Source organism: Ictalurus furcatus, chromosome 24 (genome assembly GCF_023375685.1).
Source record: "Ictalurus furcatus strain D&B chromosome 24, Billie_1.0, whole genome shotgun sequence".
Classification (NCBI taxonomy): Eukaryota; Metazoa; Chordata; class Actinopteri; order Siluriformes; family Ictaluridae; genus Ictalurus; species Ictalurus furcatus.
The window spans coordinates 20,027,977-20,100,065 of NC_071278.1; the positions used below are offsets into that span (position 1 = coordinate 20,027,977).

The following is a 72,089-nucleotide window of genomic DNA, read 5'->3' on the forward strand; positions in this document are numbered from 1 at the left end:
TAAGCAATCATCTTTCTGTCAGAGATTGTCCTGTACACATGGATCATGCAAATTTTGTTTTAATCCAGCGTTTTATGAAAAGACACTGTCTGAAGACACACCACAACATGATATATGGACACAACTTCAATATTTCCAGTGGAAGAAGGATGGGAACAAGAAACCTCCCACTCACTCTGGAGATCTATTACTTTCACCTCACTTAACCTACTCCTCCCTCAAGAGTTCAAATTTCCTTCCGCAATTTCCAGACACCGTGCACCAGTGTGTGTAGTTTATTTAATACACATCATAAACACACACATAAAACATGACTGGCCCATGCAGGCCATCACACACTATTCTCTTGTATAACAAACCCAACCTAATAAAACACGTTACATTTACACCAATGAAACCCTGGCCATATAGTCCAGTGTATATAATGTATTTATAGGAGCCTTCCTTGTCTTCTCTACTTAAATGAAGCATCAACAAGTAAGAACCTTTCTTCATTTATCCATAAAGACACTTTAACCTGCTTTTACCTCATCTGGGCTTTGCATTCATGGATAGCTCTGCTTCCTGCTTCCTCCAGTGAGAAACACGATGACACGTTTAGATTATATTTTTTAATAAACTGCATTACCTTCATGGCATAATAGCTACTTAGTGAACATGGAGAATTTGGGACAGGGAATAGCTAAGATTATGTCTAAGAGGTAGTCAGCAGGATGAAGGAAATTGTATTTACAATCATCTGATAATAAAAGGGGTGAGCGTGAGCTTGGGTTACTGTCTGTGTGGAGTTTCACATATTCTCCCCGTTTCCTCTGCTTCCTCAGGGTTCTCCGGTTTCCACCCACCTCCCAAAAACATGCTGGTAGGTGGATTGGCTACACTAAATTGCCCTAAAGTGTGATTGAGTTTGTAAAGGCGTGTGTCCATGGTGACCTGTGAGTGATAGGTGTCCCATCCAAGGCCTTACATCCAGTGTTCCTGGGATAGACTCTGGATGCATCATGACCCTGAGCAGGATCACATGATTATTGAAGATCAATGAATGAATGAATGAATGAATGAATGAAAGAAGGAAGGAAAAAATCTGATGGTCTTGCAACCAGACACTTTCAATTTAAACATTTTAAGTAATAATAATAACAATAAGTAATGGCTTGATCAGCTAAGGCCCACACTGATGCTGTTTTTACCCAGATAGTCATGCAAAGGACTTGGCACTCACTGACAAAATGAACATGAAAACCCTCAAAATGGATGGTTTAATTCCACGGTTGGATTTTTCAGTGGTCCCCCTTATATAGATCCCTTGCATTGCAGTGCCACCTGGTGTCTGAAACCTTTTTGAATCGAACAATAAGTCAATAAATGCAATAAACAGCATTGCTGTAATAATTTTTTTTTTTTTTTTTTGCACACCGTTTAGTGGATTATGTTTGTGTAATGGGGTTACATCTGTGTTTTTGCAAGGAAAATAGAGATACTGCTTATAAACACATAAGCACACAGTTTTCTCTGTAGGCTCTTTCACATTTGCCTTCCACTGCTTTTGGTATGACATGGGTCTGGATAATTTCATGATTCAGGGACTGATTCCTTATAAATACATAATGATATAAATCTTTCATAAATTAATCAGATAATAAAATAAAATATAATTTCATATAATTAAAAAAAATTCTTATAATCTTGCAATAAAAAAAATAAATAAACATTAAACAACCAAGAAAAATACACTTATTTCTCAATAAGCAATAATTCCGATACAGAATAATTACACCAAGACCCTAACCCTCAACTGCTCACTTTTATCCTGTCTCAGTTACCACGCTCGATATATCCCCTTGCCACCTTCAAATGTATTTATTTATATATATATATATATATATATATATATATATATATATATATATATATATATATATATATATATATTTGGATATGAGTTATATAGCTCCTCGTAAATATTTGAACAAACTATAGTTAACTCTTCTTTCAATTAAATTGTGGGGTGGCACGGTGGCTTAGTGGTTAGCATATTTGCCTCACATGTCCACGTTTGGGGGCTTTCCTCCCTCCATCCAAATACATGCATTGTAGGCTGATTGGCATTTCTAAATTGTCTGTGGTGTGTGTGTGTGTGCATACATGTGTGCGTACATGCGTGTGTGATTGTGCCCTGTAATGGGTTGGCACAGGGTTGAGTCCAGGTGTCCCCCACCTTGTGTCCTAAGTCTCCTGGGGTAGGCTCCCGGCGCCCCTGGATTAGTGGTACTGAAAATGGATGGATGGATGGATAAATTGTATTACAAACCCCTCCTGACAATGCGTCTTGATGGTGGAAGTAAATGAACAATAAATTGCTTTGGAGGTGAATACTTGTAAGTGTTATATATAGTGTGAGTGAGTTATACATAGCTACTACTTGAAATATGAAGAATGTCTGACATATTTTTACAATACATGTTGTGGAAAGTAATGAATATGATACAATTTTTTTTTTAATGATGCCAAATTGCTGAATCAGTTATTACATAACATGACAAACCATATTAAATGCAAATTTTCTATCATAATACCCTTTTTACATTTTATTTCACTGCAATCACCAATACACAATACTAAACAGATCCTAGTATACAACCCTGAGGGAACCCATAAGAAATCATTTTTGTTTTTGAATTTGTCCTGTGTGTATGGATTGTATCCTGGTCACTACTCTAGTTTTGCAAAAATGTTTGATTCATAATACTACAGGAATCAAATTTCAGGTAACCACTAGATGGCAGCTTCTTGCAATTATTTATTCATACACATTTTATCATTGTCCAGTTGGTGACATAATTGGACTGACCATTGTCATTATGCTATTGTGTATTTTTAGACTTGTAACAGCTCTCACACAGTCACTTTCAGTAACTGTTTTATTCTGGTCAGGATCACTGCGAATCCAGAGTCTATCCCAAGAACACTAGATGTGGGGCAGGGCACGATGCACACACATTCACACACTCGTTCACCCCTAGGGGCAGTTTATCTTAGCCAATCCACCTACTGCATTGTTTTTGGGAGGTGGGGGGAAACTCACACAGACACAAGAAGAACTTGAACAGAAACATAGACAGTAAACTGAACCAGGGATGCTGTAGCCACCGTGCCACTCTTGTAAGAGCTGATTCTACTAGTCCATGTCCTGTTGTACTGACATGCTGTGAGGACCTATGTCGATTATGACTAGAGTAAGAATTTTATTAGCTAAATAATCCAGTTTGGAGTCTGTCACGTATGACTTACACATAAATGAATGAAATATTCTAAACATCTCAGGTTTTAAATCATTATTTAAAATGAATCGTGACTTCATGTTAAATTTCAAGGTATGTAATACAAAAAGATACTTCTATTTATTCAAATAATTATTAATTGGAAAATTGCAGTTGATAGAATCCAAAAGAGATTGGAGGCAGTTATAAAAGTATGGGTATATATGATGACAGATTACAAAGGGACATGCAACAACCCCCCCCCCCCCCCCCCCACACACACACTTAATACATTTTTCCACTTAGAAAACACTATTTGAACCCCTTTTTTGTTATTTTTGTTGCTCTAAATTATAGTTCTTTGTTTTCTTCATCCTAATCACATGCAAACCTTTGCACTCCACTAATATATATATACATATATTCAGTAGCCATAAATCACTCATACCATAATACCATACATGCAGTTATACAGGGAAAGGACCAGATGAAAAAGGAGACGCATCAGCAATGTTTCTTTCAGTGATTCTTTAAAGGTGCGTTCAATACAGTGTTCCTGAATAAGTCTACATTTGAAGGCTTGTGCATATTTACAGATGTTATGTACATTTCTTAGAAAATGAAACTAACAAAAATAATCAGATTTTTTTTTAAATAGCAGCAAAAGAAGCTATTTCAAAGGAATATATACAACTTTCAAATAAGAGGCATATAGTACACTGCAGATATTCTATTCTCCTTCATACATTTTGTCTGTTGTAACAGTGTTAACATCCACTTACTTTCTTTATAATGATGAACACGGAACAAAGACACAATCATAATGAGGCAATGATAAAAGATTATTCAGTAATCACATACCTTGAACTACATATAATGAGAATCATTGACTTAAGTGACATTTGCTTTAAATTAATGTCTGTAAACTAGGAAATGTAAAGCTAAAGTCTAATTCTGACATTACACAGACACACACACACACACACACACACACACACACACACACACACACAACACACGCTCACAGCTCTCTGATCTTTTCCAACGCATACTTCGCATACTAATTTGCATTTAGTACAACACTTAATAATAGATCTCTCTGCAATTATATTTTCTTCCTTAAATAAAGCCAAAGCATTTTGTATAACATGAAAGCGCTGAAAAATAAATATCCACAGTTTTTTTTTTTTTCTTTTGCAAGATGATTCTTAAAACTCTGTGCGGGCATCCTTTTAGACAAGGATTAAGCCTTGTCTTGAACTAACTTGCACAGTAAAAGATGTGACTTCATCGGAAATCCTTCGTAGTCCAAGACTATGCATAATCCGAGTCAGGGATGACAGCCCGTGTGCAAGTTCTTTGCAATGTCAGATCTTTTGCTCATAGTAAAACAATAATATGATAATAGTTACATTCATGTGACTTGAACACACCTCCTTATAGAGCAAAGCTAACCAAATCAAGTCCAACCGAGCATCCCTTCATCCAGGTCTTTACCATACACTTTTTTGGATCATTGAAAAAAACTAACACAGCACACTTCAAGTATTTAAAAAATAAAAATAAAAATAGAGACCTGTCCAATAACTTATGCCAAGTCTCTAATATTTTAAGTAATGAGTACATATCAGTAACACTTTCTATGAAGGCCATATTTATATCCATATCTATATCCGCCATATCTATGTTATGAAACATTTTAAAGGCATTATACTGTACATATTATTATAATCATTAATGAAAATTGCACTTTACGTTATTAATTGTTAATACAGTACAATGTAGTGTACATAACACATGTCCAGGAAACTCAGCTTGCATATTATGCTTAACAGATAAATTGAGCACTATACTTTTCCAATTTTTGTATTTTCTTGAACTCAGGATGTATTAAACTTTGAATGTATTGTAGCATTATTTTTTTGCTATAACTCAAATATTTTATAATATTTATTATTTTTCTTATTTATAAGAATGTATAAAGCAGCACTTGACAGCTCTACATAAAGTGTGAGATATTTTGAAAATTCTTATTCGGTATATAATCGAATATGAATACAGTATTTGGAAAGGACAGATAATGTTAAACGGACATAAATACAGATATAAAGCTTGTGGGACAAATAAAGACCATGCTCATTAACATGAACAGTAACAAAGTGCATTTACAATGTTCATTCATCCATCATTAGTAACTGCCTGCTCAGAGTTGTGGTAGTTTAAATTAGTCTACTAGTTAGTTTATACTTTGGGAAATGAAACCAAGTAAATCTGGAAGAAAATATCATGGGTTGGTACAGACAAAACTAATAGGTACCAAAAAAAAAAAACCTGTGAGCAGGATTTTTTTTTTTTTAATCCCTCAAACATATATCAAGTTGAGACAAATTATGACCTTGAATGATGTAGCTGATGTTGGGGAATTTTTTTTCCTCTGGAATTTTGTCCAGAGTTTTCCTTTGGGAGCATTGTGATTGGGTTCATATTATAATGAAAAAATTACATTTGGTTTAGGCCACACCCACTTCATGTTTTAAACAGAATATAGATAGGGATTTATTTATTTATTTATTTTAGAACTAAACAGTTAGAGATACAGATAGTGTCGTTGTGGTACACCGTTAATACTTGACACGTTATTTTAACAATTCAATGTTAACAACAATGCCTTATAAATGCATTATAACATGTTTTTTACATGTTCATTATAGAGGCTAAATGGCCTTCATAAAATGTATTGCATTTCTTTAGTATATAGGATGCAGCATCCTCATTCACTAGGTAGAAAAATTCAGCGCTCAAACGTCCACACGTTCTGAGGCAAGTAACATTATTATTGCAACTGTGTCTGATTTGTCTGAAAATAAGCTGTGTGTATACATATATATTTCTTCAAGTTTGGTTCATTGTTTTTTTTCTTCTTCTTTTAATCAACATTCCAAAAAAACATATTTCAGCTTAGGACTTCGTTTTAATACTGTATAAAGATTGCTATAAGTACAAATCTGCTTCGAGGGAAACACAAACATTGTCAACATGCTTCAGAGTGTCTGACATGCTAAACAGCAACATGGAAGTAAATATCGTGTCTTGTAAATATCTCAATAGGGTCCTGACTTAAGATCATTACTGGTCATCCAGCCTTTAGTAAGTCAGAAATCTCACCACTTTACACCAAATGTAACAATCCCAGAAGACCAGCTGGAAAGATTAAGCACACAACCACCCCAGCGTCCACCATCACAGGTGTATTGCACGGCTGTGGAGTAAACCGGAACTGAATCAGAGGCCACGGAGGAGCCAAGGTGCCAGAGATGACAAGAAAATTGGGAGATCTCAGTGTGGAAGGGTCTAAAAATGACTTCCAACATGCAGCAGTGAAGGAGAATGTAAACATTACTAGTGATGGTGCAGCACTTCAGTCCCAAGCACCCTCCGTTCAACAGAAGCAAACAGAAAGGTCAAGAACTAAACTAAAACCAAATTATTATTATTATTATTTATTTTTTTTTTTACTGAATTCACTACACAGCTTAAGTTCTGCCAAAATGTGAAAACAGTGAGCACTGAAATGCTCCTCAAGCACCTTACCAAATCACCTCAAGCCCCACGTTCAGGCACTCAAACTACAAAAACACTGAGCTGACTCCAATCACATCCTGTTACAAATGAAAACTGAACTGAAAGATACACAGGGGATCTTCCACTATTCTCACATATTTACTCATTCGCTCCATTGCTCCATGAAGACTCAGACGCAGCATTGAGATTCGTTACGACATTATTTGTTAAGCAGTAAAGCATTTCCACCAATGGGTGGAAGATTTGGATATGTGTTGAAATTTTTTATATGTACTGCTCATAGGTGGAGCAGAGGACCCTGGAAAAGGTAGGAATCGTTAAAGGAGAATCAATTCCTTCTCCCAGGACAGATTTTTAGCAGTTTTGCACAAACTAAAACACTATGGAAAGGTTAACGAAATACAGAAACAAGGATTTGAGTCTGTTTTAAACCTTTGGGTGTCTTGCTGCTGATCACACCTTCACATAAAGCCACAACGAGTTGACACGTATAAACGTATAAAAACAAGGAGTAAATATTACTTAATGTAAATGTACTTGGGAAACTTCGTCTTCCTGGACGGGAGGCCATAAAACCAAACAATCAAACATGAAGGAATAATCGTCAATGGAAACAAAACCTAGAATCCAAGTGATTATCTTACATAAATAATTCTCATTTCAATTAGATTAGATTACAGGATTAAGTCTTGCACTTGGAGTGGAAGTAGGATCTTTGATTGGATGACGTGCATGCTTAAATAGAGAAATATATATGTATAGAAAGAAAGAGAGACGACAATGCCCTTGTCATTTCGAGTGTCCTGCTCCCCCTGGTGGCCATGAGGATCAAGACTGACAATGCCACCTCCCAAAACAAATGAAAAAACAAATTAAATCTACATCATTCCCCTGTGTAAGCTGAACTCTGCTGGGATGGAGGGAATGTGAGCTCCACGGCCACTCATCTTCATTACAGCGTGGATTCGCACTCCACTTTGCAGATTGTGGTGGTGCCTTTGCGTGTAAGCTTGAGGACAGTGGGCTTCTCTGTGCTGGTGTCATTCTCTCTGTTGTTGGAATTAGTGAGAGCTTTGTTCTGCTCACTCTTCTCCCCATCACCATCTCCTGGATAGATGACCAGGAAGCAAGCGGTCAGGAAACCCAGGAAGGAGCCACCGGATGCCACCATGGGGATGACACGCACGCTGCCCACTGCGTCCACCACTGCACCCAATGCTGACGCCACGATGATCTGAGAGATGTACACCTGGCAGGACAGTATTGCGCAGTCGATGCCGAAGCCTCGCTTTGAGTTGCCAGGGCTGTGATGGATATACTGTGGAACAGTTGAAAAGAATCATAGGTAATGAATTGTATGGTCCAAGCCCTGTTTGTTCCTTAAAGGAAAAATCCACCATTGCAAGTCTGTATCAGCAAATACAGTCAGATGTGTGTCATCTTAATTCATAACTCAAATAATCACTCCGAATACACAACATGCCAAACCTTGATACAGGTGGGCTACAACAGCAAAGAACCACATCAGGTTCCACTCTAGCCAACCACTTGGAAAAAGACCAGGTGAGGTTTTTCCAATTTTCAACTATCCAGTTTCAGTGATCCTGTGCCCACTGTAGCCTCAGATTCCCATTCTTGGCTGATAGGAGTGGAATGTGATGTGGTCTGTTGCTGTTGTGGCCCATGCACATTGCAAGATTTGGCATGTTCTGAGATGCTTTTCTGCTCACCACTGTTATAAATGGTAGTTACAGACTATTTGAGTTACTTTCATCTTTCGGTCAGCTTGAACAAGTCTGACCATTTTCCTCTGCGGGGGCGGGTTTAGTGATTTGGGGGCCCTAGGCAAAATATAGGAATGGGGCCCACATTTCAATGTTTTAACATTGATATTTAAAAATATGCATAATTTGCATAATTTGCCTAATGCAGGGATGTCCAATCTTATCCGCAAAGGGCCGGTGTGGGTGCAGGTTTTCATTCCAACCAAGCACCCGATTCCACCTGTTTAATCAGTTGATCTTGGCTTTCAATAGACTCGGGTGTGGCTTCTGCTTGGTTGGAATGAAAACCTGCACCCACACCGGCCCTTTACGGATAAGATTGGACACCCCTGGCCTAATACCAAGTATATACTGAAATACTCAAATCAGCCCATCTGGCACTCACACCCACATCACAAACAGAGCCACTGAGTTCACTTTTTTTTCTTCTCTCTATTCTGATGTTGTGCCATCTCACCTCTTTGATCTCATGGTACTGGCCCAGTAGAGCATATGGACAGTAGGAGATGCTCATGGAGATGATACCCATACTGCTGATCATCACCATGGACATGTAGACGTTGGGGAAGATGGCCATGATGGCTGTGCCGGCAGAGAAGCCCAGGGTGCCCAGAATGTAGATGATCCTTATGCTGAGGTCAAAGTTGTCCAGGTACTTTTGGAGTAAAGCTTTACAAGAAGAAACAAACAGATATAGAATAAAATCTACAAAAATTTATAACCGTGATATATAAATACAATATTTTCATTTGGAACATATGACCATGGGTCAATTTTTTTTTTTTTAACTTGTTTCTGAATACGCTTATGGTCTTATCTATGCTCTGATTGGTCCCACATTACATACTATACATTTAAGTTCTACAACATGAACTGTAGCAAGAACCCAGAATCCCTTTATATTCTCTATAGGAGATTATATCAGTGTATCCTGGGAAACCTATGCCGTACCTATAGACTACCACTGATTGAGGAATTACACAGAATTATTTTCATCAGAAAAAGAAACTACATTACATCTAGGTATTTGCATATTTGTCCTGAGACTCTTCATCATATTGTAGATTTGTTATATTGTATTTAACAGACCTGAGCAGACAGCAGCAGTAGCAGCATAGATTACTAGGCCCCAGCAGCCCATCTGCACTCCTTTATGGTAGTTTTGCAGCTCAGTGGAGTTTGAAGGAGCCTAAGAGCACAAACACAGGGACTCAGAACTATCTAGAATATATAACCTACTGACAATCAACATGAAGACAATTTCAGAACCTGAACAATGAATAATTAACAAAATACACTGATGTTTCACTCTTTCTTTGTGGAAAACATTCCAGATGATTTTGCTATGACTCCAGAAACTTTTATTAAATGTACAGTGCCCTCCACTAATATCGGCACCCTTGGTCAATATGAGCAAAGAAGGCTGTGAAAAACGGTCTTTATTGTTTAACCTTTTGATCTTGTTAAAAACAAAATACTCTGCTCTCATGGATATCAAACAATTACAAGCACAACATAGGTTTATATATATAAAAAAAATCGTTGTTAAATATAGGTGTGCAACAATTATTGGCACCCCTATGAATTCATATGAGAAAAATATATTTGAAGTATATTCCTGTTGATATTTTACATTTTTGTTAGTACACCTGAGTGACTAGGAACAGGAAATTGTTCAACCATGACTTCCTGGTTCACAGGGTTATAAATCACCCAGCCCTGCTGTATGCATAAATATTAGGGGTGTAACAATATGGTATGCCGTATTGTTTGATGTGAGCTATCTTCGTTTCAAGGAATACATGCATCAGACTGCATAATAAAGTTGGTTACTCATTATAAAATACTGCTTATAAATTTGTGAGGTGTAATAAATATTTAAATTTAATCACACCCACACTCCTGCCCTAGAACAAGTACCTTCATCTTTATCTCAAATCAGGAGAGGCTATAGAGATTAGAAACAAACATACATACATACAAACAAACAAACAAACAAACAAACAGCCGCTCTTTTCCTAAACATGCTGTTTCACAAGCTAATATGCTAGCATTTTACGGTACTGGTATACTAGCCAGCATTAATACCCTTGCATTGAAAACAGACAAAAACAAGCATACACACAGGTAAGTTCATGGCTGCAGATATAAGACCTCTCGCTATGGAGGAGAATGCATGATTCAAAAACATATCTGAGCTACAGAGAGCTGCATGTCTTGAAAATCACCCTAATAGGGCTGTTGCAGTTTTTACATCAAATTTCCTGTTACAAAACAGGGATGCAGGTGGAAAATTATGCCGGTAAAGGTGGAAAGAAAAAAGTGCATTTTCAGTTTCCAATTCCCAAACATTTTGGCGCTACAGTAGTTTAAGGTCTTTTGTGCAGGGTTTTGTGATGTAATTGGGGTAGAAACATTGCTGAGACCTGGTAACCATGTTCACCTGTAAAAGCTTGGCCAGAGAGCTAATGTTTAATTAAGCATGTTGAATTATGTTATCAAAATAATACACAGCTTTTGCTTCATTATATGCAGCTAAGAGATTGAACAGATCACACAAACACTGTCATTATTAATTTTCAATTATTGTACCTTTTATAATGTTGAATGTTTTATTCAATTAAAAATGGAAACCTAAGGCACATACACAGGCAGTGTTTATTTCTGGAGCATTGAAAATGTATCATATCGAGGTATCACCGTATTTGCATTGAATTTTGAATTAGAATGTTTGTGCATCGTTACACCTCTATTACATGTCTTCAATTAAAATGTTACTATTGTGCCATCCTTATGTGCCTATTAACTCACCGTGGGATCACCCTCGTAGATGACCTGTCCCATAAAGTCAGTGTAGAACACAGCCTCAGCGATGATGGCGAACCAGGTGAGCAGGTGGCAAAGACACAGCCGCAGTAATTCTTTGGGCATTTTTAGCATGGACATCCAGAGAAGGCGTACAGTAGTCTCCATTTCACCCTCCTCACTTTCAGTGTCTCCGCTCGATGTAGTGTTTCCACTTTGGTGCCGAGCCCTGTGCCGCTGCCCCCTCCTCTGACGCTGCTGCATCTCGTAGATGTCGTTCATGCTGCGTGATGGTTTTATAAGCACGGCGGCGTTGGCACGCCTGTAGCGGTAGCGGTGTGAGCCCAGGCGTCCATAGTAGGAGAAAGTACAGGACGACTGGCGGTAGAAGGTGTGGCGCCGGCGCCGGATGGCAGCTCCAGCAGTGGAGGATTTGAGCGCATTTGTTGGAAGCGGCTGGGAATGTCCGACGGTATCACTGTTCCCTGCAGGTTGGCCATTGGGGGCTTTGGATTCTGCATGGAGTGGCACCTCTTCACCCTCTGGTTCGTGCACCAAGGATGAGTGACGGCTGAAGCTGAAGCGCCCATGTGGGAACTCTTGGCTGCCGTGGTACGATGATAAGCGCTCATGAAAGATGGAAGGCTCTATCTGGCGCAAGAAGAGTGCCTCATGCTCCAGTGTGCCATCAGCCATGGCCAGCACTGAGTCACTCTTACTGCGCACCAGCTCCACATCCAGGAAGTCCAGCTCTGGCTCAACTGAGTGGACTTCACGCTCATAGGGCACATCCTCAGACATCAGATCGAGCTGCTGCTGCGATGTCGGAAGACCAAACAGGACATTCATTTTATCAGAGGCTGTCCCATCAGCCTCCTCATCCAGTCGTTCCTGCTGCGGGATATACTGTTCCTCCTCAATGCTGAAGAGGTGCAGTGTCACTGAGACGATGAATATTACAGCTGCAAACACAAACAGGATTTGTTCCTGGGACTTAAAAGCCTGACCAAGGAAGGTGTTTGTCCAGTCAAGACCACCAAGTGCATAGCCCACAGCACCTCCCAGTCCTAAAGATACACACTCTGGTTAGTAAGGCAGTTTGGATTATGACCTTGATCACAGTGCACAAAGTTTGTAAATCCTAATTAGGTCCTGATTAACTTCCTACTAACTCTCATGTTAGTTTAACCTAATCTTGTATGGTAGCACTACTTGTATTCTTCTCCGCTTGATATATCGCTTCGCTTGTAAAAAGCAATCTGCTAAATGAATAAATGTAAATGTAAAGGTATTTAGATGTGTGTTTAGGCGTTTACATATATAAATGTACCTGCTGAGAAAGCGTGGATGTTGAGAGCCATATCCTGCTCTTCTGTGTCAGCCACATCCAGCAGATATGCTCTGATGGGCCCCTCAGCTGCATCAGCACAGAAGTCCAGCACGACCACTCCAAGCACCGTCAGAACGATGCCTATAGGCTGCTTGTTGGGCACGTCTCCTATAGCCAAACCTGACACATAGCACACAAACACACACACACAAACAGGACAACATGATCAGAGCACACAAGAGAACAAGCCAAGCCAGCAATAATCACTGGCTTGAGTTACTGTACCTACCTACAGAAGTACATTACTGTCACAGAAAAAAAAAACATCTCTACTAACATCTTGTTATTACAAAAAACATCCTGTTATTGCAAGAAAACATCATGTTATAAGAAAAGCATCTTGTTACTACAAGAAAATATCTTGTTATTATAAGAAAAGCAATATTATTAGAAAACATCTCATTATTCTGCGATGAAACGGTCATTAAAAACAACACAATTGTTCGTATTTTTACAACATAGCATTCATGGTTACCAGTTGACGGGCTCTGACAAATTCCGATAGAATTAATCAAACTTTACTCCGTTCTTGGCTTAAACAAAGAAGCTCAAATATCCACCCACATGAGGTACAAAGGTTTGAGATGTCCAGGGTACATTTGTGTTTTGTTTTTCAAATAATGTTTGACATTGATGGTGTGAGAGTAAGAAAAAAAATTGAGAAGGCGAGAGAGATAGACAAAAGGAGAGGCAGAAAGAACGCAAGAATGACAAACGGTCTAACTTTCATGTTTGAGTTGTAAGACACCCCCCACCCCCCCACCCCCTGACAATAGAGCGGCACACAGCAAGCTAATGCTGGATACAGGAGACAGGAAGTTGTTCTAGATAGCCAATAAAAGGTAAAATGGGGCACAACAGGAAATATTTCCCTGTGAACTGGTTCCTAGTCCTTTCCCATGTCACCGAGACGGACCGGGTTTACAGTCTCGCACTCACACATACACAAAGTACTCATTATGAGTAGTGTGAGAGCAGATAGTTTACTCTCTCCTTCTCTTTCTCTCCATCACAAAACCGCTATTAAAGAGTAAAAAGAGGTCACACTCAGAAACAAAGCTGGCTCACACGCCATGTCATAATTCAACTGCAAATATTAACTAACTAATGTTTATTTTAAAGTACTGTACACTGAAAATGTCATTGTAATTGTGATTTTAGGTGTAGCCTAAAAATATTTTAAACACCTTAATTCTCTTTAAAAACTTTATGAAAAGACTGCTAAATGAGTTGAAATTGTCCAATGGCAAAGAGTGAAGCGGGTGTAAACGTCATTATTTACATCCCTGTGAATGACTTGTTGTTTTTAGTGTTGACCCATGTTAAGCAGGTGTAGACAGTACTACTGCCCGGGGCTACGAGGTTACTGATTAATGACATTTTTGAGTGTGTTGGGGTATGCATATTCAAATTCTTTATTTGAATGGAGGCTAAATGTAAAGCTTGCACAGGGGTCCATTGTAAGAAAATGTTCCACTCCTGGCTCCATGCTGGCTATACGCTACAGACGCAACAGATTAAGATTAGGTTAATAAACCCATGAGTGTGTCTATCATCTGCAATACTTTGCGATATGTTGTAGTTTGGGGATTTGAGATTCATACTACCATCAGCACTGATAAAGAAGACACATATAGCTATATTGCATTTATCATTTCAGTCTGTTGTTTGAAGAATTACTGTAAACCTGATTGAAGTTCAAATAAACTACAATAAGTGTGTGAAAGTCATGTGTTAAGGTGTCAGGTGCTTTGTTCCTTGCTAATAGAAACTGTGGTTTTGAGAAAGACATGACACAGTTGACAGAAACAGGAAGTGAGTCTAGAAAAGTGCATTTTTAAAACGAACGATTTTAGTACTGATTTCTGATTTGAACTGATCGCACAAGTAAAATCATTTCCTCAAGTAAACGCATTGATGCATTTGTTTCTATATAAATACGACTACCTTATTAAGAACATATTCAGCACAACAAGGTCAGCCAAGGTTAGTTCATCACCTCCAAGGCCCTCTTTGTGCATTTATAGTATAGTATCGCTGTATATTTATGTCCTGTGGGGCTTGAGCAAGAAGCTCCACACCCATCCTGGGGCTCACCTATTAGAGATCCGTTGAGGAAGAGCGCTACGCCGAAGAGCACACCCACACACAGTGCCAGAATGAAGGGCCGGCGGCGACCCCAGCGCAAAGTGCAGCGGTCACTGGCTGATCCTATCAAAGGAGTGAACATGAGGCCCAAGATGGGGCTCAGGAACCACACCAGGCTGTAGTACTGTTCTGGAAGACCTGCAGAAAGAGCAGCACAGAGGTGCAGGTTAAGATACAGTATATGACTCAAATCAGATGTGTGCTCTCAGATTAGACCTGGAAAGAGGTGCATTACATGTGGATTTAACCCACGCTGCTGGGGAGAAAGCAGGATCAGACATCAGACCAGTGTTGGGTAGTAATTTTATGTACACAGGAGTATGTATTTGTATAAATTAGAGTTGTCACAATATCATAATTACGTATTATTAGATTATTAGTCATTCTATAGTTGCAATCAAAATTATTCAACCCCCATTGCTAATCAGGCTTGTCAAATGTGCATGAGACAACACCTGTTTTGCATATTTGTGCTGTTGTGAGGGAATCTATTCATGGGGTTGAATCATTTTGAGACTGGAGAAATCATTATAAGTTGCATTTTCAGCTGAATTTGAGGAAACAACTTGAAGCATTCGTTGTGTTGAACTATTTCAATTGTTTTTGTTTGATTTGTTCATTGCAAACAGCCGAAAGTCTGTGAATATTGACAATAAACCTGATTTGCACTGGGAGTTGAACCATTTTGAATAATTTTGAACTGTATGTACATTGTCAAAATAATACTATTACAAAATAAATGTTTAGATGTTCAGAACCAAGGCAAAATGGATTATACCAGTTTCCCCAATATGCTGAGTGTTCTAACATAAACTCACATACAATATAGAATCGAAGTCTTCACCTGGAATTTAACTTTTACCACTTGGTTGCTTAAAATGGCATCAATAAGTTATGGTATAATTTACTCTGCTATAAACACCAATTATCATCAAACTTATTTAAAAGTAAGCTACATAAATGTATTAGCAATATCCGAATCACCTGTGTGTTTTACAGGGGGCACATATTATATCCATACACAATTTTAATTTTGACTTCTCAAAATTAAAATAGTGTCAGTCTATTTAAATAAATACCTGCAAGTCTTAAAATTGGACTATTTAATATTTTAATTGTCATTAAATTGTCAAAAGTTGTTAGGAATGCGACAAAAGGGTGCTGATCTATGTTACCCATCAGTCCCACCATATCACGTTTCCTACTGCTTGCACCTGTGTCTCATTTCACCCTAATTAGCACTTTTATACAAGTTCCTTTGTTTCAGCACCTTATTGTCCAGATTTTGTTGTTCTTGTGTTGTCGTGTGTGCCGCAGCGTTGTCCTTAGTCTGCATGTCTTTGTCTAGTATCCATTGTTTAAGTTTATGGTTCTGGTTTTCACTGTTTTTATGGTTTATTTGGCACTTTCTAAAATAATGTCTATACTTGTACTCACCAGCTGTATAAATTCCATTATAAAAGTATTGCACTTTTGACATTTTCTAAAACATTAACAAAAAAAAATCAAGTACCTGTAATCAGAATATGACCCATTTGGATATAATTGTACTCAGATTACAATGCTTTTCTTCTTTATTGATTACTGTCTTGTATTTTTAACACCAATGAATCATAAACTATTAGTAAAAAAGCTGCCAAAAGCAATCAAATTACAATGCAAAACACTGCCCAATTTTTCTCCAAAGAAAGACTGATGTACATTAATGCTTATATGTTTTAACACGTATAGCACTCTACGATTTACTCTTCTGTTTTTAAGGACTACTAAAGGAGTTTTTTCATTTGCTACATTTACACAACAGTACATTGAAATCAAAGGTAGTCTGAGAAATTATATTAGATTACACTTTATAAATTATTGGGAAAATTACTGATTTAGTCATACACTCTCAGAAATAAAGGGTCGCTGGCTTGGTACCATCAAGGGTGTATGTTTTGTAGCTTTAGTATATGTATGTTTTACCTGGGTAATGTATGTCTTGCACCTTAAATTAGCTATTAGATTAGTGAGTGGTTCTTAAAGTCCAATGACATAATTACATACATAGGTATAAATCAGTGTGACCTGGCTGTAGGTTAACGGAGCTAGAAACAGGTTTTGCACACTATATTATACGACCCTTTCTCACAAACACACAGCACCAGAGTGTTAAATAACATATTATAAGAAAGAGTGTAAAATTAAACTTGCAATCTTGTAAATTTCTCCCATTAAACACGCACCACTCTTTGTTACTGGACGAGGCCCTGTTTGTTTTTGCTTTTTGTCTTTCAAAGAGAAGGAAATTATACATGGAACTGAATAGTAAACTTCATTGAACCTCAATAACAACATGTTACCTGGGAAATCATTCATCACAGGCCAAAGTGGTAGAGAGGAAGTGAGCCTGGTTCCTCTGTTTCTCACTACAAGAGCTGAATGAGTTTGCTATTGATACAAGGTTTTATAACACAATATGTTTTGATAAACTGTTGAATACTCGTGCAGTAAGTGGCGCTAAGCTTTTTTTTTTTTTTTTTAACTGTATAATAACAGTTATTTCTTGCATAGCAGTTTAAGACCAAGTTAGGGTAAATAGCAATAGGAAGAAATTGCTTTGTTTACCTTAAAGGAACACTTCAGTGTTTTTTTTTTTAACCTAATCTCTATGCATTGCATTTGTAGTGGATGTCCAATTACCAAGGACAAGCACTGACACGTTTTCCTGTACTGAGAAATCTTGCTTACTCAAAAAATCACTTACAATGCAAGTCTAAGGGCAGTTGTTGAACTTGGTCAATAAATATTAAAAGTGCATGCCTATGTAATGAGAATTCGAAACTACAGCCATTACACTAACAATAAAGGTATTCGACAAAGTCGTACCAAAGCTGTGGTTTTATACACAAGATCAAAAATAAATAAATAAAATCAATTTTGATTAATTCAACTTACTTGAAGGTTGTAACAAAAAATAAATAAATGCATAACCACAAAATCTTCACTTAGATAAAATAGTCCTGTCTCTAATAGGATTAATTATAGAGATTTACAAAAACAACAAAAAAAAAGTATGTTTCCCATAATAGCCCCAACATCTGCCCTTGGACTTTCATTATAAGTGTTTTCCTAGTAAACAATCTTTATTTTTTTCCCCTCAGGTCTTGGAAATGGTGTTGAAATTCTAGTCAGTGGTAATCACACACACATACAGCACAGATGTAGCCAACAGAGATTACATTGAAAAACATTGGGAGCATTGCTTTAATAATACAAGCCATTCCATGCCACTTTATCATGTAACGTGCACAAAACGAGTACAGAGACACCCACACAAATATGCACCCACTCAAACAGGGCAGACCTTACTATTCGCTCCACGTGTCACATGGAGTTTGTATAACCCATTCATGACCTCTTCCAATTAATTCAGCGAGCTCTCAGTGTGTGAATGTTGGCATAGTAACAGTGATTCAGGAGGCACAGTGTAAATGTGTGCACGTGCTGAATTAGCAAGTTGATCCACTGCAATCTCCACCATCTTAAATAAGAAAGATCCGTTTTTAAACAAAGAAGGAATCAAGGCCGACCAGGAAGACAAAAAGGAAGCTTTGAAGCACGGTCATTATGCAGTTGAGATGTTCCTGACGGTGTGGTGTGGACACACACCAATAGAGGCACCAGGGAGGCTGCCAAGGCTGGTATGAGATGGGATCGTTATTGCATGGGCTGTGTATGCTGGCTGACAGTATGAGCGCCGAAGCCAAAATTGACTTTGGTATCTGCAGCCTTAGACAGACACAGAGACCATTTGAGGGTGACAGAGCATGTGGAGCACAACGCAGTCCAGAGAGTGATAAACACACTTGGGGTGTGTGTATATACAGCAAATGTAGCACATTTAGAAAGATAAAGTCAGTGTAGGACCTAATCCGGTCATGTGCTGATTTTAACGGATCTTCTCAGGTCATTGTTGTAGAATTCCGCAGTATCTGTAAATTAAGCAGCAATTCTTTTTCAGGTGGAAAAATTTGTAGTTTCTGCCTGACCTACACACCTGTTGCCTTACCTACTTGATTGGACAGGGCTACAACAGTGTGTGTAAGAAAGCTAGAAATCTGGAGAACACTATATACAAACAGCTCTGGTAAGATGTGCAATAATATCGCCCATCCCTACACCTTTAATCTTACGTGTACCAGTTGTAGTTTTGAATTCCTGTCATGCATTTTAAACATTTCTTGACAGAGTTCAGCAACTGCCCTTGGATTATTAGTTCATTATAAGTGAAATTAGTGTAAACAGATTTTCTGTTCGTTTGTCAGTAACGAAAAGTTGAAATTTTTGTCGCACGTGCTTCAGATGTGGCAGATAGAAATCAGGTTGAAACACACTGCAGTATTGCTTTAAGCCTAGAGAGAAGTGATTTTACAGTACATCAGTACACTCATTTCGCAAACTTGTCACTATACCTGCGATGGACTAACATGGTGCGCAGTTATTGTATTGTAGTGGATAACTGACAGTCCTACATGTACATACAGGAGCTAAAATTGTAATACAGTTCAGGATTACTGAGCTGATTATAAGCATGTTTTCACTGCAGGAGCTTTTAGGAGCTCATGAACTCAAGGCATGTTTACTCAGGAGAAACTGTGGCTAATCTTAGTTTTCTGGGATATAGTTCTTCCAGGAAACCTTTTAGTTCCACCTGCAGAGTAAGTAGTTTTTGGCAGACAACTCAAACCTCTTACCTGGCTTTTCAAAACATGTAGCACCATGGCAAAGTGAAAGGCTTATGCAGCTCTTGCTTTTCTACAGGCACGAGTATATTATATATGCAATTCTAGTGAAATAGTGCTCACCGGAGAAAAGCAAAAAAAACAAATAAACTGTGCATTGTGTTGTTAAATCTACATTAGCGTTCATGTTGACATTCACAAAAAGTAAAACCAATACGGAACATTGATCCCAACATTGATCAATAAAACCATGGCACAGTTTCTGTACAGTTTAGGAATTTAGGGTCAAAATTTAGGGTTAAGGAAAATCATCTGAACAATAACTGTACAGTTCCTTGACAGGTTCCTGGTTTTCTGTCTCACTACAGTGCAGCTGTAGCAATGTTGATGGCAGCAGCTTGGCACTCTGCGGCATGAACTCCTGACCACAGTAACCCAGAGACTTTAAACACTGAGTTACCACTGACCATTGCTACTGTGATCATTCCTACAGTACAGTGGGAAAGAAAAACAGAAACCTGTCCAGGAATTGAACTGAATAGTTCTTGTTAAGGAGAGTACAAGAAATTCTCAAAAGGTTATGGACACTCACTTCAAATGTAATAATGTCAACGATGTAACAGCTGAGCTACAGACCAGATCTTGCTTCACAAGCTCGGGAAAACAAAAGCACAGGTCTCACGCTCTGTTCCAACAGGCTGTTGGAAAACAGCCAATGCACCTGTTCCACACTCACCACAGCACAATACTTTTCCCTAAGCAGGGAGAGCTGGAGTGTGTACTCAACACCAGGGTCTACAGGCATGATGCTCAGCAGCTGTGAGAAGAACCTCCTGGAAGCTCTTCTCAGGGTGGAAGCATAGAGACGTGACGCTGTGCATATACCCCAACGGAGGTACCTCTGGTCCTTCTTAACTCTGTAGCTGAGAACTTCCTGCCCACAAGCAATAAAACTGCACCACCGTCCACCAAGTCACTTCCTCTTCTGACCCCAAAAAAACTGTTTTTAATACATGTGCTTTGTCTTTGTTCATGTTCCATAGAGATTGTGAGATTGTTCATGTTCCATAGAGATTGTGAACAAATGGGATAGATCGGAATTAGCTGGTGAGCAAGTTGTTTTTTCCTCGAAAACGGCACTGAGTAAACATCCAAACAGGAAGATCGTAGATCGTAGTAAATAATGACAGGAGGATTTTTTTCCCTTGGCAGGTCAAAAATGGCTAACAATACTGAGAGCACAGTGAGTCGCAGGACTCGAGGAAGTAGCGAGAGACACAGTGGCAGACGGAAAGAGAGAGGGAGAGAGAGGGAGGGAGAGGAGAGACAGAGAGAGAGAGAGAGAGAGAGAGAGAGAGAGAAAGAGAGAGAGAGGCAATTCACAAGAGGGATCTACTAACACACACCATCATATGTCTTTTTATATCTGGGATACTGATACATCACAAACTATAGAGCTATAATACGTACACACACATAATTAAAGACCATTCTGACTAGGAATGCCCGAGTAATTTACTCTTGCACACACACACATGCACACGCATGTCCACCAGACTCATGCTTACATGTGATTTAACTGCTGACTCATTTCCCTCCGCTGCAGTCACTTACACTTACAATGAACCTAACTTTTCTTCCAAATACTTTCTATTCACATCATGTTAATGAGAAAATGAAATTGAGTTAAGATATACAGGACTGCAGTGTGTGTGTGTGTGTGTGTGTGTGTGTGTGTGTGTGTGTGTGTGTGTATGTAGGAGAGAGAAAGCGAGAGTAGTGAAGCCTGAAGCACTCCTTCACCAGACCATTACACACATTAGCAGCAGGAAACAGGTGCTTTCTCTTTTCCTTTCTCCCGCTCTGTCAGTATCCATGCTGGGTCGAGCACTCACACTAAAGTGGCCGCAGGCTTTACAGGGGTTGGTTCGATTTGAATAACTAATAGCTCACTCGAACTTTATGGCATGAAAATTCATGTGACTATGTGTTGGAGTTTCTGATTCCTTTCTCTCAGCTATATTCTACATTATCTTTAACTTTAACAATTTTTTTTTTTTCCCAGCAAGTGTACATCACTAAATGTCTTAGGCAATTTCAGAATTATTAAAGCGTATGTCCATGTAATTGTTTAACATATTTAGTGATATCACAAAACAGGACTTATGCTCATAGATGACATGACTATTACCTGGAGCAAAACTTGCTCTATGGATGGTTATAAGAGGTCAGATACGTTTATTACATGTATGCATTTGCCAAAGTCCACCCCCCCCCCTTTTTTTTTTTTTTTTTAAAAAAAAGAACTTCTAAATAGACTGTTTCCATGCATTTTGTTTCTTGTGTGTGAGGGATAATTGCTTAAAAAATGTGAAAATGGGACAAAAAGTGTTCATCTGGGTTATCACTGTTTGCAATACTACCAGACCAATAAAATATAAAACTTTTTGGCTATCTAACACAAGACTAGGCAAGGTTGCTGTTGCTACCCAAGGGGAGGCACAACTAAGCTATCACTGTATGGGTTTACAGCCCTTTACTGGTAAAAATCAGCATATATCCATTTCCCCTGTCACACTGACTGACTATGAGCTAGTGTTTGGCAGAACTGAGACCTGTCAGCCAATAAGACACGAGTATTTACACATATTTTCTTGTAAACTCTGTCTGACTGGTCTTGCCTCCATTCACTGAAGATACAAAATTACAACACTTCCATTTTCTTTTACTGACGTTCAGTTACGTAGAGACTCTAAGTTGAGAATTATTTTGGGCTAAAGAAAAAATCTTTGGGGCTACATCCCCAAATTCCCAGGTCAGGTTACGTCCCTGAGTGTTCCTGCCATGGACTGGCATTTCATCTTGCCCCTATAATATGGATGGATGTATGAGTTCTTGGGGTATTTAAAGAGATTTTATTTGGAACACTCTCTGACAGGGAAACCCCAAGTTATTACGTTCTGCATAAAAGCTTTAATGGTGATTCAACCACAACGTTGAGCATTTAGTAATAAACATGTCTCAGTTGTAATCATAATGAACTCCCAAATGTTTGACACATGCTGGCCAAACATGCCTGGATGTCTTCTCAGCTATAGACAACACAAATGGCTCAGAGACAAAAACCTGCCCCCTGGAGCTTTTCAGATCCACCATTAACTATGGTTTCTGAGCACTAGAAAGATTTCAGACATCAGTACCAAATTCACAAGCTAAGAACATTCTGCAGCTTTTCCAATCGTCTGGTCTGAGAAGGTTTCCTACAAGCAGTTACTGGTACAAGAAGGGGAAGGGGACAGGGGGTTAAGCTGGCAACAACAGAGTACATGAGACAGTGATGCAGATGGGCAGGATAGGACACCTTGTGGGCACCGGCAGTCTGCTGGGGGAGACGGAAGCACTCAGGTTACTCACTGCATTCACCAGGAACTGAGCTCTGATCCAGCAGATGGAGGAATGAAATATTAATATAGAGATGTCACACTGGCGTTCTCATGAGTGAGTGTATGCTCAACACTGAGCTACTCAATCACAATACAGAGAGCTTACTGTCTCTAGTGTTGACAATAATTAATTATTCAACAAATTGCTATAAAAATGCAAAGGTATAAATGGGGAAAAACAAGAGGAGGAAATACAGTGCTGTGGAAAAGTGTTTAGCTGATTTATTTTGTTTGTTTGTTTGTTTGTTTGTTCTTAGATTTTATTTTCATTTCTGAAACAATTTAGTACGAGATATACACACGAAAACAGAAGAAATCAGGGTGCAAATACTTTTTCACAGCACTGTAGATAGATAAAAGAAAGCCAGAGAATAAGAAAAAGACTGACAAAAAGACAGCAGGTCTAAAAGACAGCGTAAGCAACAGAGAAAGAGGAACTGAGGCAAAACAAACAAGTTAGATGTAGGAGATAACGATGGCACACACTTGTATACCAGGATAAGGTGTGTGTCATGAAGAGAGAATATCATGCACGATGTGGTAAAGTACACGATATCTCAGCATTACTGCAGTACGCTCACAGCCTCCATTTCTCAAGTGTGTATGCAGCATGCAGCAGCGATCATGTCCTGCCTTCAAAAGTCAAACATCTTTTAATTGCAGAAAACTGACCTGTCTTCCACCTCCCATAGGGCATAATTAAAACCGCATGTGGCTGCAACACACAAGAAAAAGAAAAGGAAAAAAAAAAAAAAAAACACACACATACTTTGTCATACTGAGTCAGCTCCATTATGTAACACTGCACCACTACATCAGGCATAAACAGGACAACCAGTGAATACCTCTCCCTCTCTCTTACACACACACACACACACACACACACACACACACACACACACAGTGCTGCAGAGCAATGGGAATACACATTATGAAACATAGTGCAGTGTAGAAAGACAGAGCAGCGGTTCAGTCGTCGCAGTTAGAGCTGTAATCCTCCTTCCACGGACTGACCACGGAGAAATAAAACCTCACAGGTTCTCACAGAACCCGCTGCTTCCTGCCTTTGTGGTTCCAGATGGCTGAAGGTGACGGGGGGCACTGGCTGCATTTGATATTTAAAAAGGCGAACGAACCGAGCCATTGTTTTAGCAAAACTGATGAAAATCCAATCATCAAGAAGTTCATGTGAACAGCAAACAGCAGTGTTGTTATGACGCAATCATCTTGCTTTCCAGTAGTCTCAAAATAGCACAGATACACAAGCACTACAGCTGGATGATCTGGACAATAACGCGTATCGTGATTATGTATCTGCGAGGTGAAGCTGTGACGTGTCACGGTTAAAGATCGTCTTGCATTCACTTGACAAAAAGGATTACTTTTGAGTTATGTGAATCGACAATTTATCCCAACACACCACCACCGCCGTCCCCCCCCCCCGATCTAGATCTTTTGGAACAAATTTGCTAAATCATTCAGTCACATACTGTGTTTTTATGTTTTCAATTTCAATATGCAGTATTTTCTGTTATACCACACAGCTTGGGTTAATGTGTTGTTATTTAATAATGTTAAAGATGAAGGTTTATCTAACATTTATGGAATAATGCGATATTATTGGAAACGTCGGTATGTGGTAACATAATACATTTTTGGGGCGATAACAGTCACTGCATTTTGAATAGGACCGCATCATTACACTACCCTGTCATTGATTTTTATATATATATATATATATATATATATATATATATATATATATATTGTGCAGCCCATCAAATATGTTCTCTTTAACCACCCCCCGACATTGTATTATCAAACGCTCAAAACCCCCATAGACATTTAAGATCTGTAAGGAACACACTGCTAAATTCTTAAATTCTTGCAATCTGTATGTGAGATGTAACATAACTATGAGGCATTGCAGCAGGGTGATAACTAAAGACTCACATTGGTTCGTGAGTTGTGTCTGCATAACATGTCCTCATCCTTCTTTCTGGACGTCTACTTACTGGAGAGGACAAGCTGGAGATCTCAGAGTGATGACTTGTTGCATGTGTGTAAAGGAGCCCTGATTGCACCAAGCTTCTCATGTTTCACAAGCTTCAAATGCATCCCAACAGTTTGTAAGACATAAACATCCAATTCAATAGGTAAAGGAAATTGTGACTAGAACTAGTAAAAACTGGTCTGCATCAGTAGGATCAGAGGAATTAAAGCATCTTCCCAAGCCAAAGTGTGCTTAAAGGGGTCATATCATGATTTTTAATTATGTTGTGTACTGGTTGTAAGAGAATAGGTTAACATACTTTAAATGTTCAACAAATTACTTGTCAAATACTGTACATTACTGAAGTACTTCTATTCCCAGGCTGCATAAAACGCTCTGATTTCTCCAAAGCCCATCCTTCCGAAAAGCCTAGAGTGCTCTGATTGGCCAACTGACCCACTGAACTGTGATTGGACAAAAAAAAATTGCATGTGTCAGAAAAGTAACGGCCGTTAGCGTTAGCCTTAGCGTTAGCCTCCAAGGTTTCTACAGCAACTCTAAAGCCTGTTTCATACCTGCGCTGCTTGAGCTGCTCACACTGAATTGCACGAAGGTCGGTTTTACCGTATCAGTTTGAGCCCTAGTCAGAAAATATGGATGATCCAGGGGATGGTAAGATTTTATTTTGTAACTCTCTCACCTTTTAGATACGATGTAAATTCCAACCCCACCGGGGGGACTAACTATGCTGTACACAGCTGCTTTACATAGGTACTCATGCAATATACCATTGGAAAGCTAGGATTCTTGTGATTTGATTGATATAAACTGTTTCAAGATCGACTCACAACAGTAGCTATAATCAACACCTCTGTCAGACCACCAACATACAAACAAACGCTTAAAGAAAACTTTAGCTAGCATGTTAGCAGAGGTCTACAACTGAGCCACAACACAAAACTCCGCATTTGAACAGTCAATAGCAGATACTTCATAAAATAATCAAACACACTTACAGGTTCTCATTCAGAAGCTCAAGATTGTCCGACCAAAGCGGGAATCGCTCGACTTTTCAGGAGAAGCCTTTGTGTATAGCCTGCCTTGTACTCGCCCAGGTTCAGGAAGCTGTCCTCCGTAAAATGTGCTGTACACAAGCAAATGTTTGGGTTGTACTGCTCAGAAACAGCATTATAAATAAACAGTAACCACTGATTTGTCCATTTTCGGAAGGCTAAGCAAGAGGTTTTGCTTTCACACAGAAACACACATGGAATGGCGGCTGAATTCTCTAAAGCCTTGCCTTCTTTCTTCGTGGCTGCCTTTGCGCGTGTTTATGTTGGTAAACACGCCGTGACATAGAGAAATGAAAGTAAATCAGAAGTAAATCTGGACTTCGAATGCCGCGTTTTGGGCAGGTCTGGAGCAGTGTTCTCTGTTAGATAGAATAAATCCCTGTGCGGGAAAAGAGTTTTATGACTTTGCAGAGCTTATACATGCACAAACAGATACATTACACTCCCAAACAGAAGGAAAACATGAACAATCATGTCATGACCCCTGTAAAACTCTTGGATTTCTAGCCAGATGTCAAAATGTTCACAGCCAATTGAGTCAAATGGATCTATGGGGAGAGCTCAGAGATGTTTCACATGACAGAGCTAAAGCGGTGGACCCAGAGATAGACAACAGAGAATAAAGCTGCAGGTTACTTGGAAATATGAGCCTGTGTATTCTCAACATTAAAGTGTAGCACATTATTTTGCTAGAAAACCAAAGGTTAATTTTGTATACCATGTTGCACAGACTCTGAGAATAACATTATAGCAAAAATGGATTTTGATTAAAGCTATGTGGGCAGGATAATTGACATTAAACTTGTGATTGATCAATGATTCAGATGGCCCAGTTTATACCAAAAGCATGGGGGGGGGGGCGGTTGACTGGCAAAATACATTTGAAGAGTTTGTTTTCAAAACGTTATGTGCCAAATTCTCACTTTGTGTTTTTTTTTAACCAATGTACAATGTATTTTAATATATATATATATATATATATGTATATGTGTGTGTGTGTGTGTGTGTCTGTATATTATATATATATATATATATATCTCATGTCTGTTTTTGAACAAATCACAAGAGATACCAGCAAAATAAAAAAGTCCCGTGCCCAAGAACAATATATATCTAACATGATTCATGTCAGCTCATCATCATTAAAACAAACAAAAAAAAAATCTGTCTTTAATTTAAAAAAAAATGATAAAGTATGTTGAATATTTAAATTAATCTTTATTAATTATTTGTTTAATTTATTTCATTGAACTTTGGGCCTGAACAAAACAGCTGAAATTGCTGCATGCTTAATTATCAAAATGAACTAAAAATATATATACTGTGATATGGGATAAAAATTTTTTATAGAGCTATTAAATAGTCATCAATTTAGCGACCAAGTTCCCCAAGCATTAGGATTCTGTTAATGGCAAAAGGTTGCACACCCGCCGTGGGTCTGAAATCACGTACTGTGACAATACTTACTGCATTCGATTCAGTACCTGCTGCCCAGCTGTTGATACAGTACATACTGATCAGTATATGTGTGGAGTATGAATACAATCTGGACATACTACATCCGCCATGTTGGCAGTGTCATGTGACCGTCATAATAACCGCAAAAACGTAAAAAGAGCCGACGCCCTGCCTTCCACCATTTTTGGTTCTGACAGCTCTTCCGCACCGGTCCCGCTGCCTTATGGGAATGCGCAGTGTCCTTTGGTTCCCTACTGCAGAATCTCAGTGGAAGCAGTTGATCATCCGAGTATTTGTCACCTACTGTTTTATGAATACTGAGAATACGGACATACTACTCCTTTACTGTACTGTTTTTCGCTTACTGTATAGTAGGATAGTACGGATATTCGGAAACAGCTCTGGACAAATCCTTTGTGCTACATACGCAGGCAGAACACAAGGTCCTGGACCTGGTACTGTTCTTTTCCTGCTACTGACACTTTCATGTACCAGAATGTCGACTGTATGTAGGGCCAAATCTGTGTGTGGCTTGCTTAAAAATCATGCTGGAACACTTTAACCAGCCATTAAAATCACCAGACCTCAATCCCAGATTTAAAAAAATGTTTCCAAGTAATTCCACATCAACATAAGCACCACAAACTCTAACTATACTGTACAGCGAGTCAGAGGAAGAGTGGGCTCAAATTGACAGAAGACACTAGTGACAACCGTCCCTGCCAGAGCTTGTGCTGTTAAGACAAGAGGACGAGAAGTCACGTATTAGTAAATAAATTACACATATAATCATTTTTGGAATGGATTATTTACACTGTGTATCTGTATACTGTGTTCCTACAAGACCAATATTAACCTAATTAGAAAGCAATCCCTGGGACCTTATCTGGCAGTCTGTGTAGTGTGGATGATCCCTAATACATTTATGTCACTAATGGTGTACAACTTGATGATGTCCAGATGGTTAAGTGTACAAGGCTTTTATACCTTTTATAGGAGAGAGAGAGAGAGAGAGAGAGAGAGAGAGAGAGAGAGGAGAGAGAGAAAGGTTTCTTGCTCAGCACTCAGTACAATCTGTGTCATGTATAAAAAGGTTTTCAAAAAAATTCTGTTCTATTCTGACAGCAGGCCAGAAATGTTCCAATAACAGTCATTCTGGAGTAGTAAGCATAGCTAAAAATGGCAGTTTTTGGTGTGGAATGCTTGAAACCAACAGGCTATGAAGATGGATTGCGAACACCACTCATTCCTTACTTAGAAGAAAAACAACACGCTGAAAAAAAATCCACAACTGCCTCCCATCTTTGTCAGCAGAGTTGTGGGATGGGAAAACGCATCATCTCAGCCAAGAACCAACCAGAAATCAGCTGAGCAACACATTCCCACCATAGCTAAAGCATCAGACATTTTCCTGGGCCATGTACATACTCCTCCCTGTTCACTGCTATAAACACCTGAGGTCACGGTTGGCTCCTGTCTAATGCTGCAAACTGCCCTCAGTGCCAGTTCACATTTCACATGGGACAAGGACTAATGAGAAGCGCAGGAACAATACAACAACACAATGGCTGATAACAATACTTGCTACTTTTCTCATACAATACAGCTCCTGTTTCTATGGGTACAACATCTTTAATGACCGTGCATCAACGTATCATTTGTGTATAGTGAATAGTGTACTATTTCATACGAATGCAGAGGAAAATCTCTACTGTGTGACGAATTAGCTTCAACAGTCAACACTCAGCAAACTGCCTGCATCATTAAATCAGACAAGCCACTTGCAGGTTCAGCTTACTAGACAAAAACTAATCTTGTGATGGACATCAGCTGTTGACATGTCATCAGTGTTAATCCGTTCACAGCCGTTACACAACTCTAAAGTGCTATGCCAGCCAATTAGCTTATCATATGTCACCTTGATCATCCCTTGTTTTGAACACTTTTACTAAGAAAGCACATCCACATGCACATACACAGAATGTATACATAAAGTGGGGTCCAGAACTCTGAGAACACATTGTAAATCTGGGATTTTGTAAAAATGTATTTAAATTGTTTAAAATATTTAAAACAAGGAAAGTAAATGCTCAATATCTTGAATATTTAATATTCAAAATTCTGTACTATTTCAATGCCCTTATTTACTCCATCTGGTGATATGACAATTCGCAAGGAGTTTATAACTTAGGGGTTTTTTGTATAACCCTTTTATACAAAAGGTCAGATTTTCCTCGTGCCTACTCTTTTCTATTGAAGCACATGCTCAGACGACACTCTGATGAATTTGATCTAAAATGGATCATAAGGTTACGTGCAAACTCGTGGAATCCATTCCAGCTCAAGTGCACACGGTGATTAAAGCAAAAACGGGACGTACCAAATAATAAGAAACTCTTGAAAATATTTCAAAAAAATATTTTCACCAGTGCTCTCAGACTTTTGGACTTCACTCTCCTTATTTTTTAGGAATGCACCAATCTGTTACCAAATACGACGAGGCTGCTATAATTTTCAATTGGATGCCAAGTTGTTTCAGTTTGAAGTGTGAGGATTATTCAGAAAAAAATGCCAGGTGCACTCGCCAGTTAAAAACAATTTGCACAAAGAAGCAGTGCAGAATGAACAACCAATTACAGCACAGCAATACAAATAAAAAACCCTGCACAAAAGACTAGCACATATTCCCTTGACTTCGCCCTACAACAATACCACGGGTCATTCATCTACTAAGAAGTGTAGGATTTGGCAGTTATCCTTGCTTAAAAAAAAAAAAGTCACAGTGAAAGCAAAGAGGGCATCAGGTACTGGCAGTTCCCACGTTCTGGCCTCAGGGGGGAGGGAAAAAAAAAGTCAACACAACTTTTTGATGACACATTAACAGAAACTTCAAGCGAGAGAGAGATTTAGTAAAAGAATAATTTCGAGTTATAATTGTACACTTTTCTCCTTAAATAAACATCTTCAGGTTTTGAACAGAGTATGTGTTAATTGTGTGTGACTCATTTAATATCCCAACAACCCTGTTAATAGCTGCGTTTACATGGACAGCAATAATCCACTCAACCCGATTAAGACCATACATTGATTAAGAGACTACCATGTAAACGTAGTCACTGTTTCCTCTGACTGGAGAAAACCATGAGAGTGAAACAGAAGATTCCCAGTCTCTCACAAACACACACAAAGTATCAAAGCCAGCAAAGGCCTTCTTTTGCGTCAGTGTAACCCTATCTATATAGTTCCAAGTGGATTTCCACAAGCTCACCTTACCATGTGCCCTCCAACGTGCCTCCCAATATACCCCAGTAAAACACCTAGAGCAATTCTCAGTGTTAGTGTTATGCTAATAATGCCTCTACAACTTAAGTCTCTCTCTCTCTCTCTCTCTCTCTCTCTCTCTCTCTCTCACTATCTGTCTCTCTGAAGACTCACACAAAAACTTTCAGTGCAAAAGGGAACTCTTGAAAATTAGCCATCATTTTGTGTTCATTGATCTGTTTCTAGGCTTTCTAATTAGCTATGTGCTAATTGCTCTGTGTGAGAGTGATGCCAGTTTTCTGGGCCTTTTAAACACACACACATGCAAGGAAAAATAAAATTAGAACACCTTTATGACCACAGATTGTGTCTGTCATTTATGCCAATTTTTTCCCTCAGGGATCAACTTTCCCAAATCAATCAATCAATGACCTCCATCCATTCATCCATCATGTTTTGGCATTTAATTAATTTGCTATACATGGATGGACAGACGAGAGGAATTTTGGTTAAAAATTCTGATGGATGAATGGGTGGATAGATGGATGGATGGATGCAATATTAGTTGTGAGTTCAGCTGGATGGATGGATGTATGGAATTTTCATTAAAAGTTCAGAAAGATGGATAGATGGATGTTAAGTTGGATGGAAGTGCAAATAAAAAATATGCATTAGTAACTCCTATAAATAAGATTATGTAAATGAATAATCAAATGCATGACCATGGGATAATCATAATTTACAAATGAAGTCTGAATTGATTTCAGCTGACACTCATCACTTGCAGCAAGTAAATATCATAACTAAGTGGTGAGTAAATATATTGGCTTTCTGAGACCACATTTTTCTGTGTAGTCAGTATAAGCATAGTCTACAGTTGGCCAGCTACAGTCTGGAGGCTGTAGGCTACATTCTGGGTTGGACTTGAGCAGTGTGAGGTGACTGATGCTTCTCTCAGCCAGTTAAGCAGCAGGTTTTGGAGGCAGGGTGACCCTGCAGCCTATAAGAATATAGTTCATCCCTCTGTGTGAGGTTATAAGTGAGGCATGTAAATGATCCATGTGGCAAACGAACCCCAAGAAATCTGACCTTCAGAAGACCACATGTTGGGAGGCATGTACTCAAGGTTTGTTTTTTTTAAGCAGGTCCAAATATAAAAGCTATTAATAACACCATAGGGTGTAGAATTTACAAGCCACTATAAATGGGTGTATCATTATCCTCGAAGTATATATCATTTTCATATTAATGCCTGGTTTATGTTCCTTCACTTGTATTGTATTATTATTAGTTGCATTGACTACAAAAAAACAACAGCAAACAAACAAACAAAACAAAAACAAACAAACAAACAAACAAACAAAAAAATCACAAAACACTGCAGTTCTTACATAATGACCACCAGGAGTCTGGTATAAATGAACAAGTAGGCTGTAGCTAATGTAATGCATTCACTGTAGATTCATGCAGCTGCCTGTCTGCCTTTATGTATGTAAAACATTGCCCCACATTGTTCTTATTATGCCATCAGTGATTCTGTGATCTTGTGATTTCATGCATTGGTACAATTCCAGAGTAGTACACAACTTTCCAAAGAATCAGGACATGTCCTCTTATGACTATTCACAACAAGGCCGGTCAATCCATTAGGCGACATAGGCAGCCATCTAGGTCGTCACCATATTTTGGGCACCGCCCCACCGCCACCCTACCACCGCCCCATTCCTCATGCCTTTTATTACATCAAAAAATTTGTTTGGTCAAATTGGTTTGTTGGCACTCTCTAGTGCTGATGTAAATAAGCGGAAGTGTGTGCAAGACACTAATCATCTGTGATTTTTAAAAAGTGCATCATACTTATCAGTCATCACCGTTGGTGTGATTGTGAAGTGTGTGTGAGTGTCAGTGATGATGATTTAGGTTTTTTTCGCTGCATTAGGGACGATAAAGATCATGGCATAATTTTTTATGCTAACGCTGCTGACGTATTACCGGCATTAGCAATCAAAATTTTTAGTTGAGATGCAAAATGAAGCGACAAAAACCATCAGGAACTCAAATTCGAAAAAAAAAGAAAAAAGAAGAGTGGAAAAAAATAAAAGTAAGCTAATTACAATTTCTATATCAGTTGTCATTTTTGTGGTGTTAAATTATTTAGATAATGGATTTACAATGTTGACCGGGATTGGTTGACTTCTGTCCAACTCTTAAAAATGCTAATGGTTAAGCACACCACGGATTGATTTTTGCTTCCTTAATAAGATGCTGTTATAGATGTGCAGTATCTGAATATTTGACTTAACCTTAACCTGTTCAATCGATGAAGTCACACACCCTGATCATTTGTGCCAACAACAAACCCGACCCCAGGCAGTCTCCCCTAATATATTTAGATAATAAAGATGATTATTACTAATATTTACTACTTATTAGTAAGACTGTGCTGTCCACAAGCAACAAGCTAACTATTTAAAAGCAAAGCCAGTGATGTTTTCACTAGTTAGCACTGACTGAGTGTACAGTAGTTCTGTAGTAACAAAGAACAACATGTTCCAAATATGGAAACAGCTATGACTATGCTTATAATACTAATTACTTACAATTTCAGATGCTTTTTTTAATGTACCTGGAAACACCTGATAAAATTGGAAAAACAAAAAGTACATCTATTTTAGATTCACAGATGCCTAATTCACTAATTTTCACTAAGATTCACTAATTTTAAATATTTTGTATTATTGAAGTAAATAAAATATTATTGAGAATTATACGAGAAATGAGTGTTATATAATTTTTTTTGTGTGTGTGGTCAGAGGCGTTGAGGATGAATCTCGCCTAGGGCACCAAATGAGCTAAGACCGGCACTGATTCACAATCATAACTCAGCATCATGCCAGTGTTGCTAATGGTTATATTCAACTTTATCACTTTTCTTAAAAGGCCATTGAACCTAGCAGTAAATATTTGTCTGTAGCAGTTAGGGACTCTGCACAGAAATGGAGCTGTTTGGTGATGAGTTAGAGGAGTAATGTCTAACGTGGCAAACCTAAATCCTGTCCCATGTATATTTATGTCCCCTCATGTTACATTATTGTCTGAATACCATGTTAAGGGCATAACCACAAGGGTAAAAATCTCAGATGTGCTGTTACTCTGGGCCTGATGTGTTCGCAAAGTGTCACCATTGCATCCACATCACTTTTAGAAAATCTTTATGTGTACACATGTACATCTGCATCAACTCGTTTCATTTCGTTACCACCCGGAATCTTTGAAAAAGATCATTAGCATTCATTCAGAACCAAATCTGTCAATTTAAATAAATAAATAAATAAATAAATAAATAACACTATAAAATGACTGTCATGGAGTCACGTTTTTCTGCACAGGTTGGAACTTACCAATTTGCAGCAGCACGGGAGTCACCAGGGCTGTCTCCATTGCGTAGCAGAACTCTCGTCCAAACATGATGGCTCCGTTCATAACCCACTGGCGCAAGGGGATGCTGTCTATAGAACCCTCGCTTGCTGACTCCTCCTGACTCTCCTGGTCCCGTCCAGTGGCTCCACCCGCTGCGTTAGCCTTGTCCCCTCCTCCACCTCTGTCTGAGCCTCTGCTGGCCGTCTTGGCAGGGACCACCACGACTTCCTGCACCTGCATAGCATCTGCATCAGTGTTCTTGGGCGCCATCGTCGTCGGCATGCAATCGGCAAGGGAAGGACACCTCACTCTTTACAGATGTGCAAAACCAAAATAAAGCCAACTCAATTCAAAAGATGAATGGTGCACGTTAAAATCCAAGCAGCTCCTTTGGGTAATCGAAGTGCACTGTTGAGAGGAATCAAGCGCTTACTGCAAAGAATACATTCCGTTTTGGTTCCTCAAGGACATGCCGTGAAGCTCTGAGCAGAACCGTGTCAGGATTTTTGGTATGCACCCGTGAGAGAGATATGGCTTTGTCATGAGGTCACTCCCTTTGGTGTGAGCAAATGTAGGTGTATATGTATGTAAGTGACAGTAGGTATGAATGTGTGTGTGTGTATATATATATATATATATATATATATATATATGTATGTGTGTGTGGTGTGTGTAAATGGGTAAGTGTATGTGTGTGGTGTGTGTAAATGGTAAGTGTGTGTTTACTGTCTATTAGAAACAGTAAAAATCCATATCATTTGCCATTCAGTTAATACTAGTTTCATGATTTTGGTGGAGGAGGTGTTGAAGAGAGAGGGCAGGCAGCGGGCCGCAGGGCAGGACACACAGCTGGGAGCTCGCCGGTGAATCCCCATCGAGTGGCTTATCAATCTGTCGCACACAGGGAGAGAGAAAGGAGAAGTCGAGATGTTAATGTTCTGGGGCTCTCAAAATCATCACATTATTACAGTGCTCACAAAGCTAGTGTTATTCTTCATTCCTTTTCATTTGCTACCCCTTTTCTACAATAAGTTGAGCCCAACCTGCTTCACATACATACAAAAGACAGAAAGTTCATCAATTCGAATTTCAGCTGTTCCACCTGTTCGAATGAGCGTTACATCAGAGAGAGAGAGAGAGAGAGAGAGAGAGAGAGAGAGAGAGAGAGCAAGAGAGAGAAAAAGCGAGAGAGAGAGAGAGCACAGGAGAGTGAGAGACACATTGTCTCTCTCTCCCCTCTTAGTCCTTCTTTTTTTCTCTTCCTCTCTCCTCTTTCATCATCTTTGCCATTCATTCTTCATTCTCTTATCCCTTATCATTTCCTATACCGTTCATTCATTCATTGTTTATAATTTTTAAGAGAATAATTCTTTATGCTTTTTTTTAATTAATTTTTCTCTCCTTATCTTCTCTCTCTCTATTTTTCTCTCAGTCACTGTCTTAGTTTTCCTCTCTTTCTGACTTCATCACCCCACCCCTCTTTCACCTCTCAGTAGCTCTCAGTTTTTAAATTTGCAGTTTTTATAATTTGCAGTTCCTCCTAGAACTTCTCCAATTTACAGTTTACATCAAATTCCCACGAACTATCCACAGACTGATGTCGCATCACTGGGATTTGTATTCATGATGTCCTGATAAAGTAAAACACTGCAACTCTTTGAGAACATTTCCTGATCAAATTGGTCTTTACTTCACATCAGCCAAAGTCCCTTGGCCGGGCTCAGAACAATCAGAGGCATTAGCGCGTTTGGACGGATTGTACACAGACAAAGCAGTAAAAACCTGCAGAGGAACAATTCCTGCAAATAAATACTCGACACGTGAAAGCATGCATACACTCATTAAACCTCTTAACACGCTTGAAAATCAGGTCAACCAAATCCACATGGATATGATGTGGAGATCTGAACACGTGTGTCTTTCTCTCCAGGGACACACTTTGGCCAGGTTTCTCACATGCACTCTGTAGCTAATGAAGCTTAATAAGAGTTAGTTGACTATACTTGGCTTGGTGCGGAGTTAAACACCACTGGAAAGGTCTACACTAAGTAAAGGACCTCAAAGCAACTGAGCAAATGCTTTAGAACTTTTTATACCACAGCACTGTTGAACTCTCAATTTCTGCTCAGAATGCATTGATTACTTTTCTAGAACATCAGCTCTGATGATAGTACCAGCTGCAAGTTTCTATTAATGCGCTCATTCTAATATGGTATCATTTCTAAAGTCAAATCTGAAGGTCTTTTTACTGGAGCCAGTCTAATCCTAGAGAAAATTCAGGACATTTTACTCTGCACAGTCTGACTTCACAGTCCGAGTTAAAAACGTATCATATAAATCGTATTCGAGCACAAAATGGATGAACTACGCTAGTGCAAAAAAGGTTGATCTGTCAGCATATGTATTTTGTATAACCTGAAACATGACTCATTTCTCCCTCAGGGGTCTTTTTCCATTCTCAGCTATCTGGTGGAAATAACACGTCTCAATTACTCTCCAGCACATCAGCTACCTGAGCAGCGTGAGACTCAGCTTCACCTCCCAATGGTGATGCAACCAATCTATCTATATAAATTGTTTTTGAGTAGGGGACCCACTGGGTAGCCCAGATATCCACCTGCAGCTCCTGTAACCAACATCCCAATGGGATTTCCTTTTATTACACAGAATTTGGTAGGCACTTTGCTAATAGAGAGACATTTCTCAGATGCACAGAAGAAACTATATGATCCCGGCAAACTGAGACAAACATTGAAAAGATTGTCAGTTATAACAGAAACAGAATGCAGGAATATCATGTGCATTTAGAGATTCTCAAGTTAAAATACTGCAGGACTCCATCATCAAGATGTGACATTATTGATCCATGTTGTTAAATGAACTGTAGCCATATTCGGATCAGATTAGTTTTTCAGGAGATGTCTGTAATATTGTTTTGAAACTCTCGCATCTGGACAGCAATGAAATTACCACAGTAGGAGCGAGTTTCTAGTGAGTTCTCTTTTCTACAAACCTGGATGGCTGCATCACATGGTCGTATGATCATGCTCCACTGGCAACATGGCATCCAAGTGGTCAGAGAGACACCGGACTAGAGAAGAGACGTTGCCTCTTATTAAAATTTGGGGAAAAACCAAGATTTGATACAATAAAACGATAATTACATAGTATATGGGAAGCATCCATTTTTCGTTTCTATTTTTCATAGTTCTCTTGTGAACTATGTTTTTCTTGAGAAATTCATGGTGGTAAATATGCATTCTATGGTCCTGTAGTCGATATCTGCACAAATGTTTAATTATGATCAATGATGCAGTGTTAGCAGAATCATAAACAAGCAGGAACACAAAAGTATAAACACAAAAGTATACACTGTATGAGTTGTCGAGCATCAGGGTTAAATATTTGGTTCACTGAGGTTCTAATACTAACTGACAACCCCATTAATATCTCTTTTACCAAGGGCAAACGGAGGGAAGAAACAGGGACAAGAGAAATGTATTGAGTGTATACTGTAGTGGTGGTGGTAGTGTGGAAAGGCTACCCTGTCACAGATCTATCAATATGAGGGAGATCTTGACAACTGCATGCAGGCTCCAGGGTATTGCATTAGTATGGAAGACAGTACTTCGACATCTTCAATCTATAATTTACAGTCAGCGCAGAGACAGAGAGAGGATCTGGTATGGACTGCAGCTTCCTTCTGCATCTCAATAAAAAGCATGTTTTCACTGCAAACAGAGCTCACATATTTATAGGGCGTATTAGCCATCCACGATAGCAAAAACTATCATTCATTGTTTTCTCCTTAGGAGATTATAGGTATGCTATGAGGTTATCAATGTAGATTTTACACTTTCAGAACAGTCGAGAGCATTGCATAATGTGATGAGTTCAATTGCAGAATAAGCTAAGCGGGTGGTAGTTTCCATCAACCCGGGCAAAGCATCCATCAGACTCAATTCCTGTCTCTGTGATCCACCAAAGCGCATCTACAGAAGGCAGGATTTCATGATGATGGGACTCGGCTTCCATGTAAACGCATTAGAAAACCACTAAAGTCGGTTGCAGTATTACCTTAAATTGCCATTTTATATGATATGATTAGTGGGGTGTTTGATTTGAACTGGAATGAGTGATGCCATTGAGGAGGTAATGCAAGGTTTCTGCTGACCTTGAGTTTCTGCTGACCTTGAGTAATTTAGTGTCTAGTAACAGGTTGGAAATTGTGAGTTTAATGCCGGTGAGCATAAGGGACAACCTGAAAGTCATACTCTGGGAGAAAACACCCAGCTATTTCCACCATTATTTTGAAGGCATTTACAGAACTAATGAGCTGGGACAGTTACATAATGGATGGGGTTGGACATCAGGTGGACAATGTGCACACATTGTCAAACAAACATGCTGTAACAATGAGACCTGATTTGCACTCCTCTCACCCTCAGTGTAATGTGAAATAGTAGTCCAGATCTGATACAGGTCAGGTACAATCTATGTGTCTACTCTCTCGCACTTAACCATTCAGGAAGGAATGACAAAGAGCTGAAGGAATCTTAATCCAGTAACAAGAACACTTTGTCCTCCAGCTCTGTGCAGTGTAAGGGTTGTGACTACATGATGAGTTGAAATGAAAGCCCTATAGATGAGTTTGCACTAAAGACATTCAAGAAACTTCATTACTCTGTGTTATTGATTTTTATTTATTTATTTTTTTAATGGTATAATATGAAGGTCTCTGGTAATGGAGTCTGAGCTTACACATGAGGGTTCTAGTCATGTTTTTTTCTTTGTGACATGAGCCATTAGGGCTAAACAAGTGAAGGAAATGTTGAATTACAGACAAATCATTCTGCAGAAACAGAAACCGCAAGAGAAATGCTTCACACTTATCCCAAACATGCAGACACCCAATCATGTTCCATTTTACCATGGCTACTCCACATCCATGAGCCTGGCATTTTGCATTCTTCAGGGACATCTAATCATAGCACAAGATAAAATGGCATCAAAATCCATTTTGCCTAGCTCTGTCATTATGGCAGGCTTGTTAAACAAACCAAGCCCAGTTGTGACTTAAGAGCTTTAGACACTTAGCAAGAGCGAGAGAAAGAAAAAGAGAGAGAGAGAGAGAGAGAGAGAGAGAGAGAGAGAGAGAGAGAGGTGGGATTATTAGTATTGTATGGCATTGAAAGAAAGGGCATCACAAGTTAAAGTGCTACTTTGGTATACAATAACACACTCATGTTTCATGTCCAGATAACACACAAGAAAAAAAGATGGTCCTGCATATCCTACGAAAAACAAGCATGGCCTAACTTCTTCTCCATTATGTGTATATGTTAATTTCACCTCTTAAAGTCTGAGGACTTGATTTTAAAAATAAACAGGGTAAATAAAAGCATGCATGTTGTATGTGTGTATACAGGCTTGCAAATTAGTGCCCATAGGTAACATTTCATCAGTGTGTCAGGTAAGCATTAAGCTTAATTGATTTGTGCTTGCCTGTGCATGGTCGCATAGTAATTACCGCCTATGTGGACACACACACACACACACACACACACACACGCACACACACACAAATACAAATTACCCACACTGCAGAGCCAGCTGACTGCAGTAGTGCGTTCAGGTCCAGAAGTGCCTGAGCTGGCAGGGTGGGTAACCATTACATCCCCAGATCAGGACTATATACCCACGTGTGCCAGCAGAAACTGTACAGCATAAGCTTCAGAATCTGTGCCAATGGTTCTTCAGATTTTGAGGTCAAATCCCATTGGATGTCTGGAGTGAGTGAGCAGCTAGAGATCAGTGAACAAGGCGCTTAAGCCCTGACTCTCTCAGCTGTTCAAACTAATTACACCATGCTCTTTGTTGTTGAATGTAGAAGAATGCATGTTGGCGATCATGGCACAGTCGGTAGTGCTCTGGACTCCTGATCGGAAGGCTGACATTGATTCTAATCTCGGTACCACCAAGCTGCCACTGTTGGGTCCTTGAACAAGACCTCATACTTCACCTGCTCACTTAAATTGTAAGCCACTCTGGATAAAAGTGGCAATACAAACAGTATAACAAGATGTGTGGGTTTGACTGTGAGCTGGTGAAAGATGTCTGGAGGTAAGCAGGCAATAGTTTTGAGATTATGATCTTGATCTGCCATCCATCCATCCATCCATCCATCCAGCCTCTGTAAACCATTATACCTCCAAGCATCCATTGTAGAAACACTACTGCAGGGGCTTGGATAGCATTGCATAAGTATTTACCCACTAGAACCATTTTGTTGAACTAAAAAGACTTAATTGGGATTATATGTCATGAATCTAGACAAAATGCACCAATATATTAAACGGGAAAAATCATTATAGTTTGCAAAATAATGTATGAATAAAATACATAAAATGTTGTGTCAAGTGTTCATTCCAGTTGCTGTGAAATCTCTAAATTAGTCCTGATGCCACCAGATGACCAAATGTTATATAATTAGTGGAATGGCATCCTAACGTGAGCAATTAAAGGGTCAGAGGATCTCAACATAGATGCACCTGCTCCCAGAAGCTTGTTAGATAACATATATAAACAAACACGATCATGAAGACCAAGGAGCCATCAAAAAAAGTTTTTATGTTTATGTAAAAAAAAAAAAATGGTAAAAATTCCACTGCAAAATGTGGAAAAGTTCAAGTAGGGTGAATATTTATACAAAGCAGTGCATACGGTCGAAAATCCCAGCGTAATACTTATTATTCATGTCACATTTTTTGATATCACTAAAGGTCCAATAAACATCTGAAGCATAATTATGCAGTCATACAACTTGCAAGAGGAGTCATAACAGCATGAGTCATGATAACTCTTATTAGGAGGTCATCCACCCACATTGTCTCTGCATTTCTCCACCAGCTGCACACAATTCAGGAAAGGGTCTTGGATGTTATGTCAGAAAAAAGTCCAACCCAGTCACACTGCTGTCAGCCTTCTCTCCTGTGTCATTCAAAGGGCAGGCAGAGTCTAATAATAGAACCTGTCATTGAGGGGCTTTTGGAAAGCTGAGAGACTGAGAGAGAGATTGAGAGAGATAGTGTGAAAGACTGACACTTACTCTGTAGACATACAGCTTCTCACAAAAGATCAAATTGAGGTTTAGGCACTCAAAAAAAAAAAAAAAAAAAAAAAAAAAAAAAACAGAATAGATGCAATACACGTTCTTTTACTCTTATGCTCTTTCTAAAATATTTAGCAAAAGATATTTAATTATGTTTTTAAAAATATCAAGCCTCGTAAAAGACAGGGGCCAGAAAAAGGGCGTGGAGTGAAAAGGAGATCAATATGGAGAATACAGCACAATGTACTTACTAGTAAAAGGCAGCAATTCCAAGAAATAGTCCTGAGCAAGTGCTTAATTTATTTGATGCTATTACATGTCTGAAAATAGCACAGCGGGACTTCCGACAGACCTTTAGCATACCAGCACTGACATTCCATTTGCATAGAGATTTTGACACTTTATAAGTAGCTATCTTAAATGTAAACGCAACCTGTTAAATTAAACCGCATTTCCCGAGCTGTATGGATGGGGTTCATATAATTATGCATTAATGGTGTCAGAAAAGATAACTGAAATGCCATTTATCTTCTATACATTTGCACACTCCAGTAAAGCGTCTGAAAGTTCATTATTAAAGCCAGCATGACAGAAAGCTTGCAAAATGATTTTCCATTATACATGCACTGACAACTTAAAAGTGGATTTGAAAATTCATTCCAGGCCAAATGCTTTTTCATTTTCACAGCTTTCCACCGGTTAATCAGCTCATTAAGGCAGGACTACCGCAAGTTAAGCCTAAGTAGTATTCAGCCCTGCAGACCAAGCATTTGCTTCAGCTTTAGAAGTTATACTGTGCAAAAACAAACAAACAAAAAAAAAACATGCTGCAATCACGTATTTATATTTGTCACTAACATTAGGTATAACTTTCTTAAATGTTAGCTCTCTCATCAACACTCTTATTCATTCATTCATCTTCAGTAACCGCTGCATGTTTTTGGGGAGGTGGCAGGAAAACAGAGAAACTTGAGGAAAACGATGCAGACATGAGGAGAACCTGCGAATCTCCACACAGGTTGTAACCTAAGCTCAGTATCGAACAGGAGACACTGAAGCTGCGAGGCAGTAATGCTATTTGCTTCGCCAATGTACCACCTCAACTATTTCATAACACATAATACAAATGAAAGAGACTATTTTGTGATATGATTTGTGCATTGAATTAGATGCACAGTGACAATACAGGTGAAGCAGATACAAAATAAATTTCATATCATATGTGCTGCCAATGCCACAGAGGTGTTCCGTCAGCCACGGCATTTAATACGGAGTCGTCTTTTTCTCTGAAGATGACGTGTGCCGACCCTGATGGGCTGACACGTGAAAAGCAATTTGCTGAGAATATTTAATGGCAAAGACAGGAGATACTTTCTAGTGCTAGACTTCAGAAGAAATCATTTAGGCCACTCTGTCAAGTCAAACAATATTAAATATACAAGAAAAGAGCAGCAGCAGTGAGTTGAGATGACCCATTATTTAGAGTTTATCTCTTTCAGAAGGTGCAAGCCAGCTTACCGTGCTAAAATAAGCCCATCATCCATGAACCGAGCGTCCTAATTCCACCCAGAGCCGTCCTTTCTTTTTCCACTCTCATGTCAGCGCCATTCAATTTTCTTTTAGCTGGAGTGCTATAGCATTCATCAATGAACCAGCAATAGGACAAAGCTTTTACCCAGAAGGTTTGCACCACAAAGGTGCAAAAATGCTTTGCACCAAAGCCGACATCAGAGCTGTGATACTGTTTGTTTAGCTCTCTATCCATGCATGCATATGAGCCTTCAATAGGTTACTAAAGACAAAACCTGATGATGTGATATAATTGATCACTACTTCTCGGAAACTGATCTCCTGACAAACGGCTATCATTATTCTCTCCATTTTCAGAATGCCGATTGGTCAGACGATGGAATATTATGAAACCCATGAGAGGTGACGCTGAAAGATTTAACCTTTCCAGCCTGTGACAGTAGATGGCAGAAGGCCTGCTGAACTCCAGTCACATGAGAAGTCAGGTGTTGGGGCAGTTGCAGCAGAGGTGTTGATGGTGGCTGGAGCCCAGTGTGGCAGACAGCGTGTTGGATTACATGCATTTCCAGACTTATAAATGTAGAACCTGAATGATGGTCTGTGAGAGAGGGGGACAGTTTTGACTCAGATGTGTCTAATGTCTACAAATCAAACTCAGCTTATGTGTCTCTAAGGGTGACAGACTGTACTGTACCTCTCACATTCAGCTGCTTTTATTTTCCAGCAAATTTCTTAACATGTGTAAATATTTGTATTAACATAAAAATATTCAACAACTGAGACATAAACTGAACAAGTTGCACAGATATTCGATGAACAGAAATGGAATAATGAGTCCCTGAACAAAGGGGGGGGGTCAATATTAAAATTAACAGTCAGTATGTGGTGGCCACCAGCTGCTTTAAGTACTACAGTGCATCTCATCCTCATGGACGGCAGCAGATGTGTCAGTTCTTGCTGTGAGATGTTACTCCACTGTACCACCGAGGCATTTGCAAGTTCTTGATCACGTCTGGGGGGGGGGGGGGGGGGGCATGGTTACACGTAATTTTCCACTGCAAGGACAATCAGCTGTCCTTCCTGTCTCCCTGTAGCACTGTCTTAGGCATCTTACATTACAGACATTGCAGTTTATTGCTCTGGTCACATCTGCAGTCCTCATGCTTCCCTGCAGCCCTCATGCCTCCCTGCAGCAGACCGATGGCATGTTCACGCAGGTGAGCAGGAAGCCTAGGCATCTTTCTTCTGGTGTTTTCCAGAGTCAATAGAAAGGTCTCTTTAGTGTCCTCAGTTATTGTAACTGTGAGCTTAATTGCCTAGCGCCTGTAAACTGTTCATGTCTTAAGGACTGTTCCACAGGTGCAGGTGCAATAATTGTTTATGGTTCATTCAACAAGCATGAAAAACATTGTTTAAACCCTTTCCAATAACAATCTGTAAAGCTTACTTGGATTTTACAAAATTATCTTTAAAATACAGTCTCTACAATATAAATATAGAATATGAATGTATAAATAAATATGAATGTATATATTTTACAGCATATACAGTGCATAATTGCAAACACAACACATGTTTATCAAAAAAGTGGCTATAAGAAAATAGCAAAACCATTGAAAATGCCCATCTCCACCATCAGGGCAATAATAAGAAGTTCCAGTCAACTGGAAATGTTATGAATCAACCTGGAATTGGAAGTGTGTCTCAGCGCACTGTGAAGAGGACGGTTCGAATGGCCAAAAAATCTCCAAGGATCACAGCTGGAGAACTGCAGATGTTAGTCGTGTCTTGGGGTCAGAAAGTCTCCAAAACTACAATCTGAAGTCATCTACATCACCACAAGTTGTTTGGAAGGGTTTCAAGAAAAAAGCCTCTACTCTCATCCAAAAACAAACTCGAGCGTCTTCAGTTTATAGTCAAATGGGATCGGGTTCTATGGTCAGATGAAACAAAAATAGCTTTTTGTTAATAAACACCAGAGGTGGTTCTGGAGCACACAGAGAGGTAGCCTTATGGAAAAGTACCTCATGGCCACGGTTAAATATGGTGGTGGCTCTTTAATATTTCGGGGCTGTTTTTCTGCCAGAGGACCTGTTCATTTTGTTAGGATGCATGGCATCATGGACTCTATCAAATATCAACAGATATTAAATGAAAACCTGACTGCCTCTGCCAGAAAGCTTAAAATGGGCCGTGGTTGGATCTTCCAGCAGGACAATGATCCAAAACATCATCAAAATCAACACAAAAATGGTTTACTGACCACAAAATCAAGATCCTGCCCTGACCATCCCAGTCCCCTGACCTGAACCCCATAGAAAACCTGTGGCGTGAACTGAAGAGGAGAGTCCACCAGCATGGACCTCGAAATGTGAAGGATCTGGAGAGATTCTGTATGGAGGAACGGTCTCAGATCCCTTACCATGTATTCTCCAAACTCACCAGGCATTATAGGAGAAGACTCGGAGCTGTTATCTTGGCAAAGGGAGGTAGCACAAAGTATAGACTAAAAGGGTGCCAATAATTGTTGCACACCTATATTTAACAAAGATTTATTTTGGATAAACCTGCGTTGTGTTTGCAATTGTTTGATATCTATGAGAGCAGAGTATTTTTGTGATTTTTTATTTTTTTTTAACCAAAGATTAAAAGGTTAAACAATAAAGACAATTTTTCACAGCCTTCTTTGCTCATATTTACCAAGGGTGCCAATATTAGTGAAGGACACTGCATTTATTGATGTCAAGAGTGTTCATACAAGTTTTGTTTTTTTTATTCTAATTGATGTGACCTTGATTCATTAATCCTATATCCTTCAGCCTGTGACCTGGAAAGCCATCTTTTCAACCCATCTTTTAAGACCTACCGATTCTTAATAGTCACTCAGAGGAATCCGTGAACAAGGACACGGAAGGCTTCTAGATTTACTTTACTCACATATGTGTGTGTGCGCACGAATGCTTTCATTAAGATTAATTTAGTGTGTAGGTCTAATTACTGCTCTGCATGGACAAATCCATTATTCAGTTAATACAACAGGACATGTCATGTTGAAAAGTGAAGTAAATTAAACTGCTTTAAAGTGAGTGAGCAAGGACATCTCATTTGGTAAAATCTTTGAATATGTCCTGCCTTTGTTTGCTTTCTTTGCATCCTTTCCTCATTTGCTCAGAAGGTGGAGCTAGGAAGCGAGGAAATTAGGATGTGCAATTTAAGAAATGGAGAACGCTGAATGTCTCGTTTCATTATTAAAAACAAATCTGTATTCTTCAATTCATCCTAAGGATGTTGTCAAACTTTTCCACTTAGCTCTAGGTTTTGTGAAAGTGTCGTCACTGAAGAAAATACATTCGGGAAGCATAGTGTCACTTTTTAGTCTTACTACGAGAAACAATAATGAACCAGTAGGCCAACCATAACCATGAACAGGTGCGAAAACATGTCTGTTGCATCACACTGAGCTGGCTTCATCAGCTATAACTCTTCCTGACAACGCTGAATTCCAGCTGCAGCTGTGAAACAAGGTGCTGACACAGTATGCGACCTTAAAAATCACATACAAACTGTAGCACCTCCAGCAAAGCACCTCCCTAAACCTAACCCTAACCCTAATACGCTGGCAGGATATTCAGCTCTAGGTCTGCATTCGCTTTAAACAAAAATACCTCTAAGAAATCTCCCTGATTAGCATTTTCAGTCATTCTAGCTGGGAGAGAAAGCCTCCGCTTCTTCAGGTACAGACTCAAACTGCCTTATACAACACCTCTCACACTGCTCCACCTTAATCATGTGAAACTTACTGGAATATTCCAGTGTGTGTGAGGGAGAGAACGTGAGCAATCTGTGGTAGAGCCGCCCACTTCCCATACACACTCCCACTGGTCTGATAAAGTTCTATCTTATCAGCATGAGACTTTCCCATTCTCCTTGCCTCTCCTTATGCCCAAGCCACAGGAGACAAAAAGGTCCCTTTCACACAGTATCACTTTTTGTCTCACACACCCTCCCACAGTATGCATACAGTTGTGAGAGTTTTGCACAGGAGAGTAGAGTGGGGACTGGAAGCTCTCCCTGTACACTTTCTGTACACAAAGCATCTTTTATGGGTCTCGGCTGTGTGTATATACGGCACAGAGTGTTAACCATTTCCATTTCTGCCAAACAAAATTATCAGAGCACTTGGTTTGCTAGCAATTACTCAAAAAAAAATAAGGTAATAAAAAATGCTTTACACTGGACCAGATGCAAAAATGTTCACATGATAATTTGCTGCAACCTGGCTACTACTGCTCTATGGAAAGAGAGAGAAAACTGGAAGAGAATGCTGAAGCTTTCCAATCATCCAATTATGTCAGCAAACACACTAATGACCAGACATTTCTATGCATTATATATGTATAGCTTTACAAACTAGAGTTTTCCTGTAGCCCAGTTATTCTCAAAGTGGGGTCTGTGAATCATAGCCAAGGGGTCTGAGATTTTTTAAATTTAGTTACAGTGGTGAAAATCACAATCTATTATTATTATATTAGTTCCTATTATTATTAGCCTGTTTGATTGGTCCCTTGAATTGACTGGGTTTACTCCATATCAACTCCAAAACAAATAGGTCTATAAATAATGTTAACTTGGACCTACTGTGTTTTGTCAGTGGAAAGTCCAGGAATAAAAAGCTCTTGGGCTTTAATACATAGACAAAATAGTACTGTGCCACTGGTAGCCAGTAGTGCCTGCCAACTACGAAGCTGCTAACTGGCTAGCTCAGTTTCACTGAAGAAGGTACTGACAGCAAGCTAGACCTATAAATGAACAAAAAACAAGCACAAATAATCAAACATACTGTGATATAATGCAGTGAGATATTTCATAAATTGTTCACTAAAATACTGAATTTCACCAAGAGATGAACAATATAGACACATTTCTACATTTAATACAGAAAATTTTCATTGCCGCATTTGAATGAAATTTTGGCTGGGATTCCCATGTAGTCTTAAGGTAGTGTATACTGTACATATCTAAATAATGTTCATGAAATAAATCTGTACTGAGGTACTAAATTTACTTAGTTATAGGTTTCAGTACACACACACACACACACACACACACACACACACACACACACACTAAGAAAACAATTTCCTTTAACACTTTTAGATTAAACTCAAACTCTTGGGTTAGGGCTAGTAATATCTTACTCTGAAAAGCTTGTTGTGTCAAATTCAAACAGTTTAGTTTGGCTGCTGAAGGATTGTGTTCATAGTATTAAATCTAAATAAGCAACTGACTTAAAACACACATAAAGGCTGATAAAGGTTTATTTCAACATATATCAGCAGTCGTAGTGATCTAACGATCTATCTGAGTCAAGTGATCTAACGATCTAAAGATGAGTTATGGCTGTGTTCTGGGCTGACTTTTGTTCATGTGCCATGGCTGACATTTTTTTTTTTTTTTTTTCAGATTCACTGTATGCTTATAATAATTTTTGGAATAGCAAAGAGTTTTTGTTTACCTATATTTTCTCTGGTCCTTTACTCAAGATTTTCTTTATTTAAAAAATAATAATAATAATAATTTACAGCACAGAGCCGTTGAATGCTCAAATTTGATTGGTCAGAAGGTGTTAATCAATTTTCTATAGCAGCAGCTCTGACAGTAGTGTCGGCTGCAATTCAAATCACAGGTTTATTTATTAATGTGCACATTCTAATACATTATGGTTTCTATAGTAACATCTTACAAAGAGATTTGTATGGTGGATGCTCTATATAGACAAATTGTTATTGTTATTGTTCATATAGTGAAGTTTTCTGTCTCCAGTGTCAGCACTATGTAACAGTCTGAGGTAAAGCTGTAACTTTACGTTTTCTGACATGGGAAAGTCTTCAGGATGGAGGACTTTGTGCTTTGTGGTTTCTCAGTAACAGGACAAAATCCTTTTAAATAAATACAACTTTGTAAAAGAGGCTGGTAAGGGAACGACTGTGTATAGCGGTTATAATTTAACTAACTTGTTTCATTCAATGTTCCACTATGTGAAATGTAACCATAAAGGGATAAAATGTATGGCATGTAAAAAATAAATAAATAAATAAATAAATAAATAAATAAATAAAATGGAATCATTGCCAAATATCTGTCATATAAGAAGAATAAAACATGTGATTAATGGAAAATCATCAACATCAAGGTGGTAACATTAACTCAACTTTGCATCATATTACCCTGGTGTTGATTATTTTCCTATAAAAGAATGCCCTGTTGTGCTTTATTCTTCACTTATATCAATGCCATGACACTGTAATACCAAATCTGCGTATAATTTATGCGACCCTGAGTTAGCAGCAGATTAGTTTTGATGCTTGACATGTCACATCATCATGTGACATACTACAAGTAGACTAAGCTTCACAGTCGACTGTTGTGATGATCTAAAATAAGTGATAATTTATCTAAAATACAACTCAATCACTTGACTCAGAGAGCTGATTATGTAAGCATTTGTCAATGTTTAGGTATACTTTTAGGAAAATCTTATGATGGTGCCATGTAGCCTTTTGTACTGTATGCCTTATGAACAAGTAAAGTGTTAAGGTTTTCGCTGGAAACCTGTGCATGAAAGTACAAATGGATAACCAGCGGGTTTGTAGCCAGAAATAATCTGATACTTGTAGCCAGCTCAGTGTGTAATATACAGTGGGGGAAATAAGTATTGAATGCATCAACATTGTTTTCAGTAAATATATTTCCAATGAGGCTATTCACATGAAAGTTTCACTAGATATCAGTATTAACTCAAGAAATCCGGAAATATAAAGGATTCACAGCATTAAAGTCCATAAATAAGGTATGTGTACAAAGGAAAAAAGTATTGGACACACTAAGAAAAAGCAGTTCTCCAAGGCAAGGTAAGGCAACGAACCAGCTGAAATCCATAAGTAGTTGGAAAGTAATTATATCTCCTATCTATGCAAATTAATATCAGCTGGGTTAGTAAATTGATGGTCTATAAAAAGGCTTTTTGTTACCAAGGTGTCACACAAGAAACACCTCATGATGGGTAAAAGCAAAGAGCTCTCCCAAGACCGTCGCACAATTATTGTTGCAAAACATATTGATGGAATCGGATACAGATGTATTTCAAAACTTCTGAATCTTCCAGTAAGCACCATCGGGGCCATTATCCGCAAGTGGAAGCAACATCACTCAGTCATCAACCGGCCATGCACAGGAGCTCCTCGCAAGATTTCTGACCAGGGAGTCAGAAGAATAGTCAGAAGAGTAGCCCAAGAGCCAAGGACCACTCGGAAAGAGCTCCAGAAACACTTGGAGGCAGCAGGTGTCATCGTCACAGAGAAAACAATAGGTAATGCACTCCATTGTTCACGCTCATCCTCAAGACTCCATTACTAAAGAAAAGGCATGTTGAAGCTCGTTTAAAGTTTGCTACAACTCATTTGGACAAGTCTATGAAATACTGGGAGGGTAGTCTGGTCAGACGAGAGCACAGTTGAAATTTTTGGCTGTCATACTACACACCATGTTTGGAGAAGAAATGGCACTGCACATCATCCTAAAAACACTATACCAACAGTGAAGTGTAGAGGAGGAAGCATCATGGTGTGGGGCTGTTTTTCATCGCATGGTACTGGCAGACTTCATATAATTGATGGAATGATGAATGGAGCAGGAAGTTTCTTGAAGCTGTCATTACAAACAAAGGCTTCTCCACTAAGTATTAAATACATTTCAGTTAGTGTGTTCAATACTTTTTTCCTGTTTCATTCTGCTTTATTACACATAACTTCATTTATGGACTGTTTGGATTTCTTTATATGTGTGGATTTCTTGAGTTAATAACAAAGTCTGGTGAAAATTTCATGCGAATAACCAAATTGACACGTTCAATACTTATTTCCCCCCCGCTGTACATCAGACAGTCCATACACAACAGCTTAAATTAAATGTGTGCACCAAAAAGAAAGTGTTCAATTAAATCCCACTGCATTATTTATGACACAAATTCTGAGAAGAGAAGTAACTGTGAGTCTGGATGAGCATGCGACTGGGGGAAGCCCATTAAAGCTAACTCCAGCTTGACATTAAGCAGCTAGAAGCATCTGGCCAGACCTGGCAATGTGCAGCGTGAATGAGAGTCATCCATATTTGATTTTTTAATCAACTTTGAATGTCGCACAGAGCCTCATGCATGCATGCATGAGGTGGATGGCAGAGCAGGCAGGTGCTCATCAATGTCCTGTCAGAAGGTGTGGAAAATCCTCCTGCCTAACAACATGTTGAAATAATGAACAGCAATACAACTCAAATAAGTGTTAGTTTTTGCTTCGAACTTTCATGTGTACTGAAAAAAAAATACAATATGTTCTTTTTCCAACAATAATTCCATGAAATATTAAACCATACTAACAAACAACTCAGCATAAAGCTAGTGATGGCATCAAGCTTGTCAAGGTTAGGTTGACAGATGGAAGCTGCCCAAACCTTTACAACGTAAACAGTCGTCAGAGAACAACAAGCTGCAGGACGTTAGCTAGCCCTCATGCTAACGTTATACTTGGACCTTTGCCAATTTTTCACCAGGTCAGCGAGATAGCTAACTTGAGACTCAAGAAGCTTGACGTGATTTTAATTATGCATGCATCTCTCTTTGAGCACAAAACCCTTTTGACAATTTACATGTACACAACAACTTGTAAAAAAAAAAAAAAAAAAAAAAACCCGCGATGTCTCGCTCAGTGGAAAGGAAACAAAGAAAACAGTAAGATGATAAGGTGCATTTTAGACTGATAAGACAGTAATTTGAGAACACTTTCCTGAGCAGGTTTGTTTCAATGCTTGAAATAAAACCACAGGGAAACAATGACCTTGTACTGACAGGGAACGGGGGTGGGGAGATAAGCTGCAACAACCGTTCCTTTCCCATCGAAACACCTCGGTGTGCTCCCACGCACCTCATCCTACATCAGAATACAATACAGGTCATGTGAGGGTGATGCGCTAAAAAAGCAGCTCAAAGCTCCATCACTAGGATGCAGGCCTCATTACGATCAAGAGAGCATGTGCAGTCAACCCACCTCTGATCCCACTTGATATTTGGCACTCTATGGCTTATGTAAATGGTAGCTCATGCTAATGCTCATGGATAGCAAAACCTATAAATTGTCCGACAGCTTATCCTACAAATTAGAAATATTCTTGTAGGCAATTGTCTACTAGTCACATGCAATACTCAGAAATGCTGCAGTAGTCAAGTTGTAACCAGTAACATTAAGCTAAAACATTTTACTGCTTCAGAGGATTGCAATGTTAATGACTAATCTTAGATAAGCAATAAAACATAATGGGGCATGCTGTTATTGGAAAATAATCAACAAAGAAGTGGTGTAAGGTGGCCCAACATGAAGCATAGTTACCACTGTTACCACCCTGAAGTTGATTATTTGCCAATAACGCCATGTCCCAAGGGGTTTTAATTTTAGTATAATAAATGAAACAATGACATGCTTCATGCATTTTTAATCCAATTTACAGTTACGTGTAATGTTGTGATGAGAGAAGTTACTTCCTGTTATCACCCATGTTATAAACAGTCGTTTCCTACCATCTTTGTTTTTCTCTCAAAGTTAATATGAAAAAAGTGTGTGTGTGTGTGTGTGTGTGTGTGTGTGTAGAATGCTGTTTGTGGATGAGTACATGCACAAGTGTATAATATTTATTTATTGTTTATTTATTTCCCTTTAATGTAATCTCCCCATCTCTTAAAGGCTTTAACTGTCCACAAAAGTAATTTTATATATTACTAACAAAGTCCTTATTGTCCTCTGAAGAAAGGAGGTGGTATTCGGTTTATTAATGGAAAAAAAAAAATACAAAACAACCGATTGGATTAAATAGATGACTACATTTGTAAAATATACCCACCACAAGAAAAAAAATAGAATGAAGACTTTCAAGACGCCCACTACCTTAGTAATGAAAAAAACACTGATTGCAAAACAACACTTTACAGTTTCCCTACACAAAACAGAGAAGCCAAGGTGGTCAGAGTCTGTATAAGATGAAACATGGGCGCTGAGGACAGAGATGTTTTTAGGTGAAATTACAATGTAGGTTACTATTGTAGGTGCTTTTTTTGCCCTGAGACTTGCAGTTAGTAGAGTCTGGGAGACTCTCTGTACTCGTCCATACAAAGAAAGATAAAGTGTTTCTTAAAAATACTTTTTATAGAGAGTTATATTTAACCAGGTGTTGTGTATTGTTGGTAAAAACTTTATATACGAGAGGCACAAAGGTGCAGGATAAAGTCTCAAGTAACAGAAGGTCACAAGTTAATTTGAGATCTTTTAAAGTCAGTGTAGTCATTCAGCCATGACATATCTGGTGTCTAAAACTTACTTATTAGGTTTTGCACTGGCGCTATGAACTTAATACAGATAACCCAAAATCTTGCTTTAGATAAGCTTTATCCATCCATCCATCTATCCATCCATCCATCCATTTTCAGTACTGCTTATCCTACCCCGGGACACAGGGAAGCCTGGAGCCTATCCCAGGGAGACACCCTGGTCGTGGTACCAACCACAGGGCACAGTCGTGCACAAACTCACACATGCATTCACATACAGACAATTTAGAGATGCCAATCAGCCTACAACACATGTCTTTGGACTGGGAGAAGAAACCGGAGTGCCCGGAGGAAACCCCCGAACCATAGGAAGAATGGAAGAACATGCAAACTATATGCACATAGGGCGGAGGCGGGAATCAAACCCCCAAACCTGGAGATGTGAAGTAAACGTGCTAACCACCAAGCCATAGATTTTAATTCAAAGCATAATGCTATTATCATCTGCATAACTTCCATCTTCCAGCTTTGGTAGACAGGGTCTAGTGAGTGAAAAGGCAACATAGTGAAGATTTGATCATGTTTTTAGATATTAGATATTTTTAGACAAGGTTTTCAGCTATATTATCCTCTAAAGAAGACACCATCATTGTCATCCATGAAACATGGCTGATCCACAACAATTGGGGTAAGAGTGAAAATAAACTATTGCATTCATTTCTTCTGATTGGCTGATTCCATTTAAAAAAAAGGCAAAGAAATATACAATTTTCAAGCAGAACACAGATTAATGTCCCTGTGCTGGCTCTGTATCCATTACACGATCCAGGTTAAGGTTTTACTGTTTGTTGTTAAAGCTCTTAAAATGAAAAGAACTTTGACCTTAAAACATTCTATGTCTCAACAGCAGACTTTACAGGTTTGATAGCCCATGTGAAATCATGATCATGACAGCACAGTCAATAAAATAATGCACAGAATCACATATAGTAGTTTTATATTCTACAATTTTTTTTATTTTTATTTTTTTATTGGGGTGTTTCGAGTAATGCCCTATTGAAAGGATGGACTTGTCAATCATACAGAGTTTCATTTATTGTGTTTACTTGTGGTTTGTTCAATTAAGCATTCATTGATTTTAATTTAACAAGTTTCAATTTTAATATGCATAAAAAGCTAAATAAATCGTTACAGCCATGCACCTATATAAATGCTTATTACTGCTTGTTGCTTTTTCTTCTTCCCATTATTACTAAACAAAAACAAATAAATACAGCAGTTGGTTTCAGGGTTCAGTTTTCAATTCAGTGTGACAAGAATTTTAGTTTTGGTTAAAAATTTCATTTCAACAGTTAATTATTTCACTTCAGGTAGATAATGCAGGAGCTGTAGAGTCCCCCCCCCCCCTTTTCCTTTTCATGATTATGAGTGATGCATGCTTCTATTCATGCGGTGAAATATCTACGTCTGGTGTAATATTGATGGCAGTGTTGCATGTTTATGATGATTAATACACACACTTGTTATTATTGCATGTGACCTCCATACAGGGAAATCCAGTGACTGAATTAATTGCAGCTTTTGACAATTAACCAATACCGAGAGTTAATAAACTGGCTTGTGCAGAGCTGCTCAGCTCATCAGTAATAAATAGAAACTCAGCAAAATGTTTCGCACATGATGTTCATTTAGATAGGATAACGTTTGACATTTTAGATCTTTTGCCGTCTCTATAAAATCAATATTAATTGTATTGTAAAGAAGCAATGATATTCAAAATGAAAGACAGTCTTTATTTTGTTGTGGAAACTATGTTATGTCATAAAACGCATTAATAAAAAGTAGAATAAGAGTTCAGACGTTTGGAGTTTTGGTTCCCTTTTTACATCATCTCTCTCAGAAGTCATGTGCACGGCTCAGCTGAATCAAATAGTATTGAGCAATCAATAACAATGAGATGGGAACTAATGACTTCTTTTCTAATACACCTCTTGGGAATCACTTTCACATTAGAAAGTTAGAAAGCATCAATTAAAAAGCAGTCATGTAGATTTACTACCTAATCGCCAATGTGTTTGTTTGAGGGTGTGGTGCATAGACTATTCACAACCGCAAATATATCCCAGCGGCCGAATCAGGGCTCGGATGACTCACCAAAAGGCCTTGAAAGCTTCATAAATCTCCTGTTCCTGCATGCAGCAACTCTTTAACAGACGTGGCTCTGCACTGTCATCAGCCGTGTGCCAGCTAAGCAGCAGTTTTGGCACCTGGGAAGGTCAAACAAAATGCCAGCAGTCAATATGTAGCTCTGGAAAGCATAGCAAACAGCTGATACACAAGACCACAGGTATTCTATGAACTCTGGAGCAAAACAGCAATGCACTCTGCCTTTTCTGCTTTGCATCAAGCTCTTCTAAACAGGTCATATTTGCATCTGATTTCAATGCAGCACAGACGAAACCAGCGAATGATGAACTCAGCATATTTCTCGCACATGACTCAGTGGTGAGAACCCTTTATCAGCACCAATCACTTCTGCTTTAATGAAAGTTATCACCACTAAGGGTGCTTTCTGGTTTATTGTCACTAGATGGAATATACAGGAAAAACGCAAACGCTAGGGATCATATTTTCCCCACATGCAATATGACACTCATATGATATCAGATCTCTGAGTGTTTCTCAACATATGATACTAATTTGCTAGTAAAGTAAGGCTGTCAGGGTTCCCTCTCTCCAATTACTTTCTTTCAGCTAGATGCAAAGTAGAAATAACGATCCGAACCCAGCGGCATCAAAAAAAAGTTAAAAAAGAAGAAGAAAATGACGTGTATGATCGATTAAGAATGTGGCAGTGCATCAGAGTGTCAGATATGAGATTAGTGCTTCCTTATCAAATACTATTTATCTCAGTCACGGTGGAGAGGAGAGCATATATTTAGAAAGCCTAAACTTGGAGAAGGATTTAAAACACAGGTTAATGTTTATATGTTTGTTATTCTATCAAAAGAGTGATAAGGAAGTCTAAAATGGTCATATTGTTATTGTCATTCTATTTGGCATGGAACGGCCACTGACACATACCACCATACGTTTTTACTACAAGATTTTTTGTTTGTTTACATGCTATATTATTCTAGATTCATTTCTGAAAAGGTTACAAGCACATTAAAACAGTATCCATACTAACTAAATAGCACAATAATTGCATTTCAGCAGTGAGCTGAACCATCTGTACCAAAAAGCATCAGGTTGTACAGTGATGACACCGTGACTTTTCTTTTACCATAATGCCCTCCATATTCATTGGAACCTTCAGAAGACTATATCTTACAATAGACTACAATACAGTAGCCTAAATCTGCGAAGTCCAGGTTGCCAAATTGCGCGCATATTTTTAAATACTTCAAATATCCTTAATATACAGTTATAGATATGACTTTGATGCGTTTCGGATACTTTGCTAGTTTTTTATGGGATCTGTTTCTAGTCAGAAAAGTTATAGTTACACGTTTTAGAGAACTGCTGTAGGGTTTGGAGTCAGGGAATATATTTATTAATTTATTTTTCTTAAATCTGGCAACCCTACTGCGTACCAGAGGTCGGAAAAAAATAATAACAGAAATCAATAGGCTATGTCGCTGTGTGCAATGCACGCAACTGGCAACTAAATCCAGCAGGCTTCTGTGTTTGTGTGTAAACTAATACATACATACATACATACATACATACATACATAAAAAGCTCTAATACCAATAATAATAATACACTGAAAATAAAGTCAATAAAGATGGCATGCTTATATATAGGCTGCTCACGATATGAATGCATTTTTAAAGTATTTAATCTGATTACAATTTTTTTTTTTTTTGTAAATGAAGCTCGGATGCCAGCAAAGACAGAGAGAGAGAGAGAGAGAGAGAGAGAGAGAGAGAGTGTGTGTGATGCGGTCCCATAAATTATACACCTCTATGAAAGTCCCTACATCTGGCAACAAGAGCAAGAAAGAGCGAGAAAAAGCAAGATGCACTTGACTCTCAGATTATCATCAACGTTTTCTAAATATCCGCTAAATCAAGCATATAATGAGTTCATAACATGAACCTGATACCCTTACTGTTCTGACAGCTCTCTGGATCTGGATCTGGACACCTCGATGACTCAGTACATCTACAACTTCACTCAAATGATCACATGCTACTTACTGCGTGTTCAGAAACATGGCTATACTGAATAAAACGAGGATGACAAACCAGCAGGTTTATTATTACTGCTGCTACAGTATCGAGTGACAGCGTCGAGTCAGGCGCGCGACCCGAGATGCTGCTCCGGTATAATAAACCCACACGCACTCGCCATAAATAAAATACTCACCCAGAAACCCGTGTGTTCGTGCACAGTGCCCTGTAGTGTGTCCCTCCGACAGTACGCGTCTTTACAACAGTCCCTGGATGTGCGGGGGTTTTTTTATTATTATTATTTATTTATTTATTTATTTTGTATTGGTGCACTCATCCTCTGAGACGTCTTGCAGTTAAATCCACTTTAAATACGCCTTTAAAGGGAATATCAGTCGGAAATAAACGGACCGCTTCCGCTGACGCAACTAAATATATTTGCATACGGGGCGGGGTTTAAGCTTAAAGCTACAGACCAGAAATATTGACCAATATAGTCTCAATGGAGGTTTCTGCTATTTTCTGATTGTTGTTTTAACACAATGACAAGTGTTATACACTCCCAGATTTAATACAACCTCAGCTAATGCTAATGAGATATGCCATGCAAAAAAAAAAGCATTCTTTATATCAGTGGTATTTAAAATAGGGTCCCAAGAAGCATCCATGAAGCATAGAATATATTTAGGCTATGTATTATTTTTATGTTGTTACAGTGGTGGAAATCACAGCCCACATTATCAAAGTTATTATATTTAAGGGTCCAAGCACCAAAATCAACTCAGACTTAATACGTTATATCAGCGGACAGTTCGGAAATAGTATGCTCTTATGCTCTAAGGCTCCAAAATTTAAATATATATATATATATGTATATATATACACTGTTCATATATTAATATTTTCCATATGGTTTTTAAGAATGCCTTTTGCGTTGTTGCTGACCATCCAAGAAGGGGGCCGACCATGAACATCCACTGATGAAGTCACAACCGTTTTGGTGCTAGCATTCATAGTACCCTACGTATGGAGACTTTTGGGACAGCCGGTATTATTCATGGAATAAGTCTGGGAAATCCCTTCACGTTGTCCAACTTTGAGATTTTCTACTATAGTTCTGAAGTTAAGCTGAAATTAGTGTCTTACGTACTAATCAGACAGGAAATGATTTCCAGACAGATGTTTGTGTAGTAATGAGGACATCTGTACTCATTATGATACATTCACTTAGGGTAAGCAACCTGTATACACTTCATTTTAATATAACGTGACTGTTTGGACCTTTATTATTAGTACTTATTGTAGGGCTTGTGGATACACAAGTTGTGCTTGATCATTAGTAGGTCACATGACCATAATGTATGCTATACCTGTGCTAGGATCTCAATAACTTACCTAAAACCCCTAGATGGGTCATTTCTCTCACAAGCCCTTTGAATATCGTCAATATTGTTCTATTGTCCTGTGTTTTAAACTTTTTTGTCAGGAGACGATAGAAAACAGTGAGCTCTTCTTGGTGAGTCCTTATACTGAAGTAAAAGTGCAAAACCTCACAGGATGTATATTACATGGGGTTATTTCTACTGGACATTTTGTAGAAGGTGAAACATGGCTTAAGATGTCTGAATGCATAAAAATGACTGACATGACGAATTTGGATGTGACTAGAATCCCAGAGATACTCTGGCATAATTACATTACCTCATCTCCCCACAGAAAACCAATTCAATCCAAGTAGGGCTTTATTTGCACTTATCTCAATCACAAGTTATAGCATTTTAAATCTGGTTACCTCCAGAAGGGAAAAGAAAATTGCATTTAAAGATTTAATTCCAAGTCCACCGAAAGACACAACCTACCTCTACATTTATAACCTTAATGGAAAACATTGTCAAATGAAAAAAAAAAAAGTATTTAAAAAAATTGGGAAAAGTTTGCAATTGGAACTCAGTGCTCACTTTGACACTTTGATGTCAGCATCATCCACATCAGTCTCTGCCACATCAATTGAGGTAAAAATCACTCATGGCATTTAAAGACGAGCTTCATCCTTGTCTCTTCACTCCATTGATCTCTGCTCATGCTAACACTGGACGGGAAATAATTGCTGATCAATTCAGTGAGATCTGTTCTGTTGGCTAATTTTTTTTTTATTAAAGTTATTTCATTTGGTCATTTAAAGATTTAAAATCTCTTGTCATCTGTACAGAATGTGTAAGGGTACTTCTCTGTCTTGATGATGATGATGTGATGGTGCGGGAGCTTCACAGACAATTTGTCAGCTCATATCTGATTACAGTTGAGAGTGATTAGGCCTATATCCACCACTTAGAAACCATAAAGATGACTCAGGACTGCAATTGCTATGAACAGTTTTCCACATAGTCTCCATCACTGAATAGTACATAACCAACAAAATAGACTTCATGTAAAAACTATAATGAATTTCCTGTGTACACAATTGCACTTTTTGACTTTATAGTACACAGTTATAGAAGGGAATTTATTTACAGTAGCACTATCCAGTAACACCCAGATGAGGATGGGTTCCTGTTACGAAGCGCAGACGGAGACAAGCGCGGGCGAGCGGAGAGATGGTGTGTGACTGAGCACAGGACGAGAATCGACTCGGGACAGAGCAGGTAAGCTGTATATCAGGGACGTAGGCAAAAGCGTAGTGAGAGACGAGCGTGAAGTCGAGCACCAGGGAAAACACTTATAATAAAACCGGCTTGGTAATCAAACAGAGACGAGGCTGCTGAGCGGTTACTTCGCAAGCGGCTCATGCTAGGGAGGCCCTTATATAACCTTAGGTGTGTACAGGTGTTCGTAATTAGAACTCCGGCGAACTCGAGCGCGGGTATGACTGGGAAGTGTAGTCCTCCTCCGCCACGTCCCTGGGCGGCGCTACACTTTGTGAGCTGCCGCGTCGATTTCGCCGTGTCGTAACAGAACCCCCCCCCACAAAGGGCTCACTCCGGGAGCCGAAGTTCTCCGAGGCCTCCCCCCCTCCGGGGGGCCGGTTTGTCTGGATGAGCCGCGTGGAAGTCCTTACGCAGGTCTGCGTCCAGAATGTCTCGGGCTGGGACCCAGCACTGTTCCTCTGGTCCATACCCCTCCCAGTCTACCAGATACTGAAGTCCCCCTCTCCTCCGTCTGGAGTCTAGCATGTCGCGGACGCGGTAGGCTGGGCGGCCTTCTATCTCCAACGGTTCCGGTGGGGAATCCTCCGGCACCGCTGTGGCCAAGGGGCCTGAGATCACCGGTTTGAGAAGTGAGACGTGGAAAGACAGGGCGATGCGACTGTGTCTCGGAAGGTCCAGACGATACGTGACTTCATTAATTTGCCTCAGTATTCGGAAGGGCCCGATATACTTCGGTTGAAGTTTTGTGCCCGTGAGGGGTCTCAGATCTCTTGTGGAGAGCCACACCCGGTCCCCGGGTCAATAATTAGGGTGAGCCCTCCGGCGCCAGTCGGCCTTTCGTTTAGCGATGTGGGATGCCTGCACCAGCTGTTGATGGGCACGTTCCCAGAGCTGTTCACTTCGGCGGAACCACTCATCCACTGCTGGCGAGTCCGTGTGGGACGCGTTCCAGGGGAATAATGGCGGTTGGTAACCCAAGACACACTGGAACGGGGTGAGCTGGGTGGCGGAATGCCGTAGCGAGTTCTGGGCATATTCCGCCCATGGAAGGTACTGACTCCAGTCCCCTGGGTTGGCAGAGCAGTAAGTCCGAAAGAACCGAATGACTTCCTGGTTGGCCCGTTCTGCCTGTCCGTTGGCCTGGGGGTGGTAACCGGACGTGAGATTAATGGCGACCCCCATCTTCCTCATAAAGCTGGCCCAAACCCGCGATGTGAACTGTGGCCCCCTATCAGTCACAATCTCCTCGGGGATGCCAAAGTAGCGAAAGACGTGTTGAAACAGGAGTTCCGCTGTGGTGAAGGCAGATGGGATGGCTGGTAATGAAATTAAGCGCAGGGACTTCGAGAACCGATCTACAACCACCAGTATCGCGGAGTTCCCCTGCGACTTTGGCAGGTCGGTTATGAAATCGAGGGCCAGATGGGACCACGGACGTTCAGGTATGGGTAAGGGCACCAACTCCCAGCCGGGAGCGCACGTGGGCCTTTGGACTGAGCGCAAGAGGAACACGAGGATACGATGCGCTGAACCTCTCTGGGCATGTTGGGCCACCAGTACTTCTCGGCCAGCAGTTGGTAAGTGCGGCGGGCCCCTGGGTGGCCCGTGGCCAAAGTCGTGTGGGCCCAGGTGATGAGTTCAAGACGGTACCGCTTGGGCACGAACTGCTTGTCAGGAGGACAGGCTGCTGGGATACTTGCGCTGGGAATACGGGCTAAGTTCTGTGCTAGGGGCCACTCCAAGGCGCCCACTATGCAGGAGCAAGGCACAATGTAACTCTCTTGCTCCGTCGGCCGCTCTGGGGCATAAATGCGAGACAGGGCGTCGGCCTTTGTATTCTTTGAACCAGGTCGGTAAGACAGGGTGAACTGGAACCTGGAGAAGAATAAGGACCAGCGTTTCGTGGTGAAGGGCGCTAACTTGAAGGCAGACAGGGTGTGTGCTGTGAGATATTACGCCTCCCCCAATAGGCGACCCATCAATGGATTGGAGCTCACGAGGACGGAGGAGGGGACGTATGGGAAGGCCGAGCTCCTGCGCCGTCTTCTCATCTATGAAGTTCTCCGCTGCTCCGGAGTCGATGAGTGCTGAAAGAACAAAAGAACGGCCTGAATGTTCTATCACGACAGGTACAGAAAATACGTGAGACCTACAAGACTGGTTAGGACTCACCCGGGCATGACAAGGTGGGTTGTCAGCACGCCCCCCGTTCCCTCGGCGCCTCCTGTGCGGGCATTGGCAGACTGTGTGGGTGTCCTCACCGCAGTAGAAGCACCGGAACTCATTGCGTCTTCTCTCCCTCTCCTCCTCGCGGGACCGTGCCCTTCCGAGCTGCATGGGTTCGCTTGCTGCGCCCGGCTCAGCTGGCAGTAAACCGTGTGATATGGAACGGTTGGTATGGCGCAGGTGGTCCAGCCTTATGGTCAGATCCACGAGGTCATCAAAAGCTAGCTGTTCACCCCGACAGGCCAACTCATGCAGTAACTCCAGATCGAGGCCACGGTGGAACGCGGTCTTAAGAGCTGGTTCGTTCCAGCCACTTCGGGCAGTGATAGTGCGAAACTCTAGCGCATACTCTCTTGCAGTAGGAGAGCCCTGTTTGAGTTGCATGAGCTCATCACCAGTCTCCCAGCCATCAGGAGAATGATCAAAGGCATGCTGGAACCGGGCAAGGAAGTCATCTAACAAGGGTCTGACGCCCCCTTCTCGCTCCCACTCAGCCGTGGCCCAAGCCAAGGCTGTTCCGGAGAGTAATTCCATAAAATGGGTCAACTTACGGACCTCAGGCATCTCTGGGTGACTCTCGAAGAACAGCGCACATTGTAACATGAAGCCCTTGCATCGCTCCGGCTCCCCAGCGTATCTCTCTGGTGTGGGCAGAGGCGGGTTGTGCGCCGGCGGCGCAGGAGCATGAACAGCCGGGGCAGGAGTGTGAACAGCCGGCGCTGGAATGTGCGCAGCTGTTGTCGGCTGAACATGCGCTGGGGCGGTCGGCGGTGGTGACGCGAGGGCCGGGGGCGTGGCGTTGGTGGATGCGGAAACGCTCAGTCGCGAGACTTCGGCAGGCAACGCGGATATCTCATCCCGGTACACCGCTAGCGCGCGGTTTTGTTCCAGGACGAGACGTTCCCAATCCGAGGCGCCCGCTGCCTCCATAGTACGTCGAAGTAATCTGTTACGAAGCGCAGACGGAGACAAGCGCGGGCGAGCGGAGAGATGGCGTGTGACGGAGCACAGGACGAGAATCGACTCGGGACAGAGCAGGTAAGCTGTATATCAGGGACGTAGGCAAAAGCGTAGTGAGAAACGAGCGTGAAGTCGAGCACCAGAGAAAACACTTATAATGAAACCGGCTTGGTAATCAAACCGAGACGACGCTGCTGAGCGGTTACTTCGCAAGCGGCTCATGCTAGGGAGGCCGTTATATAACCTTAGGTGTGTACAGGTGTTCGTAATTAGAACTCCGGCGAACTCGAGCGCGGCTATGACTGGGAAGTATAGTCCTCCTCCGCCACGTCCCTGGGCGGCACTACACTTTGTGAGCTGCCGCGTCGATTTCGCCGTGTCGTAACAGTTCCCATTTGAGTCTGGTTTCTCTGAAGGTTTCTTCATCATACTGTCTCAGCTTTTCCTTGCCACCGTCGCCTCTGGCTTGCTCACTAATGATAAATGTATCATTTAAAATTTATCCAGAAATTAAATATTTCTGTAAAGCTGCTTTGTGGCAATGTCTCTTGTTAAAAATGCTATACAAATGAAAATGTAATATAATTAAATTAAATACCCATTTCACTACTTGAGCAAATTTTGAAAATCTCTGTCAGATGAAAACACACTTTTTGCTAAAATAGATTTTTATTTTTATTTTTAATGTAGAGGTCTCAAAATATATTATTTGGTAGGAAATAAATGCAATTTTTGGCTTTTTCATATTATGGTCCAGAATTCAGACACGGGGATAGCCGAAGAGTTTTCCCAGACCACCACATATACATTAGCCATTTGTTTTTCTTTTCTTTTTTCTTTTTCTTTTTACTGTTTTGCACAATTTAAAACATACACAAAAAGAAAAATATCAAGAATACAAATATACAGTGCATGGGAGAGGCAGAAAATCCACAAGGGCTTATTTAAAGCCTCCAACTAAACAATGTTAAATTTTCACAAAGTTATAGGGAACAGTAAATTAACATACAGAAAAGAATACAGCTACATCAAAATGCTGAGCTAATAATAACAATATATATCATAACAACAACAAAAATATATAAACACAAATGGGCCAAAACATGTATATGTGTATATGTCAGTATACATACTGTATGTGAATGCGCATACATGTATGCGTTCGTCTATTTTTTTAAATGCTTGAATATATATATATATAATATATATTTGTATGTGTAAGCATGTATAAGTAACATTTTATTTTCTTTCTTTATTATTAAATAAATGGAGGCATTGCTGTTCATCTAGCAGTGTGGTTTAATCACATTGCCTCTGAGTCATGTATTAGTGTGAATGCTGAGATGTGTTTGACTCACAGCTGTGTATGAGGCAGTGTGACAGGAAGAATCCGCTGCACTTCTGCGTCTTGACGAAGTACTCTACGCAGATTGTGTATTAGAGGAGGTGATTATGAAAGAAATATGAAACGTGTTAAAGAAGCACAGACACAGCAGACACAATAACATTAATTCAGGGATGCTGATATGCATATTTGTAGTGTTTTGCTGATTTAATTGTTTCTATAAATGGTAATTAGAAGGAGTAAGATTTTATTAAACACTTTCAACCATGGGCTAAGAAAAACAATGACTGGTCTGGTTTAGGCAATAAGCGGTTTGGGAGTCATGAGATTTGCAGACTCGTATTGGTGAACTGAATCAAATGATCTGATTCACTGAATACCCATTACTATTATATAATATAATGTCCATGTGTTGCAATTTATCAAGATGGTGGATGAAAATTAAAGGCAGTGAAACATGTGCTATAACACAATTTATTTTAACCAGACCTCACCAGAACTTATTAAAAACATATTTAAAAAAAAAAAAAAAAATCACCCTCACTCATACAATATGAGAGAGCCTAAACAAAAACTAAACATTTTTTTAAAACATGTAAAAAATCTGAGCATTGCATGAAGCAGAACTAGAATTAATCCATACTTTTGTTCCCTTGCTTGCATGAACTATTGTATTCGGTCAAAAACTCATCCACATAGTCAGATGGTCTTATACAACAAGAAACACAAAGACACTGATAAGTTGTTTGTCTAAGGTAGATCCCCTTACGAATCTTGTAGTATATTATTGCATCATATAAAACACTCCACTCCACCCAACGAGCCATTACCGTAACACTGTTGAATTCTCAAATCTGTCTGGTCAGAAGGTTTTGATAAATTTTCTATAACAGTAGCTCTGACTCTAGTTTGGCGTCAGGGCAAATCAGTGGTTTATATTAACGTGCTTATTGTAATATATTGTTTTCTATAATAATTACACAGGGACATGTACAGTGTATTCTCTACATAAATGGATTAAAAATGTGCATAGTTATAGTAATACAGTATGGTGTTTTCTGGGAAGATATTTTTATTTTAAATTCATGGAAGGAGTCTCCAGTGTCACTTTATAACAGTCAGTGGTAAAGCTGTTCCTTTAAGTTTTCTTCCATAGGAAAGCCTTCAGAAATTTTTTGTCTTATTAATGTTGAGAGTTTAAAAAAAGACTGACGAGGGAACGACTGTTTATAGTTGTTATAATAGAAGAGATTACAGGATCTTAATTGCTTTGCGACGTTCCACAACATTAAACGTAACTATAAATGGATAAAAAGTACACAAAGTCATACTTTAATAAACCAAAAAATGTCAGTGTTGGTAGTTTTCTGTGGTATAAGAGGAATAAAACATTTTGATGCATGCCGTTATTGGAAAATAATCAATAAACCGCTTCATGTCAGGCTTCGTGTTGATTTTCCTATAACAGCACACACACCGGTTTTTTTATTCCTTATATAACGTGCAGCATGATATGTGATGTGATAAAATGGTTCTTTAGTCTGTCCCTATTGGAGAACTTATGAAGGTTTTATGTAGAAGTATACTAAGAGTTTGCGTACAATATGAGTGCACACCTTACACACCTTTAGTGGGGCTCTGCAGAAACATGCCTTCAGGCTTAGCTGTTTCTTCACATATACATAATTCAGTCTCCAGTAAATTGCCAGAAGACACTGCAACCTTGTAAAAGCAAAACAAAAACAACAACAACAAACAAACAAAAAACCCTTAACATACCAGTTGTTAAGTCTCTTTACCTACTATGTGGGTGCCTAATAGTGATGGGTCGACTCTTTGAGCTAGTTCTTTCTGTTGAACGTTGAGAGCCAATTCACATACTGTATGTGGCTTTTTTATGTACAGTAGACAGTGATTTTTCTCTTGCAGTGTTTTAAATAGTATTTAAATAGATTTTCCAACCATCCATTTTCTATATTGTTTATCCTACACAGGGTCATGGGGAAGCCTGGAGCCTATCCCAGGGAACTCGGGGAACAAGGCAGGGGACACCCTGGATGGGGTACCAACCCATCACAGGGCACTATCACAGACAATTCAGAAATGCATGAGCATACAACACATGTCTTTGTACACGGAGGAAATCCCCAAAGCACGGGAAGAGGCGGGATTCGGACCCCCAACCCTGGAGGTGTGAGGCAAACGCGCTAACCATTTAGCCACCATGCCCCCTAAATATATTTTATTAAATTACATTTTATTTTATTTAATACATTTTTAAAATTCTAGATAGGGTATAAGTTTAAAAAATTGCAGCACGCCATCTGGGAGCCAAATGAATCAGTTCTGATCAGTGAGCTGAGACAAATGATGTGCCTCACTGAAAAGAGCCAGAATTCCCACCAGTACTTTTTCATTTATGTGTGTTTCAGGGCATGCTAAAATGCACTTTGATGTTCATTTGCTCACATAATTACATGGGAAAAGCTTATAATCGCGTGTAAACTGTATGTGATTTTTCATAAGGGAACCGTGTTTGGTCAGCACTGTCCACTGTCCCCCCCGCCCAATAAACACGCACTGTTCCGCCGGGTGTGAAAGTGAGTGAGGTGAAATGGGCCCGGTAGATAATGGAGCACTTCACACAGAGGAACAATAGCAGTCTGGAGGTAGGCCAGGGCAGAGGCCAGCCACAGCACTCCATGTTCCTCCATTCTACACTATATCAACACAATGGCTTCCTGACTGGCCTCTCTGTACGCTACGTCTGGGGGAAGATCTCAGTGACCCCTGCTCTACACAGCCTTGTTTTGGCTCTGGCCTCCCATGGTCTAGTTTCCTTTTGGCCCCTCCATCACTCTTAAGCACTGAAATACTCATAGACATATGATTTCTCCCTTGAGCCTTTATATCCTGGTTATATGAATGAAATGCCTATTACTCAATATTATTGCACCTGTAGGAAGCTCAGTTTAAGACTTCACACTTCATTACATTATTGTTAATAAAAGAACGAGTTATTACTTTGATAAAAATCTGTGTTAAGGATGTATGGCATAAAATTGGCAACTGGATCTGCATTGTGGACAATTTTTGCACCAATATTGTCCACCATTTATACGGAGGCAGCTGAACTACACACTTGAATACATCACTAAAACCTCTTTGCCTGTCTACCTCTCTATAGGGGTCATGGGTACTGCCATGGAATGGCACATTGTATGCAGCAGATTATTGTGCACTCAGTCATCTCGACACTCAGATGCCCGTAGCCGGAGATCGCGTGATAGCATTTAGCAGCATGATACTGTGCAGCAGGAAGCCTTCTGGGAGATTTCCCACTGTTTGTTATTCTCAAGTGTGTATTAAACCAGGAAACTCGTACCCGGCGCCTTTGACTCATTTTGTGTTAGTTTCCCTATGACCACCAAAATATTACACCAATCCTCCTGTTCCCAGAGTACATACACACAGGTCAGAGGTCTGATAAGCACCCAACTCTAATAATCCCACAGACTGGGCATTGTCTTTACATTGTTGATAATTCAGCTTGAAACTTCCTTCCAGTTTCTGGTCTTATATTACGTTTGCAACAGAAAGAGTGCCTGGCCTACTTTGTTCTGTTTCCTCTTTTTTTTTTTTTGTGCATTATTTCCCATCATGGCTTGATGGCGGTGGTGTTTGGCCTTCAAATCCCAGAAAGCTGTACCACAGAAAGAAAGTTGGAATTTTTCATCAGCAGTTGTAATATTACTGTAATGACTGTAATCTCACCAGTGTCACTGCAGTAAGTAATAAAAACAATGATCCCAATACATGAGAAAGCAATATCAATTTTATTAGATGTCGGAAAGCTTCTTTCATAGTCACTTTAGTTAATTAATTAACTAAATTAATTGTCATTCAGGCCCAAAATCAGAAAAGTTGGTTGGGTGGTGGAGTGTTTAAGTGGGAGGGTGGTGTTTGAGGGGGATGAGCTATATGTACCCTGTATGGCCAAAAGTATGTGGACACCTGAACATGACACCCCATGTGTACTTGTTGAACATCCTATTCCATAGACGTGGCATTAATATGAAGTTGGGCCACCTTTAATGCTATAACAGCTTCCACACTTGAAGCATTCAAATTGTTGCTTGGGAATTGTGACTTATGTCTGACAAGGAGGTCTGGCATGCAGACAGTGTTCCAGCTCATCCCAGAGGTGTTCATTCAATCATAATGCTTCAGCATACAAAGACATGGTAGACAATCATGTGCCTCTGTAACAAAAGTCCTGGGAAGGCCCACATATGATATGGGGGACATGATAACTCAAGTGTCCATATACTTTTGGCCATATAGTGTATAATGACAAATGTGGCACACATGAGCCCTGTTTTCCCTGTATATGTTCAATTCTAATAAATTTGATTTGTATAGCATATTTAAGAATAGACATTTTCAGAAAGCAGCTTTACAAATGTCTGGATGTAGAGTTAGACCTGTAATGAGCAAGCCAGAGGTGATCGTCGTGAGGAAAAACTCTCTAAGACGACATGCGGAAGAAACTTCAAGAGGAACCAGACTTAAACTGGAACCATCCTTTTCGGTATGACACCACATAGTGGAATTATAACTCATTAAATCTGTATTGTATAAAGTTAACCAATACTACTGTATATGTGTTGAAAGGATGTTCAGTATGAGTAGATACTAATGCGAATAATGGGATGAGCACAGGACAGTCTTTATGACTAAGGCAGCAGTTCAAATCTACAGTATCCAGGTCAAGCGAAGGTGAGAGTTATGTATAAACTATTTTTGGGAAGTGCTAATTTTGAGGGTATCGATGTAGGACCATACACAACAGCAGAATGTGTGTCATAAGTACATCACTTGTTCTTTCTTTCTCTTTTTGCATATGTAGCCATGAGCAGAGCAGACAGAAAGTGACAAATGAGCTGGAAAGCAGCTGAGTTATTTGGGTTGATCAGCTTTAAATTATTGACTGACTATGTGCCAGAGGCATGAGCTTAAATAAAAAGCTCACATGTGGGCTGGCTGTGTTTTACCCTGAGCCTGCTGTGTTTCTGAGTGGTGTACTGTAGACATTGTAAGTACACTTGATAAAACTACTCCTCCTCCTCCTACTACTACTATTACTACTACTACTACTACTACTACTACTACTACTAATAATAATAATAGATATTAATTATAAGGAGAAAAAGAAGAAGAGAAGATAGATTCTCAGTGAGTATCAATCAGACTGTGGGCAGAAGTGAATACATGTGTGGGTACACAGATCTACTTGTGTTAGTGCACGTACAGGAATTCCCGTATTTTTGCAGTTGTACATGCTGATGTGGCAGATGCTGAGAGCGTCTTTTTTACACACTACCTCCTCAGTCACACGGCTCTTACACGGCACAGGAGGAAACTGTTGCATAACTCAAACAGTGTCTGAAGTAGGTGAGAGAATAGTCAAGTCAAGGCTTCACATCCTGAAACAGCATGTCTCACAGATTAACCAAACCACACTGACACATGCCAGGATCAACGACAGGGCAGTGAGACGGCATGTCTCAGTACACAGACTTCTGTAAATACAGACAGGTAACATTTTACAGGAACAAACAACATAAAATGACTCAGTAAGGTGTCGGCATCCAGAACAGCTTCACTGCACTTTGAGACTGAGTCTACATGTCTCTGGAGAAGACTGTAATGGAACAGATTGAACACTGTACTTCCAAAGGATTTTCCCTCACTTGGTGTTTTGATAATGGTGGTGAAGAGCACCATCTAACACATCACTCCGAAATCTTCCATAGGTGTTCAAGAGAATCGAGATCTGGTCACTGTGAAGGCCATAAGCATATGATTTAAATCATTATCATTCTCATCAAACCATTCAGTGACCCTTGTATCCTGACAGTGACATGAGTCAACTGGAAGAGACCACATCCATCAGGATAGAAGTGTTTCATTGTAGCATAACGCTGAAGAACTATGTATTGATTTGCAGTGATGCTTCATTAAAAGAAGGCAAGTGGATTCTGACTAATGCCAAAAAAAGGTCCCCCTCCCCCCACAGCATAACAGAGCCTCCCTGTTTTCCTGTAATTTATTACTTGTATGTACATGTCTGTAAATGTAGTTTTAGTATTCAGTCATTTTAGTATTTAGTATTCAGAGTGGTTATCAGTTTAAATCATACCATTTCCTTTTTTTAAATGACTTCTTATATTTTAACAAAAATGGGGGGGAGGGGGGGGGGTGGTTGTTGTTTTTCTGTTGTTTTTTTTTTTACAGCTCCAGGGTCTGAAGTTCAGGGTCTGGAGTTTGTTCATCTGGAGTTTCATATGTTGTAGTCTTATATGTATCCATATGGGTTTCATCCAGGGAACGCAAAAGCTTGCGCTAAACTGCCCCTAAGGGCTGTGGGGATGTGTGTGTGTGTGTGTGTGTGTGTGTGTGTGTGTGTGTGTGTGTGTGTGTGTGTGGTGTCCTGCAACAGACTAGCATCCCCATCCAAGATCCACCTCAACCCTGACCAGTATAAAATGACTAATGAAGAACTGTTCAAATTTTTTTCAAAATGCAGTGCTTTTCTAGTAAGTAACTTTTATTTGTCGGTTTGTTTGTTTGTTTGTTTGGGAGGTGGTATCCAATGTATTGTTTAAACCATTAGGAAATACTGCATCTTCTTACAGCATTATGGACCGTGCAACCTTTAATACTGACTATCTGTATGCTTTGTCACTTAATGTGACATACTCTTTTAAGTTCTTGTTTAATAGCATGGGCTGGTTTGTCCCAGAGTTTATCTTGCACTGCCCTCTTGTGGAGAATGAATTAAAAGCCAAATTACATCTCATTGATATCAAACGTGCCATGTTCTGCAAAGCTAAATACTTATTGCATCTATGGAAATTGTTGTTTATATCTGTCATACATTTTCCCAGTACTGAGAAATGCTACAATTTCAAATAGAAAGAAAAAGAAAGTTAAAGTCAGCAATATTTGATTGAATTATTGCTGTGAGGTCTAATGTGTGCTGTAGAAACAATCATGCTCTAAGAACTCCATTAATGCTACAGCAAAGTTTAATGGCTTTTCTATTGAATCTCCAGAATAAGTTTAACAGAATCCAAACAGTTCTGTGGGTGGCAGGCTGTTTTCTATTAGCTGTAATGGGACAATAATTTAAAACAAATAACATTGGGGATTTAAGTGCTTTAGTGCCTGTTCTGTGTGAGGCTAAGGCAGGAAATGGCTTCATCTAAAAGCCACCCGATGGAGAATGTTGAGAGGTTTGATTTTCCATCTTCACCCTTTACAGATATAAACACATGAACTTCTTGGTCCATTAAATCAAGTGATGCAGATCAGGAAATGA

At 39.5% G+C, this 72,089-nt stretch overlaps 1 protein-coding gene across 2 annotated transcripts; it reads right to left on the reverse strand.

Moving 5' to 3' along the window:
- Positions 1 to 6,553: 6,553 nt before the first annotated feature.
- Positions 6,554 to 57,870, reverse strand: LOC128600327 (solute carrier family 45 member 4). Of its 2 annotated transcripts, none has more exons than XM_053612707.1 (9): positions 57,726 to 57,870; positions 55,506 to 55,618; positions 34,323 to 35,232; positions 14,919 to 15,107; positions 12,762 to 12,941; positions 11,438 to 12,498; positions 9,716 to 9,815; positions 9,084 to 9,295; positions 6,554 to 8,160 (listed from the first exon to the last, which is right to left on the reverse strand). In XM_053612707.1, exons 3-9 carry the CDS (start codon positions 34,621 to 34,623, stop codon positions 7,795 to 7,797), a joined length of 2,409 nt encoding a protein of 802 aa, XP_053468682.1. In that variant the 5' UTR covers positions 34,624 to 35,232; positions 55,506 to 55,618; positions 57,726 to 57,870; the 3' UTR covers positions 6,554 to 7,794. The 2 variants fall into 2 exon arrangements, with proteins under 2 accessions (XP_053468682.1, XP_053468683.1); XM_053612708.1 differs by lacking the exon at positions 57,726 to 57,870 and adding an exon at positions 57,469 to 57,556.
- Positions 57,871 to 72,089: the final 14,219 nt, after the last annotated feature.

Excerpts from the sequence above, each read along its gene's own strand:
- LOC128600327 (XM_053612707.1), bottom strand. The coding sequence starts at position 34,623 with ATGCCGACGACGATGGCGCCCAAGAACACTGATGCAGATGCTATGCAG. Across the intron at positions 15,108-34,322 it reads TCCCGTGCTGCTGCAAATTG|GTCTTCCAGAACAGTACTAC; the intron begins GTAAGTTCCAAC and ends CTCTTTCTGCAG. Across the intron at positions 8,161-9,083 it reads AGTACCATGAGATCAAAGAG|TATATCCATCACAGCCCTGG; the intron begins GTGAGATGGCAC and ends ACTGTTCCACAG.